Here is a 66,572-nt window from a genome sequence, read left to right on the forward strand (position 1 = left end):
ACATGTTAAAGTAAGGGAGGTGATTGAAATAGTATATGGAGGCAAGCAATAGTTCAAGTTGGTGGATCGCCGACAAGATCGACGAACACGATTCTGTCCGCCGTTTGACTCAAGGCACTGTCAGCTTGGATCCTATAAAACTCAACGGTCTGTAGAAAATTAGTGGCGTATCACTGACCATGTCGGCGATCTCGATGTGGACTGCCGTTGGAATCCTCACATGAGTTGCAGATCCTGTTACATTTGGCAAATAAACTAGACATTTGGCGGTTCGCCGAGTGAATGGGCGAACTTGTCTCACATCGCTGAATGGGCGGAAAATGGATGGTTTTTGCAAGCCACAGGTTTAAAAGTTCTATTTCATTCTCTTTCTCTCACTGCTTCGTCCTATCAAACTCACACCTGCACTCCAGCCTTATATTTCTTGTACTTTTAGAGTATTTTAGTTGTTGAATTGTGCTCGGAGTTGGATTGCATTGTTGACTAGCACTTCATTAGTATCTATTCGGCATCAAAGGTTGGTAACTCGAACCCCGCGTTTAAGATATTAACATTGTACTCATTTGCATAATTCTATTGATATTGATTAAATCGAGTCTCTGGGTTACTAGGATTGCATGTATTGTTGATTATGATTCAGTAGTTGTCACATGATTTGAGGGACTCCCATTCGACTGTGCTTTGAGTTGAATTTTTACGTGGGGAAAATGTGAAACTTCTATGGGTCTTCATTGAAATTGAGTTATTTAAGCCTAAATTGCATTATCTGGGTTGCGGGGTGAAATTTGAGAAGAAATGGGTTGAAAATAGACACGTTTAACTGTTCGGCGAGATGAACAAAACTCGTTGAATTGCTCGGCGGTTCGCCTAATGTCCTCATTTCACCTTTTATTGGATGTTATAAGTATCGATTGATTTATGGCTTTAGGCGGTCAGCCTAAATCACAAGCCGCACTCGGAAACTCACCGAAAGATCCTTTGTTTGCCCTTTATCTGGGCCCTTGTATCATTCGTACATCACTTTCAGCGAATAGTCTAGCTAGATAAGCACTTCGCCAACTAGTTTGGCGAAGCAATTCTGCACTTGGAACCCTCCCTTCTCCTGTTTAAATTACTGTCTAACTTGTATTCGAAGTCTTTGCAGAAATGGCTAGACCAAAATTTGCAGGAAGAAATGAACCACCCCGGAACGTAAGAGCACGTGAGTTTAAAGAAGATGAAAAGAAAGTAGAGCTAGCCAGACAAAGGAAATATACCAAGGAAGATAAAGCCAGAAGGAGGATTCCTATTAATCCCGCCATTCCTCTGTGGAGACGCGAATTCTACACAGCCATAGATTCCTTTTTGGTGGCTCATGATGTGGATAGAATGGGTGAGGCTAACATCGCTGCAGAAGCTAAGGCAAATGAAAACAATGCAAATCAGAATGGAAACACTTCGGAAGCTATTGTTTTCTATCAAGTTTATACATCAAACACCAATGCACAGGCAGATGAAGCGAATGCATAAACAGGACCCCCCCCCCCCCTCTTTACCTTCCGCTCTGAGTTTCTTTATTATGACTGCTGAATATTTTGTTATTTGCATTTGAGGACAAATTGTTTTTATTTATGGTGGGGTGAGGCCCACCTTTCGTGTGCTATTTGATGTTCATATTTTGTGATTATATTTGGGTTGTTCTGCTTTTAAATTGTGTTAATACTGCTTTCTGTGAATGTTTGAGCTTGAGGCTCCGCTTATTTTCAATTGCAAAATGATTTTGACCCTTCCGAAATTTTTTGAAATTTTCGCACATTTCTGCCACCTCTCATGTGTTGAATGTGGCTGTTCTTTTGCAAAAAAATTGAGTCTCAATTTTGATCAATACTGATGACTTAAATAGTACTTACAATCGAACGAACATGAATGTACAGCTACGATGAGGCCAAATGAAGTTGTATAGACAATATGTGAACTTTTTGCATCTTGTTGTGATTAGCCATTTATCAAATTGATTCTCTTGTCATGACCGTTGCACACTAGCGAAATTGTGTGGTCTTGTTTGACTCAAGTGTCGATGCCTTGTGTGATGAGCTTACTTTGAACCTTGCATGAATAAACCTAGAATTTGCCCTGTTGGTCTGATTGATTTAGTAAGGTGTGCTCTTGAAATGATCTTAGGCAACTTTTGAAGAGTGTGAGCCAAATTTGACATATACCTCTTTTGTGGCCTACCCGAGAGTGTGAAACTCAATTGAACACCCTTTGAGTCTTACCTTTCTTTGGAAGAACCTTGATACACCCTAGACCTTACTTGACCCACTACCTATAATCCTCTTGATTTGTGGTTTAGCAAATAGTCAACTTAGGCCAAAAGCCTAAGTTGGGGGTTTAGTGAAAAGGAAAAGGGGAAGTCAAGAAGTGCAAGAAAAGTCCCCCTTAACCCATGATGTTGCAGAACAAGGGAAACCCTTCAAAAAAAAAAGATTTGTGGAATAAAGTACAAAAGAAATCGGGTTTCCAAGCAATCCATGGAAGTGAATAAAAAGATGACTTAGAAGCACTAGAACAAGAATTGATAAAGAAAAAGAAGGGAATGCCTTGAGAACACCACATCTCACGAGGATGTAAAGTCACTGAGCCTAAATGACCATACATTTGCACTCAGCCCCATTACAAGCCTTAGAAAGACCTTTTTGATCTTGAGTGAGCCGAACCGAAGATAAATTAGAAAGTAAGGGCAAGCCTATGGGTGGAAACATGCATTGTGTTCCTCTTTTTTAGTGTAAATGTTGCATCTGATTCCTGATCTTGAATTGATTAACCTCTGTGTGTGAATATGGAATCATTCTTTATGTGAGGGCATTTAGATACTTTTCGTTGAGCTTGAACTTGCACAAGTAGCAAGTATTGCGAGCATGAGAATCTTTGGTATTGGTGTGTCACAATTGAAATCTTTGAGTGCACAATTGATCTTTACATGAGTAATTTGAGTCTTGTTGTGTATGTTCATGATTTAGTCTTGTGTAGCACTATTTGAGACACCTTTTTGAACGGCTGAACTTGAGTTTGCTTGAGTTCAAGCAAAAGTTTAAGTTAGGGTTGTTGATGAGTACACAAATTGGATTCATTTAGGGCTTTATTTTAATAGAAATAGTGTCCTTAAATACTTATTTATTCTACATATCTGATGAAAACACTTAAGTTTCAGGTATTTGAAGTTTTAGTGGAAGCATGGCCAGTTAGGCGCAAAAAGGAACAAAAAGGCTAAAAAAACGAAGAAGCTGAAGCCTGAGCATCGCCAAGCACGCTTGGCGATTCGTCGAAGGGACGCACTCCGCCCTTTGTTCCAGTACGCGAAGCCCTGAAGGAGTATGATGAAAAAGGCGATGAAAGGAGCACTCGACAATTCGCTGAATAGTTCCGCAAAGCAGTACTATGTCGCCCAATGACACAAAGCACGACGATGTTGAAGGCTAGTGCAAGAAGGCGATGAACTATACCAAACGGCGAATCGTCGAGTTAATCAACGATTCCGACTAACCTCGTCGAGCGATCCGCCAACACTCTTTTCTGAAGTCTATAAATACTAAACTCTTTATTAATTTTAGTAGAGTCAAACCATTATTAGAATTTTCACAACAAAATAGTACTTTTTGCTCTAAGCTTGAGAGGGTTTTGGAGACTTGAAGAAAAATAGGGTTTTCATCTTCAAGATTTGGAGTTGGGTCTCTTGGATTCTTCATTCTTGGCATCTAACAAGACTTAAATCTTCATACCTATTTGAATGCAAGCTTATTTAGGTATAAATTTCTATCTCTTGTTCATGTCTAGCTAAAACCCCCATTCTTGGGGGTGTGATTTAGCAAATATGTGTTGATATTATTGTTGGGTCTTGTTTGCTGATAGGTTAGATGTATTTTAATGGTGATTTCACATAGTAGTTTTGGTTTAATTTAATGGGTTTGTAGTTGCAAATACAAAACCACCCATGTGTTTTTGACTTGCTCGAGAGAGAGGTCGCGAAACCAAGACCGCTAGACTGATGGCCTAAGGAGTGGGTCGACATGAGGTTCAGCCCGAGAGGGTGAACCCTAGTCCCATATCCGAACACTTAGCTTGAGAGAGTGAGTGGGGTAAGGCGTAGGCTGGCCTTCATGCAGCAAATGGGTGTCCGAGAGAAACCCATTTGAAACGGGGTTAGTTGCCCGGGAGGGAACTTATTTTCATCTAAAGCTTAGCCTAGTCACTATTTGCTTGCCAATTTCCTATCGAAAGCATGTACTCAACGATTGATATCAATCTATATTGCGGTCACACCTCAAGGACTTCTCCTCATACTTGCTCTCCCCCTAAATTTTGTTGTTTTTATTACACTTGTGACAAACCCCCATTTGATATTTGACACTTTTGTGTCACCCCTTTTAATTTACTATGTTTTTACTCGTTAATGTCTTTAGCTATGACTAATTAGAACTAAATTTTATTTTTCTATTCATTCTCAAAACCACTCCCTTGGGACACGACCCCAACCCTTGGTTGGGTTACTGTATTATCGACGATCGTAAACACTCGGACCATAGGTTAGTGTCGTTGGTCATGATAAGAATCAATGATCTGTGAAGATGTCAACATGAACACCAAACAAATAGTGTCTCTAGATCTTTAACACATACACAACTGCAACCAACTCTAAATCGTGGGTCGGATAGTTCTTCTCATGCTTTCTTAACTTCCTTGAAGCATATGTGATAACCTTACCATATTGCATTAGAACACATCCTAACCCAACACCAGAAGCATCATAATACACTGCATAGCCTTCTGAACCCTCTGGCAATGCAAGAACTGGTGTTGATGTCAACCTGTCCTTCAGCTCCTGGAAACTATGCTCGCAAGCCTCAGTCCACTGGAACTTAGCTGCTTTTTGAGTCATCTTCGTTAATGGGGCTGAAATTGAAGAAAACCCCTCTACGAATCTTCTATAGTACCCAGTTAACCCTAAGAAACTACAAACCTCAGTTGGAGTCATGGGTCTGGGCCATGTCTTTACGGCTTCAATCTTTTGTGTATCAACCGCAATGCATGCATCTGATACAATATGGCCTAAGAAACCTACAGAGTCCAACCAGAATTCGCACTTAGAAAACTTTGCATAAAGTTCTCGGTCTCAAAGAACCTGAAGGACTGCTCGAACATGATTTGCATGCTCAGCTTTTGAACGTGAATACACCAAAATATCATCAATAAATACAATCACAAACAAGTCTAGATACGGCCTGAATATCCTATTCATCATATCCATGAACATTGTTGGGGAATTAGTTAATCCAAAAGACATTACCAAGAACTCAAAGTGTCCATATCTGGTTCTAAAAGTTGTCTTTGGAACGTCTTTCTCCCGAACTCGTATCTGGTGGTACCCTGATCTTAAATCAATCTTTGAGAAACACTTAGCACCTTGTAACTGATCAAACAAGTCATCTATCATCGAAAGGGGATACTTATTCTTTATAGTTGCCTTATTCAGCTGTCGGTAATCGATACGCATTCTTAGTGAGCCATCTTTCTTCCTTATGAACAACACTGGCGCACCCTATGGTGAAGCACTAGGCCTAATAAAGCCTTTATCCAACAAGTCTTTCAGCTGATCCTTCAACTCCTTTAGCTCAGCAGGAGTCATTCTATAAGGAGGGATAGATATGGGTTGTGTACTTGGTAGCATATCGATAGCAAAATCAATTTCCCATTCTGGAGGATTACCAGGGAGCTTGTCTGGAAAGACATCTAGAAACTCATTAACTACCGGAATAGACTGAAGAGTTGGTGGTTCGACATCTATATCATGAACGTGAACAAGATGATAAATACAACCCTTAGTAATCATCCTCCTCACCTTAAGATAGGAAATAAACCTACCTTTCAGTGTCGTTGTATCGCATTTCCATTCCCAAACTACCTCTCCTGAAAAGTGGAATCTAACAATCTTTGTCTGGCACTCAACACTAGCATAACAAGACGCTAACCAGTCCATACCCATAATGACATCGAAATCAACCATCTCTAACTCTACGAGATCTACAGAGGTCTGACGGTCGATAATTTCTACCGTGCAACCTCGATAGACTCTCCTAGCAACAATAGACTCACCAACTGGTGTAGATACAATAAAGGGTCGATCTAATGACTCTACTACTATATATAACTTCCCTACAATAAATGGAGTAACATAAGACATAATAGATCTAGGATCTATCAAAATATAAGCACAATGGGAGCAAACAATCAGTGTACCTGTCACAACATCTAGTGATGACTCTGAGTCCTGTCGGTCGGTTAATGAATATGTACGATTCTGTCCACTACCAGAACTAGATGCTCCCTCTCTGCCTCCGCCTCTACCTCTATGTGTTGAAGTCTGGGTTCCTCGCCCTGTAGATTGTGCTGATGGGGAGGAACCATTGCTGACCTGGTCGCTTGACCTATACCACCTTGACCTATGGTAGGGCAGTTTCTCCACCCATGCCCCTCCTATCCACAATAATAACAACTTGTGGAACCTGTCTGCACCTCCCGAAATGCATCATACAACAAGTAACGCAACACGGTGGGGCTGTCCTAGTCTAGACTGAACCTCTCTACTGCTGCGAGCCTGATGCTCGTGAACCTTCACCTGGGCCTGACTGTTCCTGACGATCAAATTTACTACCCTGAAACTACTGTGGTGGAGGTCTAGGTGGCCTAATAGAATATCGGGGTTTGGGGCCACCTTGAAAATCTTCCTGCGGGCCTAGCCCTCTTCTGTCTCTCTCTCTCGACCCTCTCACTCATATACTGTAGATGTCGGCGATCCTCTATACCTTGTGCAAAGGCCTGAATTCGTGAGATATCCATATTATCATTTAGTGCAGTGGTAGAACAAGCGTCGATATAGTCTGAGTCGAGCCCTCCCACAAATCTACACACCCTATCATGGATCGTATCAACAAATGCTGGTGCATATCTAGCCAATGAATCAAATCTCAGCCCGTACTCTCAGACACTCATGCTGCCTTGTCGGAGGTTCAGAAACTGATCCACCCGGCCATCCCTAATCTCTTGAGGCAAATAGTGATCTATGAAAGCTTCTATAAAGCTATCCCAAGTGGGTAGGGATGCATCTTTTCCCCTATATCTCCCCCAACTCTCGTACCACAATACTGCAATATCGCACAATTGAAATGCTGCTAACTCAACTGACTTAGTCGCTGAGGCATGCCTGACTCTAAAGATCCTATGAATCTGATCAATAAAGAGCTGAGGGTCTTCTCTGCAATCTGTCCCTGTAAACTGTGGAGGATTCAAGGCAAGAAATTCACGAACTCTCGAACTTTCGAACCCTTCAGAAGGTCCGGCAACAACTGGCGCAACTGGTTGGCACTGTGCAGCTACTAACTGTGCTAACATACACACTGCACTTTTGAAATCCTGATCAGATGGAATAGGAGAAACTAAGGTGGTACTGCTGGTGGAGCCGGAAGTCCTGTAGCCCTCGGAGGCTCATAAAGCGGTGGAGAAGCTATAGGGGGCTGAGAAGATGTCTCCCCCGGGCCTCACAATGGGCTACCTCCACCTGTGGTACCTTACCGGTACCCTCGCCTACAGCTGTATCTAGCCCCTGGCTAGTTGTGGTCTATCTAGTGTCAGTCATCTCTATCTGCATACAAGTATCAATTATAAGCCAGAAACCTCAACCCTTAAGACACCGCTCTGTAGCACGGGGTGAGCAAAATAAGGATAGTCATTTTAACATGCCCAGTAGCTTTTTGCTTATCGGATGTGGTGCACAACACATTTATAAACAAGACTCTACTAGACATGGCTTGCAGACTCCTTAGGATACGACGTTGCTCTGATACCATGTTTGTCATGCCCCAAACTCGAGGGGGGCAACTGGCTCCTAATGCCAAAACTTAGGCCCGAGCCGACCCTGCTGAACCATTTGCTACTAGCGCATGGTAGCCACACGCAATCAAAAAACAAATAAGTATATCTCGGCTTAAAACTATGCCCTCGGCCGGCAAGGCCCTTGTCAACTAATCTATAAAAGAAACAACTACTCCCAGGAGATCATATAAATAAATAACCAACTAGGACAGAAGTCCTGATTGGGCCGTCGAGGCCACCATGATATCTATACCAAAACTAAAAGCAGGTATATATCAATACAATACATCAAACAACTCATAAGCTTCAGCAAACCAACAACATAAGCCAGTATGGCCATAACGTAGTTATACACCCCACACACTAGTCTGCAAGCCTATAAGAGTAGTAAAGATTAGTGGGACAGGGCCCCAGCCTACCCATAAAGATATATACAACAAAAGGTAACAAACCTCCCAACTCTGGTAGCTCCGGAGGAAAGGGGTTAGCCAACCGAATAAAAGTCAATCCTGCTGCTGAGGAGGTCTACTCGGTCGTCTGTCAGGACCTACATGCATGAATCCAGTGCCCCCAGGCAATGTGGCGTTAGTACAAAATAATGTATAGAGTATGACAGGCAATAGACTATGAGGAGGTATCCTGATCTACTGGAATAATCTGATAAATAAATCAAGGATAAGATAAGTGTACTGACCTGCTCCTAAATCTAAACTTATCAAAAATAACAAAACAACAAACTAACCAAACCCCCATAAGCTCGGCATGTATAAACAGCACACAAGACCACCTACTCAGACCTATAAGCCCGGACGGTGCCAATTAGCCTATATACCCCTATCGGTAGTCCCCTAGCCCCGCAGGCAGTCACATAGCCCTCTTAGGCATTAATATAGCCCCGTAGGCAGCACATAGTTCTCTTAGGCATCAACATAGCTTATAGACAACTCATAGCCCTTTTAGACATCAACATAGCTTATAGACAACTCATAGCCCTCTTAGGCAACAACATGGCCCTGTAGGAAGCACATAGCCTTCTTAGGCGTCAATATAGCCCTTTAGGCAACTCATAGCCCTTCTAGGCATCAATATAGCCCCGTAGGCAACTCATAGCCCTTCTAGGCATCAATATAGCCTCGTAGGCAACTCATAGCCCTTTTAGGCATCCATATAGCCTTGTAGGCAGAACATAGCCCTTCTAGGCATAGATCACATTCCTACAACTAACCACAATAGCCCCAAGGGCAACAATAACTGAATAAGAATCCCGACAAGGGAGGATTATATCAACTCGAGCAGCCAACAATCAACAATAATGGCTACAAGTGTAACAAGGATAACAACCCAATTACATTGCTCATAAGCTTTAAGGAAACATGTCGTAAGTAGGGAATAGCCTTAACTTACCTTTCCAATGAACGCTCGAAAGACCGTAGTTCCTTCACGAAAGTTGTTCCTTTTGTCCTAAGCTTCACAATCACTATATATACACAGCTGAAATGCACCTATAAACAGTTCATAATTAATCTTAAATCGGCAGATTTGCCATATTGCCCTAACTTGTCGAAACGTCCAAAGAAATTCATAAAAACAACCATAAAAGGGTCCTGAGATGATTACCTTTGTTAACCAAGTTTAAACCTTGAAGAAACACCAATAACTACAAATTTATATCTTCAAAAACTAGCTCCAAACATAGCTAATAGGAGGGGAAAACGATTGCCACGTGTAGAGATTGGATTTCTAGGAACGGGGGCAACCTTTAATGGTAGAAATCGTCAAAAAACAACCTTCATCATGCAATAACTCCATAGGAACCATCTCTTAAACTTTTTTTCTGGTTTGGAAGTGATAAGAAATGTTTTCATGTCTTAAAACGTTGAGTAAGCCGACAAACCACATTTTTTACCCGACCCGGATTCTACCCCGGCAGTCCGTAGTAAAACCCTCATAACTTTTTACTCCGATGTCGGTTGGATACGGGGTTTTATGCATTGCAAACTAGACTCGTAGGTCTTCAATTTAATGGGTGATAGGTTTTCTAAATCTTTATATATTGGGAGAAAACATCCAAGACATTTGACCCAAATTTTAGAGAAATCTTTAAAAAGGAACTTACGATAACTTTCACCAACCTTTATTTTGCCACTTACCTAACTTTAAAACTTAAGATACAACCCTTGAACACTTAAAATATGGCATATTACATCATTCTTAATTTATTACTCACCCTCCTTGTCTTTCCACAAAGATACGAGTTAATTTAGACGTTTTGAAAAGTCGAGGTGTTAAAGGGTGTGCACAAGTCAACACTAAAACTTATATAAAGTTGAACAAGTAGACACACATGTGCTACGAGGCATAATTCACATAGGACGCCACATAGAATGTCGCATAAGACATGAATTATGTCGCCGCATAGGACGTCAAGTAGGACACATGCATGTGTCTACTTGTTCAATTCTATACAAGTTTATGTGTCTATTATGCACATCCAAAATTGGAGGACATTGATGTCAAATGAAAATGACATATTAATGTGTCATGCCTTTTAAGAAATATATATTCAAATTTTAAATATTTTTTGTATAAAATTATTGAACAAACGCGACTTCCCCGATAATTTTTTAATAAAATGAAAAATATTTTTTCATGACCAGACCACACTAAGAAAGGAAATGATTAAAAGGCCTCGAACTTAATTGTTGAGTATGAAAAAAAATCTCATTAAAAGTGAAAACTACATTAGAAAATAAATTTTGCAATCTACGAATTCAAATCAATCAAACTCTAATATGTAGATACAAACCAAACGGGATTTAAAAAAAAATATAGTCTTGAATGTATAGACTTTTGAAGTGAATCAATAAATGGGAAAGGAAATGACTAAAAGGCCTCAAATTTGAATTTCGGGTATAGTGATAAGTACATTCAAAAATAAATTTTGCAATCTACAAATTGAAATCAATCAAACTCTAATACGTATATATACAAACCAAATAGGAAATCAATTTTTTTTAAATACATGGTCTTGAATGTATAGACTTTTTGAAGTGAATCAATAAATGGGATCCATGTTTTAACTTTGCAATGATTTCCTTTACTCCTCCCAATGTGTTGGTACACGTGTAACAATTAGAATCCACAACTATTGACTTAGTGGTGGATACATTGAGAATTACATAAATTTTGGCTAATTTTTTTGGTAAGTTCATACTCTCAATGCACAATTGTACACTTAAACTAAGCTTGGAATTTTATTAAGTTGACAAAATTGTCCTTGGTCGTCCAGGGCTTCACATTTCTATATATGTACTAGATAATGTAAGGCCCGTGATACGGGCCCAATATAATCTCACATATTTTATTGAAAAATTACAAAATTTACAACTGAAGATATCATAATTCCCTCTCGGATACATCCTTATTTCCTATCGGATACATTTATCCCCTCTCGGATACATCCCTCCCATAGACTAATATCATTTGCAATGTATCAGAAAATCAAGAAATGTATTTAAAAGCAATGAAAAATTCGAGATTTTTGTAATTGAGGAAACTTCTGGAATATAATGTAATTAGCCTCCAAATATATGAGATTTCTGTACTTTATACTCTTTTTTTTCTTCAGTAAACAACTTCAATATATAACTTAATAATCTATTTCGAATGTTCAACGACATAAATGTGTTGTTTACAACACAAATTGAGAAAGTTGAATTCTGAAAAATTCTATGCAGCAAGGAAATAGAGAATTGTGTTAGATTATGAGTTAAAACATATCATGTTCGAGGAATATATAAAATGTTGATATTTTTAAAAAAGTTCATCGATCTACATATATTTCGCAAGTGGTATCTATTTTTCACTATGTTATGTGTTATTTTGCAGCCTTTGTATTATTTTTAATTTAGTTGAGTCACACCATGAAGGTTTGAGAGAGGGTTGTGAAGTTGAGATTAAGAAGAATTGTGACTATTTCTGATAATCAGTTCATATTCATGCCAGGACAGTCGATTACAAAGAATATTCATCTCATGACGAGATTGGTGGAGCAGTATAGGGAGAGGAAGAAGGATTTGCACATGGTGTTTATCGATCTAGAAAAGTCTTACGACAAAGTTTCCAGAGAGGTTCGTTGGAGGTAATTAGGGGGTGTACCCGTGGCATACACTAAGTTGATCAAGGACATATACAATGGCACAAAGACTCGAGTGAGGATGGCGGGGGGAGGGGGTTGAGCAATATGCTTCACCCCATGCATATTAATACTCTATTATGCATTATGAATTTTAATTTAAAAAACAGGTACATAAGTGATTATTTTAATTTTCACATAGACATGCATGCATTTTGTATTATTTTTATAGAAAATAAATAGTATTGTTTTTTTTATGGCAATAGTCTGACTAGCCTAGACGCATTGATTAGTCCACCGGATCACCTAGCTTAATATTTTGGCTAACCTTTCAATCGCAAAATCCAAAATTCAACTTTATGAAACTAATAAGATTTAAATTCATGATATGTGTTCATTTATTAATTAATAAGCTACTCAAAATGAAATGATTGGCCAATAGACCACACTATATCCTTATTATTATCCTACTAAAAGTTGGTGCGGAGCTTGAATATGATTTTAGGATTGAAGATCCATACATGGGTATCTCCTCATGGTCTATTTTTAAATTATTTCTTATTATAACTATGATCCAATTTTCATTTAGAACCATATTTCAGTCATTAAGTGTAGAACCGCTTAATAGGTACAATCACAATTAATTATTACTTTGATAAATTATTAAATTCAGTGCATTCTTAATTAATTAATCTTAGGTCTAGATCATTTAGAAATAACACGTATGTATGAGTGTCAATTAATGTTTTCTCCTCGTAACTTTTTTCTTTAATCTAAAAAATATTCCATAATTTTGTCGAGACCATATATTTTTAATGTGTTAGGTCAAGTAGGGCGAGACAATATAATGAATAGTTTTTTATTTTTGAAAAATTGGCTTAAAATAAAAAATTTCATACCAATAGAATTAAATAGAAGTACTATAACCTAAAATAGTAATTGTCGATCTTTGTAAGTGAAATATCAATAATTGAGAGACTATATTGTCACACACCAAATCCGGATGTGATGGCCCATGTCCATTTCCCACCGGACACGTCAGCCTAACCCAACCACAACGATACAGAAGTCGAAATACGAGAATAAAAGATAATAAATAAGCGGAAGACTTTAATTAAGACTCAACACTACCCAGAATTTGGTTGTCACATGTACAAACCTCTAAATACAGAACTCGAATAAAAATATACAAGTCTCAGAGTATAGTTCTCGAATAGAACAAAACTGAAAGTAAAGATAATTCAAGGGCACGTCTAGAATGAACCGCTACCTCTCGAGTATGTCCCGAAGCTCAATCTGCTAAAGAAAATACTAAGTCGAATCTGAGAGAGCTGTCAACCTACACAATTGTGTAGAAGCAAGGGTGAGTACCGAAAACCACAGGTACTCGCAAGTAACTCTAAACTAAGCAAAACTAGTAGCTACAAACAACTCCTTTCAAACCCAACCGAACCACCGAAACTTCAATCTAGCAGCAAACCAACCAACCTATACTAAACAGATCATATTCAACAGCCAGAACCAACAATATATTCTCATCAACCTCAGATCAACAAATAAGAGCAAGTAGATCAAACTCCACATAAGAAGGGTAAACCGATACAATCCACACATCACAGGCAAAGATAAGGCAAATGCAATGCAAAATGCAATAATGATGTCATGTAGTCGTGATGCATGTCTGTCCTACGATACACATCTGTTGACGTAATCAGTCGGCGCTGAATACTCAAATCAGAACCCATGGGGGCCACACATGGACCATGTATCACCGCCGGAACCAGATCCCATCGGCATCCAAATCACTAGCCGAAGCTAGTCCATCTCATATATCTCTAGCCGGAGCTAGTCTCAACTATGTCTCATATCCATCCATCCTCATATCAGTGTCTCAGAACTCATGCAACAGATAGTTCACACATGTGATGAATAATGAAAATGCACATGTCACCAATCACAATCATATCACGACCCACCATAGTATTACACATCATTTGTCTCAATCACAACCATATCACGACCACATCATAGTATTACACATCACCTGTCTCAATCACAACCATATCACGACCACATCATAGTATTACACATCATCTGTCTCAACATCAATGTCTGTATCAATCATAGCCTACTCATGCTCTTCTATCCCCTCAATATCAGTTATCACATGACTTATTCAACAAATTTAAGTCACATATAACACATTTAACTCGTTTTATTCCCCATCTTTCATTTACAACAATTTCAATCAACAAATAAAACCCATCCACAATCCCCATTACTCCCCAACACAATTTGGAAAGTAGTCATGCGTAGTCTAAGAGTTTTACAAAGTTTGGAAGCCACTTGCCTTAAAACGAATTCCAAAAGTTACTTGACTTGAGTCTTTCCTTTTCGAGTATAATCCGGATCACGATAATCTATTTAAACAATTATTCACAATCACAATTCGAGTCCAATGACACCAAAATTAAGAAATTTAGGGAAAAAGGGCAAAACGGTCCAAAAGTCTCATACCGGAAAACGATACCCAAATCTGGAAATTTTTTATGTAAAATGATCCTTAAAGTATTTGGAAGCTAATGGTGAAAACCAATTTGAAAACGGAGTTGAAATCAATTCACAAACTCAATTTGAAGGAAAATTCACGTTCTTGAAGAAGCCTAAAATATTCGAATCCGAAACCCCGACTCGAAAATGAAATATCTCTTGAAAAACATCTTACCCATGCAAAGATAAGTTCAAATATGAAATTTCATAAAAAATGGAGTTAAGATCGACCTTGAAATTCTCAATTTATCAAACTTTAACTTTACCGGGAAAGTCCAAATTGTACGCGGTTAATATGATGAAAATAATCGATGAATCAATAATATTATGTTAAAATCAGTTTACCCATAACATAAGGATCGTAAATATACCTTTTTCATCAAAAAGGGAGTCCAAATCGATAAAACCCCAATTTTTCCCAAGAGATTTACGGATAGGAAAAAAAAAACAGATAAATAAATTATGAGAAAATGTCGAATTGAAGATTGAATACTAACCTTCATATTAATTCAAGAAGAAACCCGTAAGAATCACTCCATTCCGATCTCTAGAACTCCCGATATGCTCAAAATACCAAATGAACACAGTCTGAGATTTTTATAACAGTACATGGCTGTTATGCACCAGAAAAACAGAAGTTAATCTTTCACTAAAAAGGCTGTAATTTCCTCATACGATAGTGAAATGACCTGATTCTTTTTTGTAAAAGTCTTAAATAATGATACGGACCTGCTCGTTCAATTGGAGCTCAATTTCATGCTCGTTGCCCAGTCAAATATCATTTCTACTCGGTAAACAATTATTTCTTATTTTCGATAAAAGTCCAATCTCGGGTTAGCAAAAATGCACCAAAATTTGCAGATAAGTCCTATAATTCATGCTCAAAATTTTAGAACCTTTGGAATAATTTTTCGACCTTTAAAACTAATAATGAACCCTTTAGTTGTCACAAGTTGCTGAAATAGTGTCAAAGCATCCAAGAAGCTTAAAAGCTCACCCAAAACTCATTTGGCACTTCCCGAACACAAACCAAATATGCTACTAGCTTGAAAATGACATTTCGGACTCAATGAAATTGTCGAAATTTGAATTCGAGGTCTCCTTGACCCGATATCCGATAAGGCGTCAAGAAACTAACTTTAGGCTCAAAAACTCGAAACGCACTCAGGGCCTCTAAAAATTCAACCAAGACTCATTCTAGACTTAGAATCACCCCCTGAATCCAACGGTGCCCTCGGAATTCCATTTCGAGCACCGGAACCTCGTTTTTTGACCAAAGTCAACTCTTGATCAAAATTTCACAATTTTTGCAACTTAGGACCTCAAATCTTCGTTTTAACTCCAAATTCAACTCCGTAAATTCTCATATACCCGTTTCGACATTCTAAAACTGCTGGAATTGATGAAAATCCGATTCGAGTCTCGAAACTCCAAATGACTCGAAATAGCACTTTTAACCAAACTTCAACTCTTAAAAACTCAACTTTCCAAAAACTCAACTTTTCATCAATTTTCCTTCAAACCAACTTCGAAAATACAACAATTAGGACTCGGGGCAACTATCGGGAGGGGTAAAACGGTCATTTTATGAAAATTTCCAAAAATGACCTTTAGGGTCATTACATATATAGTTTCTGAATATAGTATGGGTGAACGTTTGATTCTTTGAAATTTAAATTTTTCAATAGTGTGCATCGAATATCAAACCAAGTTACTTCGGTTCGATTTGGTTCAATTCGGTTCTTTGGTATTTATGAAGAGTGTCAGCAATAAGAAACAATAAATAAACTTCGCGAAAAATAAATTAGAAAAAGAATGTCCAACTATGTGTCCCAACGAAAAGACAACTAATGTAGGCTTGTTTGATTTTAAATTAATACAGAAAAATAAAAAATACTGTTATCATTTATATAAGCATATGTTGCTGAAGACATCTTTGACATACTTCTAACATTGAACTTATTACTTATGTGTTTTTTTTTCTCTTTTTAACCAAGAAAACCAATCACTCTGATGTTGGGGGATTTGGTAGTGTTAGGATAAAGACTTAGGTGTTGTATTTCACTTAGATTACTCATGGTACGTAGTTATCATAGATATCCTAAATAGATTCAAATTTTGGTTTTTTGGTTCACTAAAATATCAAGATCTTAAAATCAAGAACTGAATTTAACACCAAAGTGTTTTTTTAAAATAGAACCGAAATCAAACATAAGCTAATATTAAAGTAATTTTGGAGAGAGAAAACTTTTCATATAAACGAATCCTTGTAGTAATTAGGTACGATTTGAAGACAACAATTCATATGGTCCTTTGGGTGTCCTAAGCTCACGATATGAACAAGCAACATCATAGTAGCGTAACACTTCATCATCCGCAAATATATATATACAAAACTTACTATAAGCCTATCCAAACAAACTCTAAGTGTATTTTCTCAAAAGAATTTATCAAAAAAATATTTTTCAAGAAAAACTATTTTCTTCAACTTATGCTACTCTTCCCAAGCACCTATTTTCTCCTAAAAGCATATTCAAAATGTTGTATTACTTCGAGCATAAAATTTCTATAAGACTATAATATAGAAGGGAGGGTTCAATCACTTCTTTCTTAGGAAGTATATAGAAATGGCTCGTGTCGCCTCTCTGAGAATATGAAATAAGGAAAACCAACAACATTGGCAAACCATAATAAACTAATAAAATAAGAGGTTAGTGTAGCATCATGTCAAAAAATAAAAGACTTGATAAAATATAAGCTAATACTAAATAAGTAAATTTGGAGAGATCAAACTTTCCGTATAAACACATCCTTGTAGTAAGGTACGATTTGAAGGCAATGGTTCATATGGTCCTAAAGTTGCGATAAAAACCATCCTCTTGGTAGAGGAGTAGCTCTTCACCATCCGCAAACATATATATTGGTGTGACCAAAAATATATGGGTCCTTCGTATAGTAAATAATTTAGTCCAAGATTCCTTGACACCATAGTCTTTCATTACCCATAACTTAAAAGTGTCCAACCCCGCCTCTGGCCATTACAATAAGCACAAAGCATTCCTTCTAATACAGCACATCTTATATAATTCACATTGGAAATATTGCAAATTTCCTCCGGCACCGATATCTCTCCATACAACTCATTTGATATATATTAAATGAAATCATTATATACTTAGGTAAATTATCCTTACTGAGCCAATGAAATGCACCACGAACAAATGGCAAAGAGCTTTTAGATGGTACAGTATTATTGCGAAAGCCACGAGGATGGTTACCAATTTTTCTCCAAGAACCACTCTTCAGTGCAAGGATTTTGCTTGGTCGTCCGGGACCATTACCCATGTGTTCAACCCTAAGAATCTTATAGTCATCACTAATCGAGTCATATCCCAATCCGTAAGTTCTACCGAATAGGGATGTAATTTCATGATTAGGAAGTTGTACTGATTCATTCGTGGATGGGTTCCACAGTAAATGGTCACCGCGATACCAAAGAAGAGCCAAGCCATCGCAACAACATAATATTATGTAATCGCACGGTTTATGGTTTGAAGGGAAACAAATATTTTGTAATGGTTGAGACGATGATAAAGAAGAACAATAATATGAAATATCAGCCCATGAGATCAATCGGGCAATAAGATTTTTTTATTATTCTTGGCATAATTGTAATGCTTCGCCTTAAAGTATTGATCTGAGATTAATGTTTTCCAAAATTTTGAAGCGCATTTGAATATAAGAAGAGACGGAACAAGTAATTTGATGATGAGGATATCCACAATTATTTCCTCGGGGGAGTGGATTTCCATGGCCTAGATAGGACAAAGCAAGTAGTTCATTATTTATGTTTGTGAATATAGTCATAGACGACCTAAAATAATGAAAGAAAATTAACTTAAAACTCACTGGATCAACATTTATACTTTTTGATGGCTTCACCCCTACTATCTTCTCTTCAATTATATTCTTTGACAGCTTCTCTGCGATTAGAAATTTGAGTTTTAGCCACATACAGTCAACAACGTGTAATCTCACAAGTGTAGGGTGTAATTAGAACAAAAAAAAAACAACCTGGAAACATTTTCTTCTTCTTCTTCTTTTTTGATTCAAAAAAGCAGTCAAAGTTGAGTAGTGATTTGAAAGGTTTTAGCCGTTTTCCCCTTTTCTGAATTATTAGGGTTACATGAAAGGGTTTTATGGAGAGTGTATATATATATATAATACAACTCCGTATAATAGCCTAAAAAATTGCTAAGTGGCGTGAACTATGAACCGACCTTGTTTTTCTTTTTGAGTTTAATTGTTATTTGCTACAATGCTATTATATCCAAGTTTGCTACTTAAATAGATGATAGAATTATTTAATGGAAGGAATTTAATTTTTTATGAAATATTTTAGGTTAAATATGAAAAAGTCAATATTATACCCATATATAATTAATGCAAGAATTAATTATACGTAGAGCTGTCAAAAAGGGCCTGCCCAGCCCCACCGAGCCCAAGCCTCGAGGGCCAAGGAATTTGAAGGGCTAGGGCGGACCTGAAAATGCTCAACCCAATCCAACCCTAGAAGGGCCGAGGGCTGGGGCGGGCTAGCCCTTCTGTTTTTCTTTTTAATTTTTTTTCTTTTCTTTTCAAACTTATAATTCTATAACATCAAAAAATGAGAAGATTTTCAAATCAAATATGACAAACAATGATGTTGTTTCAATAACACTAACAAAAATCTAGTGTAATTAGCATGTATCTCGCATACTGGATATGCGAATGAGATAACAGAGTGACAAGCAAGATAAGAGGGAGGCAAGGGCGGGAGATTTGTATATGTATCCTAGATACATGAAAATCTACTTGGATAGAGTGTATGTAAAACAAATTAACCCAATTTTGAGTCCATATATTACGAGATACTATCTGGGTACGAAGATTTATAATATTACAACATAGCGTGTATTCAAATAATTAGATTATATACTAGTGAGATTATTGTAAATTACTCTTACATAAAAAGTTTTGGCCCATGGGCAGACCCCAGCCCAGCCCCGATCAAGCCTCAAGAGCCAAGGGCTTATATGGGCCGGGCTTATAAGCCCTAGTTTTAAATGGGCTTGAAAAACCCTATCCCAACCCTACCCCCAATAACGGGTAGGGTTGGGCCGGCCCCATGGGCTAAGCCCATTTTGACGGCTCTAATTATACGCCATGAGCTTACTAGCAAAGCCAGAAACTTCGCTAAGGGAGGTCAAAAATTAATATACATATAAAAGTTATTTATAATTTATATACTTCATATAATTTTTATATGTACAATATAAGTTTTCGATCAAAGATGTTCAACTTAAGTTTTCTTAGGGGGAAGTTTTTCCTGTGTTCCAATTCCCACGTTTCTAAGTTATGCTTCTTTGGCAACAAAACGTACCTAACCAATTAATTTTGTAGGGCTTATTTTATAGGGAATTAGTATAATTTTTCTTGTGGGAAAGTCCATCGTTACAATTCTTATATTTTTAAGTCTCGAAAAATGAAACCTGACAAGTAAATTTATGTACCATCAAATCATGTAACGCTTGAAATCAAAACAATTATTAATTCAAAAAATAAGGATTGTCTTCAAAACATTAATATTTTGAGAACAACTGAAACACACCCTATTAAGTTTCAAAATCTCACTAGTACTTATGACCAACTTTTGATTGTGAACTTGAGCATAGTTTACTCGTATTGACTTGGACAATCCTCTTCTCATGACTAGATTTTGGTGTTGAGTTAAGTCTAGATAACATATTTTTACATGCTATTAGAGCCATGTTTATCCCTGTTTGGGCTCTAGGAACAGGGCCTGGACGTGAAATCGGGTGTTAGAGTGGGTTAGAGTCCCACGTTGATTGGGGAATGAATCACCATAAGCTAGCAAGGTGAGATCTAAGTTAGAGACCTAACATTTATCATATAGGATGATTCACACAAAAAGGGAGACTCAGAACATTTTTAATATTTCATATTAGTGAATGAACTCTTATCTTTTAGCTTATGTGCTTTGGTGGTGCTAGACTTGAGTGGTCTCTTAACTTTGCAGATGTGTGAGGAATGGAAACTATGATGAAGGTCTTGATTTAGAAGAATTTGTTTCCAAGCTTTCAGCAATGCACCCCAAGTGAGTCCTGGGTCGTTTCTTTGTTTTTTCTGTAAAAACTGATGTAATTGAATTTGATGAAAACTTAGTAAGGTACTTTTGTTTCTTTTTCATCTCCCCCTGAAGGTTACCGGTCATTCAAGCCCTTGCTGCAGAAGTTCGGCAGACCACCCAATCTCTTCTTTCTCAGCTTCTCCAAAGACTTAGGTCAAACATTCAGGTGATTTCTGGCATAGATTATTTGAATTTGTAACAGTTATGCTGTTGGAGCATGTTGGGTTTAGCAAGGTGTGAATGGAAAATAAGAAGAGAAAATGGAAAGTGGGGGAACCAATTTTGGAGGGAAAATGAAAAGTCATTGCAAAGTGCAAATGAAAAGTCATTTTTACCATATTGGTAGATGAAAGAAAATTGTTGTCATTATATTAGGAAACACTTCATTTAGTTCTTAAAGGGTTAAGAAGAAGGTGCCCCTCGCGCCGTCGTCGCTCGGCTTCAGCTTCGGCTTTCGCTCACTCGGCTTCGGATTTGGTTGATAATAGTTTTTGGACAAAATTTATTTAATCAATCTTGTTAATTCATTTCTTTTCTCTTATAAATTAATTCAGAATGTTAGTTAAATAACTGGATTAATTTCGCAATGAATTATTTGAAATTCGCGCGTAACGGTAAATTCGTTTGAAAGGATTTGTTCCTTCCAAAAAGTCGTTACTTTTCCCAAAAGACACAACGTTCTGGAAAAAATGGGTCTAAACAGATTTGTCTGAACAGACGCATTCCTTGCTGCTAATGGCTATAAATAAGAGGTCGTTTTCGTTTTTCAAACACTGAAAATTTTTCCTCTCTGCATACATTTTCTTACATAAACAAAATTGTCGATCGACTGAGTCTGTGTGCTCTTGTTGTTGTTCTTGCGTTCGTTGAAGTTATTGAAGTTTGAGGTACCGTTACTTCTTTAACAGGTTAATCCATTTTATCTTGGGAGGAATTAATCTGCAACCTCGGGTACAGTGAGGGGATTAAATTTCTTAAGAAAACACAGTGGTTTCTGTGGACTCGAATTAAAAATTATTTTGTCTATTTCATCTTTTTTTGTTTCTGTATTTGTGACTAACCTGAATACAGGAGATAACAGAGCATACTAGAATAGGAAGTTCTCCACAAATTATGAAGCTTAAGACCTATTTGTTTACAGCCAGAATGCCTGCGTATCATTGGATACTTGCGTCGTATAGGGGTGTTCAATGCGCTATACAGGTGAGATTGATATATTTTGACAACAGTTTGCTTTTTGGTCTTCATTTATTTCATTTGATTCTTCTACTTTATTTTTTTAACCCATATTTGACCAATTTTGCCCCTTCAACGTACAGTTTCTAAGGGCATGGCTTTCTGGGATCCTTGATGACTTGGACCAGAGAAATGCTTATGAATACCTCAAAGGATGCATCTCTTTGATGTTGTTAACCAGTATCGTGCGATATTTGCTAAGGATACTTCCGGGAGGGAAGAAAACTATGATGGTGGGCTTCTCTTCAGTTGGGCCATGCATCAAATTTCTTCCCACCTTAGAACTCTAAAAATGATGCTACCCGAAGATCACTGAATTAAGGAGGTTCTTTATGTTCTTCATCTTGTATTCCTAAGATACTTAGAACAAAACTTTGAAGAACTTGGTAAGACACAATAAAGTTTAAGAACATTTTCACAACTAGAAAATTAAAACTAGTAGAGAAACTAGAATCAGAAACAGATTAGAATTTCTTAAAGAAGAATTGTTGTCAATATGTGTTTAAAGAAGCTTATTGATTCCAACAAACTTTGCAGAAACACAAAGTTACCAAAGTTTAATGAACTAGTGAAGAACAGAAGAACATAAATTAATTCACAAATCTAAAATTTGTAACACATACCAGAATCTGGAAAAACAGAAAGAAGATCAAGCCCATTGACTGCACAGTGTCCCCTTAAGGAAATTATTCCCCTCTAGTATCTGAGGTTTGATTTGGAATATGTCCTCCCAGGATAGAATGATCTCAATCACCAATTTATTGATACCCAAAACGCTGGTGTCAGCGAGCCACTCAACGACAGTAAAGTACACTTAGAATACTAGATTTAGTAGTAGTAGAAGAAGTCCAAAAATTGGTTCTTTTAAAATGAGAGGAAATCTCTCAATTTATAGAAAGCAGAGGGTAGTGTGACAAGGTTCTTATTGTGCCTTACCGAAAAGGTCACAAACCTTTGAAAAGTCACAATCTTTCGGAAAGGTCACCACCTTTCATAAAAGTCACAACTTTTCATAAAAGTCGCAACTTTTGATAAAAGTCACAACTCTTCATAATAGTCGCAACTTTTCATCAAAGTCACAACTCTTCATAAAAGTCGCAACTCTTCATTTTCCATTCACACCTTTTAAAACCCAACAATCCCCCGCATGAATGGGGAATGACTCCAAGACAAAGAAACTGACAAGTATGTGTACTTTACAAGCAAAGAATTAATTGCATCTGGATAAGTAGGTTTCACCTTGGACTTTCTGTAGTGAACATATGTCGGATATACTTTCTCAATTGGTAGATGCGATATCTTTGAACTGTCGAGCTTTGGTGTATACCTAGACAACCATATGTCACGCAATTAACCCTTTACCGTTTATGGTTCTTACGATTGTGTTCGGTTCAGCCATGAACACCTCCTGGTTTCATGAGTGTATAGAGAATAGGCTTTCGACAATAGTTCTCTTTGAATCAGCTTACACTTCACACCCATATAGGTGATTTCTAACCGTGTTATCGTGTAGATACACTATTTGGTCAAATCTGTCAAACTTAGCAAATCATTAAAAACATTAAGATTTAGTAACTCATTAACAAGCCTTAATGTTGTATCCTTGTTCCTGAGCATTGTCTTCATCATGAGAATGGATTGAGTTTGTTGACAATGCTGAACCGTCAGTCACAATTTTGTTTTTCTCCTTGAATCTAGCTCTTGAGATCTCCAATCTGCTAAATAGAGTTACCGCCATGATGACTTGTCCTAAGCTATAAACCCATTCCCTTAGATGATCTTTAAACTTTCTCTCTAGTTAGGCCTTTTTGTAAGTGTATCTGGCACATTATCATTTGACTTTACATAGTCAATTATGATAATTCCACTAGAGAGTAGCTTTCTAACGGTATCTTGTCTATGTCCTTTATGACGAGACTTTCTGTTATACATCATTCTCCATGCCCTACCTATTGCATCTTGACTATTAAAGTGTATGCATACTAATGCCAATGGTTTGGGCCAAAAAAGAATATCTATCAAGAAATTCCGGAGTCTTTCAACTTATTCACCGACCTTATCTAGAGTACCTAGCTCAGAGATCATTGTAGAGCTAGCGATACATGTCTTTTGTTTTTGGCATATTTCCAAGAGACTGCTCCTCTACCAAGAGTAAATACATATCCACTCGTGGATTTCACTTCATTTGTCCGGTGATCCAATTTGCATCACTATATCCTTTCAATACTGTTGGATATTGTTATAATGCAAGACATAGTTTTAAGTATTTCTTAAATACTCCAAAACTCTTTTCATTGTCATATAATGAGTTCGATTGGGGTCACTCGTGAACCGACTCAGTTCATTAATAGCAAATGTTATATCTGATCGCGAACACTTCGTGATATACATCATACTTCCCAATACTCTAGCACAATCCAATTGTGAGTCACTTTTGCCTTCACTCTTTTGAAATGCAAAGCTCACATTTATTGGAGACTTGACAATATTGAAATCCAAATATTTGAACTAGTCAAGTACCGTTTCAATGCAATGAGAACGCGAATATGCTAAACATTATGGAGTTCTAAGGATTCTTATACCTAAGATCGCATCAACAACTCCAAGATTTTTCATTCGAAACTTGCTTTCTAGCATACGTTTATGTCATTAGTGTCTCTATTGATGATCAACATATCACCAATTATACAAACAAACAATGACCTAGTGATTTTAATGTAAACACATTTATCACTTCCATCATTTTTAAATCCATTTACCAACATAGTTTGGTCAAATATCTTATGTCATTGTTTGGGCGCTTGTTTTAGTCCATAAAGTGACTTAACAAGTTCGCACACTTTCTTTTCTTTACCAGGAACCACAAAACCCTCGGGTTGTTCCATGTAAATTTCTTCCTCCAATTCTCCATTTAAGAGAGTTGTTTTCACATTCATTTAATGAATTTGGAGGTTATATACCAAAACTAACACAATTAACATCCAAATGAATGTAATTCTAGTTACTGGCGAGTATGTGTCGAAAAGATCAAGACCTTGTTTTTGTCTTGCTTTATATCTGTCAACAATTCCATCAACTTTCATTTTCCTTTTGAGGATTCACTTTGAACACAAAAGTTTATATCCTGGGGGAAGATCAACCAACTTCCAATAGGATTGCTCAAGATTGAACCAATCTCACTATTAACACCATCTGTCCAAAAGGATGAGTCTACAGAAGACACAAGAAATGTTACAAAATCATATTTGAAGAAAGTAGATGTCCTTTGACATTTACTACACCTCAGAATCTCTTTATTAAGTACATTCTCCTTTTGTTCTTTCCAAGGTCGTTTAGACCTTTCACTAGACTACTCAAGTCTAATATTACAGGCCACTGTCTTAGGTCCTATTTTAATCCTTTTAGGAATAGGAACTTGGACTTTGGCTAGACACCCCCACACTTTGAAATATTTCAAGTTAGATTTCCTTCATTTCCATTTCTCATATGGAATAGATTGTGTCCTCGAAAAACAAAAAAAATTATTGCTTTCTTTATGAAAAGGCAAAACTTTTTGTTGTTCCCTTTTGCAGTAAGGATAGTTCCTCCACACAAGTTTTGTGGTAAACCAGAACTTATAAGTAATGCATTGATCATTTCCTTCAAAGTTCAGCTTTTTTTTTTCCATTAGATTGAGGTGAATAGGGCAGCAGTTTGATGGATAATTCCACTTTTCAAACATATTTCTGCAAAATGAGATTTATACTCTCCATCCCTACCACTTCTTATCTTTTTCCCAACTATTTTTCAACTTCAATATTATACTGTCTAGACGTTTCTATTGCTTCATCCTTACCATTCAGCAAATAGACATAGTCGTTTCTAATGCAATTGTCAATGAAAGTTACGAAATACTTTTTTTTCACCACGAGATGGTGTTGACTTCATATCACAAATGTCAGTGTAAATCAATTCTAAGGGATTAGAATTTCTTTCAATAGATTTATAAGGATGCTCAGCATACTTAGATTTCACACAAACTTAACATTTTTTATTTATTGCACTCAAAGTTAGACAAAACTTCTAAGTTGATCAGATTTTCTTACAAGGTTTTGTAATTGACATGTCCTAAGTGTTCATGCCACAAACAGTTTAACTAAAGCAAGTAAGAACAAATAAAAATATTGAGTTTGAAAAGCTCTCCGCTAGGTACCTTTTTCTCACAGATATTTGTTCCTATTTCTTACAATTTTGTATGACACAAACTTGTTTAGAGTCATCACCTTGTCAAATGTCCTTTTCAGCAGGACCTTTTCGTAACTTTCAATTTGATTGTTATAGAACTACCCATGAACAAAGTTTCATCAGGTCCAATAAAGGCAATATAGTCCAAATGTTTCTTTTACAAAACATAACGAATAACTATTCACCAATATTCATGTCTATGCAATGAAAAATCACAACATTTTAAGTGACACTTTTTCATAAAAGAACACAATTATTTTGAACAAGTATATATATAAGTTGGTAGTTTCATACTAGTCACATCATATACTAGTAATAGAGAAACTCAACAACCACAATACCGAATATACTCCAAGAATTTTGTGGGTCTAACATAATACAAAAGTATCATTGAATTTCATATCTTTTGCTCCAAAATTAAATTAGACACCAAGTCTAATTTTATCTTTATCATAAGCAAAGAATCCCCATACTTTAAATGTGATCTCAAAAATATTTTTCAAGTATTTGAAAATAGTTTTTCCACATATTTTCCCAAACTATCAAAATGAGATTGGCAGTATGAAACCTCTTTTGGAAATATTATTCTACAAAAGAATTATATTGCTTCAATTCTCTTTGACAATCTTTACATAGTGTCAAAGTTCATTCCATAGAGGCACAAAATCACAAACTCTAGGTCACTGGTATTTTTCCCTCTATCACAAATAGACATACCACTTCGTATTTAGAATACTAACAATAAAGACAATTTTTTTTGTACAATTTGTTTCTATATAACAGTGAAGTTCATAGAAAGTCAAAAGTACAACATTGACTTATTATGTGAAGTTTTCGTATTTTTCAAACCAATTGCATAGTCTGATTTATCCAGAGTAGAAATTACAAAAGTTTTTTAGTCTACAAAAATCAGACACAATCAAATTTCACATGGAGTACAAAACTACAAAAGTTTTTTCGTCTCCAAGCAAAATTAAACATATTCTTTATCACATAGAAATGTTTTATTTTCAATAGCCTTCCAACTATAACATTTTGACATACTATTTTATCAAATAAAAATATGCATCTCTCATTTTGCAAACTAAAGAATTTTAAAGGCAACACTATTTGCCAAGCAAAATTCATTCCACAATATATGGTTTGCAGATCTTTTTCCAAAGATACAGATGATAAAAAATCAAAGTTGTTAACTTTTAGAATCTATTTTCCTCCTTAGACAAAATAATAAGAAGGTTACTTGGTGTAATCTTTAACCGGAATACCACCACTTTTTCTATACATTCTCACTTCGACCTTGCTAAACAAAGCACCGAAATTTGGAGAAGTAATGCATTAATCTTCTACTTCCATGATCTGTTTCTCTCAATCAGTAGAATACAAGAAATACCAACAGTATAATAATTTCCTTAACATTGTTGTTCATCTTGTATTCCTAAGATATTTAGAACAAAACTTTGAAGAACTTGGTAAGACACAATAAAGTTTAAGAACATTTTCACAACTAGAAAATTAAAACTAGTAGAGAAACTAGAATCAGAAACATATTAGAATTTCTTAAAGAATATTGTTGTCAATCTGTGTTTAAAGAATCTTACTGATTCCAACAAACTTTGCAGAAACACAAAGTTACCAAATTTTAATGAACCAGTGAAGAACAGAAGAACATAAATTACCAGAATCTGGAAAAACAGAAAGAAGATCAAGCCCACTGAATGCACAGTGTCCCCTTAAGGAAATTTTTCCCCTCTAGTATCCGAGGTTTGATTTGGAATATGTCCTCCCAGGATAGAATGATCTCAATCACCAATGTATTGATACCCAAAACGCTGGTGTCAGCGAGCCACTCAACGGCAGTAAAGTACACTTAGAATACTAGATTTAGTAGTAGAAGAAGAAGTCCAGAAATTGGTTCTTTTAAAATGAGAGGAACTTCCTCAATTTATAGAAAGCAGAGGGTAGTGTGACAAGGTTCTTATTGTGCCTTACCGAAAAGGTCACAAACCTTTGAAAAGTCACAATCTTTCGGAAAGGTCACCACCTTTCATAAAAGTCACAATTTTTCATAAAAATCACAACTTTTGATAAAAGTCACAACTCTTCATAATAGTCGCAACTTTTCATCAAAGTCACAACTCTTCATAAAAGTCGCAACTCTTCATTTTCCATTCACACCTTTTAAAACCCAACACTTTATTTATCAAACATTCTTGATCAATGCATGGTGATCATATATATTCCAACACTTTATTTATCAAACATTCTTGATCAATGGATGGTGAGCATATATATTTGTGCTAGGCAGGTCATCAAAATTCATTTTGATAAAGTAAAACTTCTATTTGGCTGTGATCAACCTTGATGTCTTCTGCTTGCAATCACCACGAATACTAAACATGTGAAAGAAAATGTATTGCATTTTGAGTATAGAACAAAGGGAGATGTAAATTTCCAGAAATGGCTGGAGAAAGATAGTTTAAGTTTTGTTCGTATCATTCAAATTATTTGTTGCACTTTAGCCGGCCATCCTGCTAGAAACGTTCCAAGATTTTGATATGATTTATGGAAGGGAAAAGGCAGGAAATTGTTTTCCCTTCTCTCTATGGTGGGCTGGAAAGCGGGTAGTGGAGCACTAAAAGAAAGAAACATATTTACCTTTAGGTACACTTGTCTGGTGAGCTAATCAGAAGAGCCATATAACTCAAAAGCTAGTCTTAAACCTATAAGTGTAGATTCGAAATCCATCCCTTCGTTTCCTTCTAGTCGCTTTGCTTTTCTCAGTCAACTTCAGTTTCCAACCTATCTTCTTTCTCATTTCATGGCCAATTTCAATTTTCAACACATCTTTGTCACAATTGGTGATCTATCTCCACTCTTTGGCCTCTATCTCCGTGAAACAAAAAGGAGATGCCATTAACTTTATTGTCCTTCTTCCATGTTAACAATAGAAAATAATTTGGCTTCAATTCTTTGCAGGCTGAAAAGTTCAATCACTTCACATATTTAAATTCTAAATTGACTTGGCTTTGAAGGCATAAACTAAGGTAGAAATTTCTTTATTGTACTCCCTCTGTCCCTAATTACTTGTCCATTTTTGAATTGACACATCTATTAAGAAAACAATTATTGACATAGTGAGTTAACCATTTTATCCCTATTAATTATGAAGTGGATGGATTAAAAATTTAAGATTTTCAAAAAATTCTACCTTTTTCAAAATAATTAATTGAGGATATAATATGTAAAATTATTTTGTCCTGTCTTGATTTGTCTAGAATGATAACTGTTAGCTAAAAGAGTATGCATGCAGACTTTTTCTTATATCCCTCTGTCTTGTTTGATGTGATTTCATTTGACTGGCGTGCAATTTACGATATAATATGGCCATTATATTATTAGTAATATTCCCTCCGTCCTGATTGATGTGATGTTGTTTGATTTGGCACGGAGTTTAAGAATGAAAAAAGACTTTTGAAACTTATATTATTATTTTTGAACTGACTAAAAAAGAAAGCGAATTATATAAATTGGGACAGAGAGACTAGAAGAAAGTATGAATAGCACCAAATTTAGAAATGAGATTTAAGTTCTTGAAAACTGTGAAACTTCGATAGAATTGTATTATTTTGAGAATTGTGTCAAACAATTTCCGAAGGAAAGATTGTCGTTGAAATTGTGACTAGGGGAGTGTGTCCCCCCCTCTTTTGGAAGATTTTTATATGGGTGGGGGTGGGATTGAAGAGGGATCACTAACCAGCAGTTCTTTGCTGGTTATTACCTACAAGTTTAGGCGGATACAGGTATGATTTGAAGCCATCAGGAATCAGGCTTAGGCAAGTTTTTTTTTTCATCTATAAGGAGTTCATACTTGCTTTGATGCATTGGCGAGAAACATAACTCTAAAGAGATTAACTTATGTGCACTGACTGTGTAAAGTTTTTTTACACCATCAGGTAAATTTAACAGTAATAGTCAGATGACTGTTAGGACTTGGGATTCTTCTATCCGAGCTCCTGTTTCCCCCCAAACTGCTAAGCTCCTCATTTAGGGTTTCATGATATCTTTTATTCATGTGAAAATATCCAGAAACGATAATTACCTTTGATTGATCATTTAAGCAGTAATGGTTCCGTCTTATTATTGAGGAATATACGGAAGAATTGAACGTTTCTTGCAAATATATGAAATCAGGTTCCCAAGATCACAGTAGTTATTGGTGGATGCTTTGGAGCTGGCAATTATGCAATTTGTGGACGTGCATACAGGCCAAATTTCATGTTCTTCCGGCCAAATGCTTGAACATCTGTAATGGGAGGCCCTCAGGTATCTCTTATGTGACACATTGCTTCCAACAAACTCAATATCTATATGCATGATGACATCGTTTTACTTTCACTAGTTTTACTTATTTGAAGCCAAATGATTTTTGCTAGAAGCATTTGATTGTTACGTTCTGTGTGTTGCTCCAATAGTGTGATGAAAAACTATTTGCAGCAGGTATTTATAATTTGAATCTAGTATAGATTCTTATATGATGTTTGAACCTGAAGTCGTTATCTTCTATCTCCGATCTCCAATCTCATTCTCTTAACAACTTCGTGGTATATTCGATTCAAATTTTGTATTTACTCTGTATAATCATATTTCATTGAAGGTACATGTTGTTTTGCAACTTAAAATTATTTTCATTATCGGCTCTGAGGATTACCTCTTTTGCAATTAATTGACGAGGAAGTCTCAGAAAGGATTCTAGAGCAACCTTTATGTTGCTGGACGAGTGTTGTTGCACAGGAAGCTGTTGGTATTGCCTTGGCCAAGCTCTGTATTTACCTTCTCGAAAATGTGATACTACAATGCCTTGGTCTAGCTATGTAGATCTGTTAAATCTCTAAGATCAATTCTTAATACTAAACGGGTCATATGGGACAAGCCTCTGACTGGACATTTCAGAGGCTTCAAATTATGTTCTATGTTTTACCTCAACTTGACAAAACGTGAAACTTCCAGACACCTATTTTTGCACTGCATATGTGATATGGAGTTGCATCTTTTGGATGTGTTGGCGTCATTATGGATTAAAAGATGCCTATAACCTACGTTGCTCGAACTCTTCAAAAATATTGATGCAAAAATACACTATTGTTAGAGTATCGACACACACCCGTATATTTTCTTAAAATGTCTGAACAACCTAGCCTACAATAGATGATATATAGTACTTATATTCAATGTATTTTGAAAGATTCCAATATGATAATGGTAACATTATTATAGTCTTCTCCATTCGTGTACAATGCAACAACAACAATCATGCTGAGATATTAGTTGCTGACTATGGCATTAAATGGTACGTACCATGGTTATAACAACCTGCAAATTGAATTGGACTCTCTTGTTATTGCAAATATGTTGAGCAACAAATCGACCAACAATATGAAGATTAAGCACATTGTGGACAGAATTACCAACCTCTTGACAGGCACAAATCACCATTTTTCTCACTGTTTTAGAGAAGCAGTGGCAGATTTCTTGGCTAAAAATGCCTCTTCAAGTGGAAATAGTACCTTCTATCACTCTTTTCAAGAACTCCCTAGAGAGGCAAAGAGATTGTTTAAACTCGATAAATGACAACTCCCTACGATTAGAAGAAGATTTGAGAAATGTAATTTTTTTGATAGCTAATTAATTGTTGTACTCTCGGAAAGGAACTTGTATAGGCTACTTCCTTTCCTTTAGATTGGTTTGATCAATCTCTTTTGCTCGTTAGAGGCAAGGTCCATGCCCCCCTCTAATATTTTGTAAGTATTTCTACTTATGTTTTACATGGTAGGGGTCTAGCCAAACCCCCCACACTCAGACCCGTAACCCCCCACACTCGTAGGCTCACAACCTATTGGTGATGCCTTTTGTTTAAAAAATTCTTTGTATAAGAAAAATATTATTCAGAATGAAGAAACACTTTTATATTTTGTTGTCATTTACTCTTTTAGCACAATTCATTATTCGTATATTGCTAAAAGTAGTGCATATTTCCTATTGATTAATATAAAGTTAAGTTATAATATTGTGTTTGTTTTAGTCTATTATTATTGTGAGTCTATCATTGAATTTTTCAAAGCATTGTATTTAATTGGATTGTCTAAATATGTTGGCACTTTTTTATTGTTAATTGTTAAAGAAACAGAAATTGTAGTATTATTTTCACCTGACTATGTAGATACTAAATGTTACAATCAATGGCGGCGGAGTCAGAATCTTCAATAAAGGGGTTCAAAATCAGATTTCACTTCAATATTAGAGCTTGAACTATACATCAAATATCAAAGTTACAAAAAATATTAATCAATAATTATTACACTATATAAAGTGATATTACCTCATTCCTCTGCCCTTCGTGTTGCCTTTCGCGTTGGCCTTGCCCTTGCCCTTGCCCTTTGCCTCACCATTCTTTAAACTTTTGATTTTCCCTGTTTGTTTCTTAGACGAGCCTTTTTTGACCTTTAGAGATTTTTCTAGATCACCTCTCATTCTCAATGAATTTGGACGTCCTTTAGTTACCACACATAAAGGGTCAATCAAAATGGTTTTTTGTCTCTCCTCGTTTGTGTTTAGTTCCACATTTGACTCGTTAACTAGATCCTCACATATATCATCATTCTCAATCTCATAAGGGAGTTCATCAAGTTCTTCACATAATTGGAATAATCTTTGATATGCAAATTTATAATGTCTTTCGGACCGTGTAGCTCGTTCAGATAGGCCAAAAGAATGCATCATAATATTATTAAACCATATAGAGGAAGGCTTCAAATTATTCACATGCGATTTGTCATTTGAAATGTCATCAACTTTTTCTTTGGTGGCGTATCTTGTCCACCGATTCAACAGATAACATGTTGGAAGTGAGTAAATTTGTTTCTTTATAAATACAACAAGCACATGCCTACATAAGATTCCCATGAACTCAAACTTACAACAAGAACAAGTATCATCTTTCAGTATAAGATTCAATCTAACAATGTAGGCAGGCAATTGTTTTTGAAACAAATGAACTCTATAGATATGTATTCCATCCTGAACCTCAATCTTTTCTTAAATAAATTTTTGAGACTGAATCAATTCTTCTTGAAATTTTTGAAATATTTTTCTAGTATATACCTTTGTTGCTTCATCCTCCATTGGATGCAATGTCTTCAAGATAGCCTTTGAATATTTTGTCTTATATTCCTTTTCCCTTATTTTATCATACCTAGCATCAATAGCATTATCATATTGTGCTACAAATACACTCATCGGTGTACTAGAATTAAGATAATCCTTGAAAAATCTGTTCATACTCTCACATCTTTGAGTTGTTGACATTTCAGCACAAAAATTCCTTCTCACATATGCTGGAATCCATTTTTCACAAATTGCATATATTCTTTGCAACCAACTATTTTCTTCTAAATTATAGTTTTTCATAATATCAATCCAAGTAGCTTCAAATTCCTCAGGCGTGGTCGTACCATGTAGACACTTACTAAACTTAGTTTTAAAATCATCAAAGTCATGATAGTCATGACTTAAATATTTGGGAATTTTCTTTTCAATGTGCCACATGCAAAAGTTGTGTGCACAATTTGGAAACACATTTGCAACTGCATTTGTTATTGCAGCATCCTGATCCGTGATAATTGTACGAGGCATAACACCAAGCATTGCCTCTAGCCTAGTGCGAAGTAACCATTCAAAAGTTTCTTGAGTTTCATCCCAAAGAAGAGCACAACCAAATAAAATTGATTGATGATGGTTATTAACTCCAATAAACGGGACAAAAAGGCATCTTATATCTATTTGTCAAGTATGTAGGATCAAAAACGACATCATCCCCAAAGTTCTTATAAGCTATCCTAGACCTAGCATCTACCCAAAAGCAATTAGCTAGATGACCTTCTACATCCATTTGTATTGCATAAAAGAAGCCTGGGAATTCAGATTGACGTTTTTGAAAGTACTTCAACATCAATTGGACATCTCCTTTCTCAAGATTCTTTTGCCTTTTAGTACTCAAATAATTTTGAATGTCTCGTCCAGTTAAATTGAGATTCTCTATGCCCACTGCCTGAGTAATTAATACAGATGCAATTTTACTAGGACGAACACCTGAATTATCTAATAGATCAATAAGATTCTTTTGAGCTTCTGACTTTTTCCTTTTCGATCGCAAGAATTTTTGGCTATGTGGAGGAACAAGTTCATGATTATGGTTTGAGACTAGCCTAGCAACAACCCACTTTTCGTCTTCTTTCTTCGACAAATATATCAACACTTTGCACCCTTCTCTAGTTTCATCTCGTTGCATATTTTTCTCAAGACTCTTTTTTGAGCGGAATCCTTCTTTTGAACAAACAAATTCTTGACCTATTATTAATTTATCTTTTCTTGATCTAGTGATTCGATTTTTGCGCACACTAAAATCACTACGATGAGCATAATTAAGATAAAATTTAAATGCAATATCAAGTGACTGAAACTCCATACCGATGTATGGCACTCTCAATTCTTCATCACCAAAATGGGGAATATCCTCTTGTGAAGATCCAATGCTTTCTGCATTTTCCTCAGGTAAGTTAGAGAATCCTTCCTGCAACATGTAGTTAATGGATGTTAAATTAACAAGCTAAATATAACTTAAAAATTCAAACTATCTTAAATTGCTACTACGTAAAACTAGTGAAAGTTAAACGATGTCATCATGCGTATAGATATTAAGTTTGTTGGAAGCTATGTGTCACAGAAGAGATACCTGAGGGCCTCCCATTACAGATACAACACCAAACTGAAACAAGTTTCAGAACGATGAAACAACAAATAACGATGAAATATTTTTGGTAAATCAAAAAATAGAATCCGAAACTAATTTGATAAGATAAATTTTGGGTCCTAGTTGCCTTACACGACTATATTTAATATTTAAATTCTATAAAATAAAAAATAAACAAATTTAAAAACTTAACTTTTGTGCGACTTAAAGTTAAGTGACAGTGTAAAATGAATTCCACTGACAGTGGACACAAGTTAATCTCGAATATAAAACAAAGGATCAACAAGAACATTGTAAGAAGTGTGAGGACAAACATAGTGAAAAGCACCAATCACTACAGGTGACTCATTGCATACATATAATGTTTGCCCCTTGAAGATAGCTACTGTTTGCAGCTTCTAACCACTAACTAAAAAGATCTATCATTATATGCATATTATAAATCTAATAAGGGAACCTAGGCTAACTATTATGTACTCCCTCCATCCATTATTAATTGTCATAATTTCCTTTTTTAGAGTCAAACAATAAGAACTTTGACTAACATTTTATGATGTATTTTTTCATCATATTGATATGCAAAAAATTGCAATTTATAGTACTTTTCGTATAGTTTTTGAATATCTAAATTTTTTGTTTAAAATATCGAATTAATGTAATTTAATTTAACTTAAAAAATTAATCAAATTAACTTTTGAAAAACGTAACATGACAATTAAAAGTGGACGGAGGGAGTACAAGAAACCACAACTTGCATCTCTCATCCAAAGGGAAGGTGGGAATAATCCTAGTGCAAAGTAAAGCCTTAAAGGGAACTACTTATATCTAAAGATACACGGATACACTCATGCTATCACAAGCTTGTACAAGGAAAAAAGTGTGTAATTCCAAGCCCCGGAGCCAAAATTTATGCAATTCCCAATGTATTGGCACTAAGTCAATGGTTGTAGATTCTAATGGCCACAAGTGTACCAATACATTGGAAGGAGTAAAAGAAATCATTGCAAAGTTACATGACCCCATTTATTGATTTACTTCAAAAGCCTATACATTCAGGCTTATATTTTTTTTAAAAAATTCTTTATTATTTTGAAATGTATAATTTTAATGAGATTTTTTCATACCAAAAATTCAAATTTGAGGGCTTTTTATCATTTCCTTTCTTAGTGTGGTTTGGTCATGAAAAAATATTGTTTATTTTATTTAAAAATTTATAGTTGAAGTCGTGTTTAGTTAAATTTTATGCAAAAAATATTTAAAATTTAAATATATTTTTTTTAAAGGCATAATACATAAATATGTCATTTAATTTGGTTTCATCTAATATCTATGTCCTTCATTTTTATATGTCCATAAGTAGACACATAAACTTGTATAGAATTGAACAAGTTGACACTTGTGTCCTACTTGACGTCCTACGTGACAATATAATTCACGTCCTATGCGACATTTTATCTGGCGACAGTTTATGTGGCTCTTACGTGTGTTATTCCCCGTAGGACGCGTGTGTCTACTTCTTCAACTTTATAAAATTTTAAGTGTTTACTTGTGCACACCCTAAGTTGAATGTCATAGATGTCAGACGAAATCAAGTTAAAAGATATATATATATATATGTTTTTCTAAATATGATTTATATTCCTCAGTTTCTAAAAGTTACTTAACTAATTTACCTGAGACATACAACCAAATTGCACTAAAAAAAGTAATATATCAAAATAGATAGTTGTATAATGTCATAGATTAGATCTCATATAAGAACTACCACATACTATTTTAAAAAATCACTTTATTTAAATTTTTGAAGTTGAACTTGTGTTAAGCTATTGATTTTGCAAATAATATTTGATAATTTGAATGTGTTTTTTTTAATAAATAAATAAAACTAATATGAAATATAATTCAAATGGGGTCATTTTTATAAGAATAAATAATTTGTGATATTATTTTAAAAAGGATAATATAGTTAGGGGTCGTTTGGTTATTAGTTAGAGTTATGCAGATTTTAGTTATGCATGGTTTAGTTATGCAGGATTAAGTTATGTGAGTATTATAAGGTATGTTGGTATTAGTAATGCAAATATTAGTTATGTAGGTATTATTTAGTTATGTAGATATTACAATACATAAATTATTAATTATTGAATATATTATATTTACAAATAAGTAAGCAAGCAAATAGTATAATTTCCCAAATAAAATAAAGAAATAAATCTTCTCTATACTTAAGTGGGAATTCTGTTTTTTTTTTCTTTCTCTATTTTTTTAAATGTTTAAAGATTATAAAAATAAAATACCATAAATATATTTCAAGTAAAGTATATTATAAAATCCTATTTTATATAATGTAAATTTCTATCAAAATGCTGCATGTATTGTTGTACATTTTTAGTATACCAAATATATGAGTTATATATAAATTCATATTCCAAATAAAAAAAACAATACATAATAATTAAATATGTGAAATATATTTAGAAATATATGGTGATAATATATGATTAGCATATGCGTTGTCAAAATTATACATTCCAAATTCATAATATTAATAAAAAAATTATATTTTGATTTCAAATGAAAACAAATAAAAAACTGTTCGTATACAAGAAAAATAAGAATCCAAAATAGTTAGGAAAATAGAATAGTTATGTAAAGTTTTTTTTCTAGAGTTTTCAATAAAAAAGGAAATAGGGATAAATGTGTAATTTTTTAAATACATGTATAACTAATACCCTCATAACTTATTCCACATTTTATCATGCATAACTTATACATAGATTTCCTCATAAGTTATGTAAGATTACAAAAAATGTAACCATACACCATATAGAATTAATCACGAATAACTTTTATACAATATTTAGAAACATATCAACGAAACATGGTAAGTCATGTTGACTTTTCTAACTAATACATAACTTCTACCAAACATAGTAAAACAAATACAACTTTTTATATATGAGAAAAAAATGCATTTTATACGGTAACCAAACGGCCCCTTAAAGTATTAACAAGGTTTTGAATGTTTTTCAAATTTCAAATACAATTTTAAGTTATATTTGTAATTTTCATAATCATATGTTGATTTTCAAATAAAGTGAAATAAGAAAATTATCTATTTCTTTGTGTTAATTTATTTTTCATATCTATTAAAAATAATATTTATCATCTTAAAAATAAGATATAATTTTATTTTATTTTTCATGTTTATACTACTCTAAATGTGAAAAAGAATATCATCAAATTAAGTGTTTAATTCGAATGTATTTGTTTGACATTATGTTAAAATAATCATTGGTGCATATGATATTGTATTGTTAATTAAGACAATTTAAATAAGTTATAAGTTATGATTTGATAAAAAAAATATGTTTACATACATATATATATATATATATATATATATATATATATATATATATATGTGTGTGTGTGTATGTATGTATGTATGTATTATTATTATTATTATATATATGTAATATTATTATTATTATTATTATTATTATTATTATTATAAAGTGTGATTTAAATTATCATTTACTATCGTTTTTATTAGAAAATATTAATGATAATTTTTCTTTTCAAAAAACTAATTAAATACCTCTAATATATTTAAGATTGTAATATTGACGGGCCCTTTCATATCTAGTATATATACTAGATATTCAAAGGCCCGTTTACGGGCCCAATAATATAATATTAAATTATAGTATAATTTATAAAAATTCCTTACATTTGGGGTTAATTACATTTTATTTCAAAAGTTTCTCCAATTACGAAAATCTCTGAGTTTTATTGGTCTTGGATACATTTCTTGGTTGTCCGATATATTGCAAATGATCCATTATTTAATGCGAGGGATGTATCCGAGAGAGGAAATGGATGGATGCAAGGGGGATAGAAATATATCCAAGAGGATAGAGATGTATTTGAGAGGGAATAGAGAAGCATCCAAGAGGAGATAGGGATCATTCCAAGAGGAGATTTTAAAAAAATTTAAGTGTTAAGAAATTTTAGAAATTATCTTAAGTTGTGTATTTATGTAATTTAATTATATTATATATGTTTATTTAAAAAAAAATGTTAATCATGAATATTTTAAAAACACGATATAGAATGAATTGCACTTTATAATAATTTCTTTTTTCTATTTGAACTAAATTAATTAAAACTTATAAGTTTTTAAGTTTCCATAACTAAAATTTGAAAATATCTCTCATACTCATTTTAATATTATGTATAATACATACATTGAATCAAATAACTAATAACATTGGTATTTTTTCATAATGTATTTCAAAACTCTTTGTATTATCAAGCTTTTATTATATAGAAGAGTTATTTATATTATCAAACTTTTGTTTGTATAAGAGTGACGAAGTAGGACGGTCCTTTATCACCTTTTTGATAAAAATCAAAGGGACCATTTTATTTTTTCTGACTTACTTTTTTCGACTCAATTAATGTGGAACAATTTTCTTTTTATACGTTGCAAATAGAATGCCACATTTTCATAATAGAACACAATTTAACTTTAAAATATCTCTTTTATTATTAATAAAATTATTTATAGTCATACAAATGGTCAAGGAATATTTTGACTACAATTTTTTCAAAAATTATTTCTTTCATAAACTTTGTGTCAAGTCAAATGGTGTCATATAAAATTGAAATGGAGGAAATACAAAAGATGAGTAGAAAGAAGACTATGCTTTACTTCATATCTTATATAGTACAAAATCGAGAAATATCCCAAAATAGTCCCTTATTTTTGGGTTAGGACTCAAAATCCTTCTTGAGTTTTCATATGGAGCGGTAATAGTACCTCATATTTGCAATATTACTGCACTTTTGATCCTCCCCCAATTTTTTTGTCTATTTTTCAACATTGATTTTATCAATAATTTACGTATGAAATGTTCAATCGTCATTTTATATATTTAGTAGAATAATAGCTTTTGTGAGAGAAGGTAAGAAGTGGAACACCTTGTTTTGTTTAGTAGAAAATGTATTGCAGCTAAAATCAACAGGTTCATCACATAATTTTCACGTGGAATAGTACAAACTTTTCTTTTTTTGCAACGGCATTTGTTACGGTGTTATTAGTTTAGCTACAACAATATTTCTACTTAATAGAACAAGGTGCTCTTCTTCTCCTCTTCTCTCGCATGGAAATATTTTTTTAAAAAAATATATAAAAAAACGATTGTGGACAAATTCAATATTAAAAAATAGGTAAAACTCTTGGAGAAACCAAAAATGCACTAATATTATAAACACGAGGAACTATTACTGCTTCATATGAAAAAGAAAGGATGACATTGAGTCTTAACCCCAAAATAAGGGACTATTTTGGGCTTTTTCTTAGACAAAATAAATAAAACATTTAGCAACAAAGAAAATTTCAAAGGAATTTTCATCCATGTTGAAACAATGTATGAAGAGAATAGAAAAGCATTACAAAATTTACGTGATAGCAATTATAGTAGCTTAGTAAAGTTGTTTATAACACAATTTAATTAAATAACAGCAACTGATGATAAAATAATAAACATTTGAATCTTATTTTACATAAATTCTACATATTTTAATTTTTTTCAGTTATTGTAATATGTAATTTATTTTATTATGAAAATTTACAAATTTGATGTTTTATGAAAAATTGGTATGAATATTTTTATATGACCTTATAGTAAGAAGTTCTTTACTTTATAATATAGAGGAATATTACTAAAAATAAGTTATGACGTCAATTAACCATATACATTATAATATCTTAATATAAAAATGTGATTGAAAATGTGGGTCCATATTAAATGTCACATCATGAGGATACACATGGCTTTTAGAAAAAGATATTTGGTTATATTGTCATTATAAATCTATTACCACTTTTTTGATGCCATAACATAGAAACAAACATTCTAGAATTATTATGAAATGACAAATTTGCCCTTGGTCGTCCTCTACTTGGCTCTTCTATATATATATATACTAGATAATTTAAGGCCCGTAATACGGGCCCAATATAATTTCACATATTTTATTGGAAAGTTAAAAACTTTACAACTTAAGATATCATAATCCCCTCTCGGATACATTTATCCCCTCTCGGATACATCCCTCTCATAGAGTAATATATCATTTGCAATGTATCGGAAAATCAAGGAATGTATTCGAAAATAATGAAAAATTTGAGATTTTTGTAATTGAGAAAACTTTCAGAATAGGATGTAATTAGCTTCCAAAGATATGAGATTTTTGTACTTTGTACTATTTTTTTTCTTCACTAAGCAACTTCAATATATCACTTAATAATCTATTTCAAATGTTCATACGACATAAATGCGTCGTTTACAACCCAAATTGAGAAAGTTGAATTCTGAAAAAATCTATGCAGCAAGGAAATTGAGAATTGTGTTAGATTATGAGTTAAAACATATCGTGTTCGAGGAATATATAAAATGTTGATGTCTTTGAAAAAGTTCATCGATCTACATATATTTCACAAGTGGTATCTATTTTTCACTATGTTATTATTTTATTTTTTTGTAATATTTGCACCATAAGCTTTACATCTAATAAAATACTAATCATTGATCAACCAATTCGTAAAGATCGATTCAAAGTCTTTCAAATCTCTATTGGTTCAACTTTAGTACACTGTGTTTGTAGTTTGCTTTGTTGATGAATTTTGTGATACATTTTATTATTGTCTTCGATAAATAGAAATACTTCAATTTATTTTGATTTTAATATTGAAAGTACTAATCAAAATTGATTTCTAACTCCACAACAATAAAAACAAGCAGGAAAGCAACTTTATTTCTATATACTATAACAATTATCGTAATGTTATATTCTAAATATTGAAATTATTTATTAAAAAATTATTTCTAACTCCACACCAATAAAAACAATTATGAAAGCATTTTTTTCTATATGCAATAACGATTATCATAATGTTATATTCTAGCTTACATTAATAAATTTTTTTGATACTACACTCTTAATATCATGCCGTAAAAGAAAACTTTAAATCTTACCCCCACAAAATAACCAATATACTTGTTTTTCTTTTTCAGGTTTTTTCCCCTAATTTATTTATTTATTTAGTTTTTTTGTTCCTCTATATTTCTCAACAAAGTCCTTTTCTATTGACTTTGTATTTTGTCGTTCTTCTTATTTTTTAACTACTCATTTTTCTTTAGTTTGTATTTTAATATTCCTTAGAATTTGAATGTTAAACTTTCTCCTTGTCAAATTTTCTCTGTTAAATAGTTTATTATATTAAGAAAATATCCTTTATAGAAATGAAAAAAATATATTTTTTAATCTTTCGATGAATACATTATCAAATCATTAATTTCTTGATAGTCAAACATTGTTCATTCTTTTAGTCACAAAATTTGATATTTTCTTCAAATTAATTAAAAAATATTGCTACGTCATTTTAAAGACTATTTCAATGATCAAGATACGAATTTAGTGGTCATATTATGTAACATAATATTAAAAATATGTTTACACAATATCCTTTAAAGTATTTTTAGGAACAAAATATTAACTATTCAAACACATTTTATTTTAAATTAGTTCAAAATTTTCTTTCTAAAATATGTCAAAATAAGCTTAGCATTTATTATTGTTTGTAAGAAGTTAACTAATAGAAATTCTTCATTTTAGCAAAATTACAAAAATATCTTTATGGGCCCATAACAAAAGTAAAGACATACAATATATGAATTCTTCTAGATTTTCATTTTGATCACTAATTACACAATTATTATTTTATCCTTAAGTGATGTTAAAATTATTAAAATGTCATTGATCGTCCTTCTCATGGCTCTTCTATATAATAGAAATGTTAATTGTCATAATGAAACAACATGAAAATTATAAGATATAATTTACTTATAGTTGAAAATTACTTATGAAAAAATGGAGTACAAACTATACATTTAAATAAGTTATGTCATAGACATATTAGTGTAAAGAAATTTCACTCTATAAATTTATTTACTTATTATAATATGTAATTTATTTTATTATGAAAATTTAAAAATTTGATGTTTTATGAAAAATTGGTATGAATATTTTTATGTAACCTCATAGTGTGAAGTTCTTTATTTTATGATATAGAAGAATATTACTTAAAATAAATTATAATATCTTAATATAAAAATGTGATTGAAAATATGGGTCCATATTATGTCATATCATTAGGATACACATGGCATTTAGAAAAATATATTTGGTTGTACTATCATTATAAATCTATTACCATTTTTTTGATGCCATAGCATAGAAACAAACATTGTAGAATTTTTATGACATGACAAATTTGCCCTTGGTCGTGCTCAACTTGGCTCTTCTATATATAATAGAAACTAGATGAGTGTCGCCCGTGCTAAGCACGGGCCCAACATTTTTAGCCAAGTAATATTAATATTTTGCACCAGCAATGGTACTGTCATTCTTTCCTCAAATGGTCAGGACTTGACTTTTAGTTCCTTGTATGTTTGCTATAATAGATGTCTAAAATTACACATAAAAATCATATAAAAGCACATGCATTCTTTTTAAGATAAGGCAACAATCTTCAAAATTACACGTGCCTAACTCTTCTCATAAAATTCATTGCAACCATAGCTTCATAGGTAAGAACCAGTAGCCCCATCACTACCATTTGTATACATCTAAGTGAAAATTAACTTTGAAATTCACCAACAAAAAGGAGCACAAACAATGTGTTTTGTCTACATTTTGCTCCTAGAAAAATGAATAGATTTATCACTTGTGTCTATCATTCATCATTCAAACCTGAAACAAAAAAAGCCTATTAGCCTGAATAAATTCATCAGTAGTACTTCAAAAGTGTTGTTCCACCCGTATTAGTTTGTATACACTCAAATGGCATCTTGTCCAATGCATCTTGTATGCACTCAAATGGCCCGACAGTTGCCTTGGACTCCTGCATCTCTGAAACTAGATTGGAGCAAGCTACCAAGCTTCTCTTCTTTCATATTCAGTTCTAAGCTAAAATTCCTTCTTTTTGTGAGTTTGGATAAGTTAATTGAGTTAATAAAGTAGTCTTTGATCAAGATGAGTACAAATATAGAAGGTAAAGGTACAACCTTTAACCAAACAACAATTGTAACATAACTTGCTTCTTCTATTTATTTGTTTATTTGCCGTAAATTCAACATCAACTTGAGCTTGAGATTTCTAGGTTCGATTCATCAATCAATGTTGGTATTTCAGACACAAATTAATGGTGTCCTCAAAATACCTCATAGTTTTTACTCAACTATATACATAGTATCAAGATTTTGGTTATTTTTATGGATCTCAATATGTTTGGCTAACTATGATGGAATAGAGTCATTTTAAGTAGAATTCTTTCTTACGATATGTCAAATAGAACGGGTCATGTAATAGCACATATGAAAATTTCACCATGAAAAAGTCCAAGAAGATGAAATGAACTTACTTGGCAAAAGAGCATCTGAACTCCCCCTTCAAGAAACAAGAGTCTCATTCCCAATTTATCAACATAGTAAATAGAAACCACAGCGGCAATGACATTGACTCCACCAGTGGTCTGTGGTCACAGCAGACATGAGTGAACTATCAACAACAAAACCAATAGTCTTAAGCAACACTGGTGTATAGAACATAATCACATTGATTCCACTAAGTTGCTGGAAAAATGGAATCATGATTGTCATTGTGAGATGTGGCGTATATTTCTTTTGCAACAAATTCCTCCAAGGGTGTTCACTTTTCCTAGAAGTCCCAGCTGCCACAACTAAATCATTGAGCTCTTTATCTACATCTTTAAATTCCCTTGATTTTATTCAGCTAAGCTTTGGCTTCATTGTGGTTACCATGTTCGATCATGGAATTGTTGGAAAACTATATGCACAACGGAAGCATACCAAAATCATACAACTTACATGAATAATAGACAACACATTGTTTATACTAGAACAAGTACAATCATGTTACGACATATAAACTTTCTGAATTTAATTTCAGAATTACTTCTTGAAGCGTGAGCCGATACCTTCAAGTGAATCCACAAGCTAGTCGACAAGCTAGAAACTTCAAGCAAATTCATAAGCTAGTCCACAAACTAGACCATAGTTCTACAGTCTTCTACAGTGATCCCAAGTTCACTTCTGAACCCTCTCAATACTTGGGTGGACAAGTATTTTTTGGAAAAAATTATCTTTCAAGGGTTAGAAGAATCCCTATTTATAGAGATTTCTTCTTAGTCCTAGTAAAAGGAATACCATGTCTTTCCTTAGAATAGAAAGACATGTACATCTCCCTTTCCTTAGAAAAGAAAAAGTCGTCCTTCTTCCTTTCCTTAGAATAGAAAAAGTGATATACTTCTCCCTTGCCTTAGAACATAGAAAGATACATACTTCTCCCTTTCTTTAGAATAAAGAAAGACACATACTTCTCCTTTTTCCCTTTACAATAAATTCTGAGTTTTAGATAAATATGGGCACGGTAGGGACCACAGAATTAATTACCGAGGCTTCCTATTATGAAAATAATTCCAAATAATTAATTTGAATTATTCTTACCATAATAAATTACAAATCATTCCACTAGAAATTCGTAATTGCACTCTTCTATTTATTTTTTGAAATTCCCCATGTTAAGATTACAGATACTAATCAATAAATTAAATTACTGACGAACTTAATTCAATGATCAATTTCCTTTAGAGCATTGCTTAACTTATTTCATGTGTCGGATTCTTAAATCCACTTGCAAGGTTTGACACGATGAAAACTTTTAAGCTTCTCAAAAAGGCATATCATCAATCTCTATACCGAGACATGGATTCCATCAACTAACTTATTATTTCACCAATATATATTATCATCATCCAATCTACCAGGAATATTGATCCATATTAGAATCTCACCGTTTAATAAATCAAAACGATGATTAACATATACAGATCATAATAGTTATATCAGGATTAACAACATAAGTACATTTAATAGTTTAGAGAATATGCTTTTGTTAGTCAGTCTAAAACAACTATCTCTACTCGGTCCCGTTCAATACATACAAAATGCATTATCACAAGAAGTTGGAACTATACCATTCCCATAATCAAGATAAACTACATATAATCTTGTGCTACAATCATCCCGATGGCATGTCCAATTTCCATCTTAGATTGTGAACAAAAAAACTTTATACTTATAAGAACCGATGATTTAATCCTCTGTGTATAAGCTAAAACTCTATACACTAAATCCTCTACTATATAAGTAAACAAGCACCATAAACGAATATATGATCTATTAAAATAAATAAATAATTATTCTATAATAAATACTATATCTAAACACATGGTTAATAGTATATATCCCAACAGGAATTGGGGTCTCAGAGAGAAACAATGAGCCTATTGTGATGATTAATACAGGTACCATGGCACCTCGTAAGCTCAACCTCCATCCCCAATGAATCTTGGCAAATAAATAGTTCAACACATGGGCTACAAGTATACCAATTGTGACGGACAGTTGAAATCAACGTTGAGTGCTCCTCTGTATTTGTATGGAGCCATTTCAGATAGGTATAGTTGCACACATTGCAATTCAATGAAATAAAAACAATGTTAACCATCCTGCAACAAAAATATCAAGCTAAATGAAATTAAAAGAAGAAAACAACAAATAGTTAGTCCTTTACTGTGATTAATAGACAATGACTCTTTCTACATAGGATAACTCTCTAAATTCAACATTCTACCTAACATGTTTAATACCTCAAGATTCAGATAGTATTTTAATACATTATACACATCTTTAATTTAACATCACAGTTCAACTCCAACAGTTTGTTGGACTTGCAGTATGCATATCACAAATTTGTTGCTATAAAATCAGTAGATCTCAAACTTGGCCAAATGAAACAATTGTGGCAGTTAAACAATATGAGGTTTTAGTTTTGCGATTATAATACACAATACTTTATCAATTTTAAGAAAACATCACAGAAAAGGAGGTGTCAATATACACTTTCTGTGTACTTGAAAAGATAAAAAAATTTCAAATTACAATAAAAAGGTACTCCAAACTCAACACTATAATCCTACTTCAAGTAAGGTACTCTGAACTTGATACTACAAATTGTAAATAATAAAAGCTATCCAACATCAATAGTAAATGTAATTGGCCGAAACAATGAAAAAGAAAGTTTTTTTATTGTACTTCTCTTGAGAACTTTCAGTTGTAGTTTATTAAATTTCATCACGAAGATTAACATTCCTACTACAACAATTGAAATGACCTCCTATGTTTCATCAATGATCTATTAAAGTTCAATGATATTTAATGAAACCACTGAACTTTATAGTACAACTCTTTCTTCTACTCAAGGCAGGTTAAGCATGTATATTACGCTAAAGAAAAGCCACAATGAGAAATTGAAAAGAACTAATGAAGAACATTATACCAAAAAAATTGAAAGTGATATCCATCTAAAATAACACATGTTATGAAAAGTAGGGGACACTCTATGAATTTTTCTTTTTATAAATATAATTGTTGTAGACTAGAAGAGCCCTTTTATATTGTTCTAAGAAGTTTTTCTTCTCCGTCTTCAAATTTCCACAACCACGCTTCTACTTGTTGACAACTATCTTGTCTTTGGTTAGATACACTTATTATAAGAAGAGTATTAGTTTCTAAAATTCATTTAGTAAAATTTGTCAAATGCTTAACTCAAATAGAAAAGTCTTCACTTTAACCATGAAAGTGGAGACTTATTTATGGCAGCAAGCTTTCACTATTACGATATGTTCAAGCAACAACAAAACAAATATAATTGAGGCATGCAAATAGTAAAAATAGTGTCAATACTTATTGGGAAACTAATTTGTGTAAGATGATTTTCTGCGTGTTCTTTCCCTCACATATAAGGATATTCTGCAGATCATCGAAGAACTGATTGGGCATAAAGTATCATTATCTCCGAGATCATTGTAATGAGCAGACATACAACTTTTCCATTTTTCTTGTGCTACGTAGTTTCATTTCTTCTCAAATTAAACTACTTTTTTTCTTTAAACCAGTGAGTTTAAAGAATGGTAGCTCTAGTATCTATCCTATAATGAAAGAGCAAAAAGGATTAGGGAACTATGGAGGGGTAAAACAAAGAAGATATAAAGCCTGTTTGGATTGACTTTGGCTTAATTTTGTTATTTTGACTTAGAAATAAGTGCTTATAAGCATTTTGCTTTAAAACACCTAAAACAAGTCAATCTAAATGGGCACTTAATCAAGTATGAGTTAACTTATAGATAAAGGAGTAAAAGAGAATTTTAATGGGCACTTAATCAAGTATGAGTTACCTTATGGAAAAAGGAGTAAAAGAGAATTTTACAATTGTCCTCAACAACAACTATATGATGATTAAGTTTGAATATGGTTATTCCAGGATGAGGGCAATTTGTAGTTAATTTCACTGCAGGCTTTTGTTAAAAATAAGGGTTATTGAAAGGATGTGTTTAATTGAAAGGCATGTGCTCCTTAGTGTGTGAGATTTGAGAAAAAATTGTGTCCAAATAGTACTTACCAATAATCATGACAACTAATATGTCCTTGTAGTAGAGCGGTAGAATTCGTAACTTTATTTAGGCCAAGCGTTGCCTAATCTTTCCAATAACTTTTATGGCTTTATCTGAGAACTAAAAGATATAGTTTCCGCAACAATTTTCTAAATAGCAAACACTGAGAAAATCAGAAAATTATTGTTATTGATATAAGAAGGAGAAATCCAGAAAATAAAGGTGAAATGGAGAGTTTATACATACAGGGAGGGAAAGATTCATTATTTCTAACTACTAAATTTGATCTTTACTTTTCGCACAACTGCAACAATACTCATTGAAATAGAGAGTGTGTATGGAGAACTAAAAGAGGGAAAGAGATGAGAGAGCTGATAATTCTAGAAATAGGTTTAATGTGTTAGAAATAGCATGTAACATACCATAAGTCCATAACTAATGGATTAGATTACTTACCTTGAATCGTCCTTATGAGTCCAAATGGCGGAGTTGGAGTCATGGCAGCCTTGCATAACCACGTATCAATTAATCTCACAGTTGTGTTGCTGGCGATATGGCACTGAAAGAGGACGGTTTTCTCGAACGCTGAAGGAGAATTGAAGGGTTCTTCTGTTTTGGGTTTGGAGTATAGCGATGTTTCTAGTTCTGTTTTGGAGAAGAAAGGAGGTTTCTAGACAATTTTGACTTGACTTGAAAAGACACTTCTGCCCTTGGTCGTCCTAGTCATCTTCACTCTTCTATATAATAGAAAATATACTAGAAAAAATGGCCAGTGTTGCAATATTATTAAAACCAAACTTATTAATATATTTCTGTCAAAATAACAAATATTAGGATAAAGTTATATATAGCATAAACTCATATGGAAAAATATTTTTAGTTAAACTGCACTATATATATTTAAATAAAAGAAATATAGTTTTATTTTTTTCGTGGCCTTGCTCTTTCTTTTCGTAATGTCTACTTAATTACTTCCTCTATTTCATATTAACTGAGTTTTCTGGATCTTTTTCATTGTTCAAAATAATCGAATTGTCCCAAGTTGAAGATAGATGCTTGAATTTTTTTTCATATTTGGTCTTTTCTTTAATGGAGTTTGATATTTTTTAAGACATAAATTGCACTACTTACAAAGTAATGTTTATGATTTACAAAAGATAATATTGGAAATTATGGTTTAAATTATGTCCTTGAATTTATTTTTTTAATAAGTATGTGTTGTCTCACAAATTCAGTTAATACGAAATAAAGAGACTGTAAAAAAACAATTGAACTATTCTTCAATAAGTGTTGGATCCTTACTGTTATTAAGACTCTACTATTTCATTCATTCATTTTCGGTGCAAAGCCCTCCAGCTAGGGAACTCTTCATTGTAGAGAATTCTTCTTTCGATAATTTCATTTACATCTTAAAAAAAATGTGATCGTGACTCATAAAATTTTCGCTAATCGTCTTATGACTATAAATATTTTGATGATGTGGAAGACAGACAAACACATTGAATTTTTAACTCATGAATTATAGTAATAAGCCATGAGAAACTTAATTCGAATTTTTTTTTATTAAGTACTACAAATAAAATCTCGGCATTAGTTAAAAATATTTAGGATCAGTTTAGTCCAACAGAAATGAGAATGGACATTGCTACTTGATCTTTGGTATACTTTAGAGATTCACGTGTAACGTACATTTGTAAAAAAATAAAAATATCCTTGATTTTCTCAAATATAATAAACATTGAGCAAAATAATACAATATATGACAGTTTAATATTAATTTTATTAACACTAAACAATACTAATTACCGCAAAATGTTCAAGTTCCACACATTTGTTAATAATTTTCTCCACTTGAATATTTTTATATACAAAAACTGACCAATGGGAGCCACATCTACGATATAGTGTAGGCATTATACAATGGGTACCACTATATTCACTGTCACTTTAGTGTAGGGCATTTTCCGTAATTTTATAGAAAATAAGGTACTTTTTTGAAGTCATTAATATTGTGCAAATATCAAAGCACAAAAGACAGCCTTTTCAGACAAACTTTATCTTATAAAATGCTTTATAGACAATTATACCCTCACACTTTTCACTTAATGTCAAAAAACTGACATGAAACTGCCTCAAGGTCTCTCTTCTAATTTCTACTATATAGAAACATGAAGAGCCAGGACGACCATAGAATAATATTATTGTACATTGTGCAATCAAAGTTGGACAAATGTCTATTCTTGTTATTTAGAACAAAAACAAGGATATTTTTATCTTTTCATATATTCGTTCTTCATTTTCTAGGATGTTTCTCGATGATTCTTCACTTTTCTTTCTCTCTCCCTTTCAGTCTCTCCAATTTTTCCAAAGCAAATTAGTTCGATTAGGTTTCAAAATTCAGGAGAAAATTTTCAAATAACTCATCAACTATACTTTGAACACCCACTTGACATTGCAGCTGCAAGTTTTAACCACAATTTGATATTTTTCTCCCCTGGATATCTCTGTACTTGTAGAATCCATTCCTCTCCCATATCTCTCTTTTCTTACTATCTGAAGAATGGTAAAAAGTTAATTTTATGCTAAAAGAGATAAAGACAGATAATTCTGGAAGCATGCTCTTCCATCTTCTTCCTAGGCGGGTATCACCATTTAGGTATTCTTTTCTTTTATTTGTAGCGCAAATTTTCTTTCAGCTCTTTACACTCTCTCTTCAATCTTTTTCAGATTGAGTATCTCAAGCTGAATGAGATATGCTTCTGTTAATTTTTGCAGAGAAATTGGTACTACCAGGGGAGAAAAAGATGTTGAGGGAGACAAAAATTTTGGCCTTTGTTGCAACATTAATTTCATTTTGTTACCCTTTCATCGAATTGGGTCATGTAATTGGTAAAGCCTCGACTGTTCTCTTTCTCATTTTGTTTCTTGGTTTTCATCTTAAGTTCCAAAAATATATCGAAGAATCTCGTGTATTTTGATCTTAGTTCCAATCATGGAGAAAACATTTACAGGTATTATGTAATGATATTTTGCAACTCTGAAAGTCTTAACTTATGACATTTCTTAATATATCATAGTGAGATAGACGTCTAACATCACACTGAAACAACATAGAAGCATAAGCATTCTTTTTAAAATATGGCAACAATCTTCAAAATATGTTACAGGTGCCCAACTCATTCCATAAAATTCATTGCAACCATAGCTACATGAGCATACTTCATAGGTAAGAACCAGTAGCTCCATCACCACCATTTGTATACATCTAATTGAAAATTAACTTTGAAATTCACAACAAAAGGAGCACAAATAATGTGTTTGTCTACATTTTCCCCAAGAAAAATGAATCCACCCTTCACAATAGATTTATCACTTGTGTTTATCATCCATCATTCAAACCTGAAACAAAAAAACCTATTAGCCTAAATAACTTCAACAGTAGTACTTCAAAAGTGTTGTTGCACCTATCAGATCCAACAAAAATACACTACTTTTGAAGGATCCAACACAAACCCGACGACATTTTAAGAGAGTTTGAGCACCATAGTCTCTCAGTCAAAACTTCCAAATTAATCACATGATCAGGTGGTTGTAAGTTACAACTGCATTGCAACAAAATATAGTTTGTTCTATCATGGGCAAATAGTACACGTCCTTAGAAAGTATGTATATTTAATTATACATTGTACTCCTACATAAACAATGATTTTTGGACAGCTTAGGATTGGAAGACACCAGATATGAAATATGCATATCTGCAATTTAAGAAGCATTTCAGTAATATATCTAATATCAAGCGCCATGTAAATAAAAAAACGTGAATGCTATAGGAGAATTGATAAAGAATACTAATGTATATACACAAAAAGAGCAGTTGTCAATGGTTTTCACTTCATCATGGATGAAGCCACCCAACTTCATAGTTTCTTTAATTTGTTTTGGTGTAGCGGTTGAAAATGAAGAAGAAGATACTCTGACCTGCAAAACTGATGAATAGACATGATTGAATAAGGAAAATGTGAAGAACATGATTTGTTTGTCAATGTCAAGGATAACGGAAAGAATTCCGACATATAATTCTAAACGAGATCTTCTACATAGATAGTACTTTAATGATCTTTTCTTTGTCTGTTCATTCACATGGAAATTTGTCAATATTTTCACATCACTGCTTACAGTAAACTTCTATATCAAGATAGAGAAAGTCATATCTTCTATTATCCAACATTAAGCAAGCTTTACAGATTCCTAATCAACATTTTAGAGGAAATGTCATAATCTAAAAATATCTCTGCAACTTTGAGAAGTTAGTGGATGAACGTGGTGGATCAATAGAAGTAATGCATGTACTTGGAATGACTTTTGTAAAATAAGCAGGAATTTGTTCGCTTTAATAAAAGTAGGGGAATGCAGCACAAACATCAAGTTGATGATTTCCAACAATTTAGAACATGTAAAGGAAAGTTATAAGTAGAACCTAGGAAAAGACAACATTTGAATCTCTATTTAAACTAAACCTGGTGGTTAGATAGCCTTTCCTGCGCAGCTAAATGTTTGAGAATACCTAGTAGGCAAAAATCGACTTCAAGTTCAAATTCTAAATTAACTGAGTCCACTTTACCAATTACCAGCAGGACATGGATGGATACATGGAGTAACAGAGAAATCCTAAAGAAAACAATGTAGTAAGCAAACGATGGAAAGAAATAACTGGAGAGAACATCTGATCAAAGCAAAACGTGAAAAGAAATCACCATGTACCTTATGACTCTTTTCGGAATAACTATTACTCCCTCCGTTTCATAAAGAATGACCTGGTTTGACTTGGCACGGAGTTTAAGTAAATAAAGAAGACTTTTGAATCTTGTGGTCCTAAATTAAAGTTATGTCAAATGTACAAAATTGCCCTTAATCTTGTGGTCTTAAACATGCCACGTGGAAAGCAAAAAGTAAAATGTTACCAAAAAAGGAAAGAGGTCATTCTTTTTGAAACTGACTAAAAAGGAAAGGAGGTCATTCTTTGTGAAACGGAGGGAGTAATATTTTCAGAAATGCTCAATCAAGCAGACTGGAACCTTCAAGATGTATTCATTTTTTTGTCCAAGCTCCAATTTTTCCTTGCACTATGTACATTTCCACTGGAAAATATATGGTCATAGACCAAAAGTTCAATCCTCTCAAGATTTCAAATACCTGATTGAAATAAGGGAATGTCAATGCTATTGATGTTGTAGATATAACATATAGAGTCCGAAAACATAACCAAAAGAGGTTCAACTGAAGAGCTGGGAATGCTGGAAGTTTGATGGCATAGAACTTTTAAGAATCTATTTTCAGGTACTTCTGAATTGCCCATTTTTTCAACAAATGGGAATACTGGCTGGCTATATACCTAAGGAAACAAGCATTTGTCATGTTAAAGTTAAAATTTTCATTAACTAAGTAAAGGGCGGAAGGAAAACACTCGAATTTTAGTTCTACCTAATACCCTCCAAACAGATGAAGGACTATGCAGGCATTGGCAAAATCAACAAGCCAAAACGGCTTGTAGAAACCTGTCAAGAGGTTCCCTACAGGTATGTCGTTCCCAAAGGCTGCATATCCGAAGAAACTACAACATAGATAAAATAAAGTGGTAATAACTATAGCGCTTATTGACGCCTTCTTCACGGTCTGATTTTCTGGTGGAGGCGATTTTAGTGTATCCTTCACTCCATAAAAAAGAACAGCTTTAAAATTAAGAGAAACATCAGCAGTCTTTATGATACTTTTTGTGACCTTATTCCAACTAAGTGTATGTCTTGTTTGGTTTCAGAAATATTAGCGAAGTTGATATTTACGCTCCAATATTAATCTTGAGCAAGTTTTGGAAAAATTATACGATGACAAATATGCCTCAGTCCCAAACAAGTTGAGGTCTGCTATATAAATCAATATTCAATGATCTAGTATCAAGACAAATTCTAAGAGCTGGATCAATTTATATCTCACTATGATATATTAAGAAATGTCATAAGTTAATACTTTCAGAGTTGCAAAATATCATTACATAATACCTGTAAATGCTTTCTCCATGATTGGAACTAAGATCAAAATACACAAGATTCTTCGATATATTTTTGGAACTTAAGATGAAAAACAAGAAACAAAATAAGAAAGAGAACAGTCGAGGCTTTACCAATCACATGACCCAATTTGATGAAAGGGTAACAAAATGAAATTAATGTTGCGACAAAGGCCAAAAATTTTGTCTCCCTCAACATCTTTTTCTCCCCTGGTAGTACCAATTTCTCTGCAAAAATTAACAGAAGCATATCTCATTCAGCTTGAGATGCTCAATCTGAAAAAGATTGAAGAGAGAGTGTAAAGAGCTGAAAGAAGATTTGCGCTACAAATAAAAGAAAAGAATACCTAAATGGCGATACCCGTCTGGGAAGAAGATGGAAGAGCATGCTTCCAGAATTATTTGTCTTTTTCTCTTTTAGCATAAAATTAACTTTTTACCATTCCTCAGATAGTAAGAAAAGAGAGATACGGGAGAGGAATGGATTCTACAAGTACAGAGATATCCCGGGGAGAAAAATATCGAATTGTGGTTAAAACTTGCAACTGCAATGTCAAGTGGGTGTTCAAAGTATAGTTGATGAGCTATTTGAAGAATTTCTCCTGAATTTTGAAACCTAATCAAACTAATTTGGTTTGGAAAAATGGGAGAGACTGAAAGAGAGAGAGAGAAAAGTAAAGAAGCATCCTAGAGAATGAAGAACGAATATATGCAAAGACAAAAATATCCTTGTTTTTGTTCTAAATAACAAGAATAGACATCTGTCCAACTTTGATTGCACAGTGTACAATAAAATTATTCTATGGTCGTCCTGGCTCTTCATGTTTATATATATACTAGATAAGGGTGCCCGTGCAAGGCACGGGCAATATTAATTAGCCCTACGTGGCCATTTTTGATTGGTTTGGTAGTATTTGAGAGCAAAAAAAAAGTGCTAAAAGAAAGAAATATTAATTAGCCCTACGTGACCATTTTTGATTGGTTGGTAGCATTTTAGAGCAAAAAAAAATTGCTAAAAGAAAGAAATATTAATTAGCCCTACGTGGCCATTTTTGATAGGTTTGGTAGTATTGGTAGGAGCTCTTTTAAGGAAGGAAATGACGGGAATACCCTTGGTAGTCCAAGGGAACCACAACTTATATAGTATGAGATGAAAAAAGTGCTAAAAGAAAGAAACATTAATTAGCCCTACGTTGCCATTTTTGATTGGTTTGGTAGCATTTGAGAGCAAAAAAAATGCTAAAAGAAAGAAATATTAATTAGCCCTACGTGGCCATTTTTGATAGGTTTGGTAGTATTGGTAGGAGCTCTTTTAAGGAAGGAAATGACGGGAATACCCTTGGTAGTCCAAGGAACCACCACTTATGATGATGATGATATGATGAAAATAATATAAAATAATATAAAGAAATATTAAATAGCCCTACGTGGCCATTTTTGATAGGTTTGGTAGTATTGGTAGGAGCTCTTTTAAGGAAGGAAATGATGGGAATACCCTTGGTAGTCCAAGGGAACCACCACTTATATAGTATGAATGATGATTATTATATATGATGATGAAGAAAGAAATATTAATTAGCCCTACGTGGCCATTTTTGATAGGTTTGGTAGTATTGGTAGGAGCTCTTTTAAGGAAGGAAATGACGGGAATACCCTTGGTAGTCCAAGGGAACCACCACTTATATAGTATGATGAATATATATATATATATATATATATATATATATAGTATGAAGTATGATGATGATATATAGTAAGTTGGTAGTCCAAGGGAACCACCACTTATATAGTATGATAGGAGCTCTTTTAAGGAAGGAAATGACGGGAATACCCTTGGTAGTCCAAGGGAACCACCACTTATATAGTATGATGAATATATATATATATATAGTATGAAGTATGATGATGATATATAGTAAGTTGGTAGTCCAAGGGAACCACGACTTATATAGTATGATAGGAGCTCTTTTAAGGAAGGAAATGACGGGAATACCCTTGGTAGTCCAAGGGAACCACCACTTATATAGTATGATGAAATATATATATAGTATGAAGTATGATGATGATATATAGTAAGTTGGTAGTCCAAGGGAATCACCACTTATATAGTATGAAGTATGATGATGATGAAGTATGAAGATGATATATAGTAAGTAAAAAATAATAATAAAATAGATAGAAGTAGAATAGAAAATAGAATATAATAGAAAGAAATAGAAAATATTATATAAAAGAAAGAAATATTAATAGAAAGAAATAGAAAGTATGATATAAAAGAAAGAAATATTAATAGAAAGAAATAGAAAGTAGAAATAGAAAGTATGATATAAAAGAAAGAAATATTAATTAGCCCCACGTGACAATTTTTGATTGGTTTGGTAGTAGTTGAGGAACCACCACTTCTATAGTATGATATATATATATATATATGAATAGGATTTTTCTAAGAAAAAAAATGTGAACAAAATTCACTCCTCCAACATTAATCCACAAAAATCATGGTTTTTTTCTCTCCTTTCTTTCCTATCAAAATGATCTGTATATATTTGATTATATAGATGATTATGGTCTTTTATTATGACTTTAATTCAATGTTAACTTTTCATATTCTTTATATTTATGTTAACTCTTCACATTCTTTATATTTTAATAGTAATGATTGACAGTTTTAATAAATGAATGTAATCTTTCATTATGTTTTTAATGAAAAACTAACTTTTCAAATTCTTCAGGCATTTTACTATTTCATTTTTAAAAAGGAGTAGATTTCTAGCATCCCATAATATTTAATATATAATAACTAATAATATATGATTTTTTAAAAAAGTGATTATATAGATGATTATGGTATTTTATTATGGCTTTAATTCAATGTTAACTCTTCACATTCTTTATATTTATGTTAACTCTTCACATTCTTTATATTTTAATAGTAATGATTGATAGTTTTAATAGATGAATGCAATTTTTCATTATGTTTTTAATGAAAAACTATCTTTTCAAATTCTTCAGGCATTTTACTATTTCATTAAAAAAAAAAAAAGTAAATTTCTAGCATCCCATAATATTTAATATATAATAACCAATAATATATGATTTTTTAAAATTTTTTTTAGTATAGGGATAAAATGGTATTTCAACTTTAAACTTTGTAGCTTCCCACTTTTAATAATACTAGTTTTTCGATACGTGTGTTGCACGTAATTCCCAATTCAGAAAATATATGTATAGTAAATAGTATTGCTTATTTAACTGAAGATTTGAATAAAAGTTATGCACAAAATAATATTGCAGATTTTTTTGTGAATGTTCAATGTGGATTGTCATAAATATCTCTTATTCACGCGAATCTATGAAGATGGTCAATGAAAATTTTTATTAGTTAAATGCAATAATGCATATATTTATTTCAATTTGATGAGTTTCAATCATTTAATTAGTCGTATCTCAGTAATATTACCATATAGACGATATTTGTTGTGTATTTTTTTTTATCATCTAACCAAATGTGCTTTGCACGTGTATTCCACGTTAAACTGTTTAGATGTCATATGAACATGTGAAGAGAACAATTGCATTTTATTTTTTAGAACTAATCTTTGTATACTAATTTTTATTTTGTAAGTGATAACATAATAGATGACGTTCTTGTTGTTGACTCTCATATTTTACTTCTCGATTGATTGTATACATAAATCAAAGATAGTTATTTGACTGTCCATAGTTAACTGTGAATTTTTTTTTTTGCAATAAAGATTTAAAAATTTAAATAAATAATGTATACAAGCTAAATCTTTCACAAATTAAAACAAACAATGAATACATAGATACCAAAGTTTTCTCCATGATTTAATGAAATTTGAGCGGTGTTAACATCAGTAGAAGACTTTCGAGAATCCATAGAGAGAATTTATTTTCGTTGTTGTGCAACTAAAGATATTTGTTGAGAGAGGAAGAAAGTTTTGTGAATTGTAAAAAGGAAAAACTACAAAAGTATACTATTTAAGACTTCTATTAACAAAATATCAATATACTTATATTTAATTACAAACTAAGTTTTCAAATTACATACATAACAAATAATTGAATTTTTATTTTTTTTACCGGAATTCTCTCTCTGACTTTTAGTAGTTCGTGCCATATTATGTGGAGTGTAATTAGGTATTTAGTTTTATCATATATTCTCTCTCATTAAACACACCCACATACACACGTTTATTTATTTTTTTTATTTTCTTTTTTATGTTTTGTAGTCATTTATTGGGAGTCCTTTTATATAAAGATTTGTGGTACCAATAAAATTGTTACAGTACTATAATTGAGTTATAGTTCCAAGAAATATTACAAATCCCTTTTCACACTATTCATTATTTTTTTATTTTCCTTTTTACGTTTTGTAGTCATATTTTGTTCATATTGATTTATTCCTTTTATTTAAAGATTTTTATGGTACCAATAAAATTGGTATAGTTATTGATAACTGAGTTATTTCCTAGAAATATTAAGAATCCTTTTTTCAACGGTATATTGAGCTAACCCTTCAATTTTAATCATTCATATGATCTCTTAAACCTTACATCTTCTTCACTTAATCGTTTTTCATTCGAATTAACCAGAGGCCTCACCATATATTTGTGCCTTTTTTTACCATATATAAACCAATTTTTTACATGAACAGAATATGGTAATTATGGTAACAGTCCAAACCAAAATATTAACCTTTTATAGTTTTTTACAATATACCGTTATAGGTTGGTATATGTCACGACCCGATTTATCAAGTCATGATGGCACCTACTATAACCCACCAGCAGGTAAGCCAACCCGTAACCCGGAACAACAAGTAATGGGTCTGAGGGTAGAAATTAAACAAGAGTAGGCAAATAACAATATAAACAGGCGGAAGCAAACCAAAAACATATATACAAATAAAGATCCCTCCCAGAACCTGGAAGTCACTAGTACAGAGCTACTACAAAATGAGTACAAGTCCTAAAACCGGACAACAGAGACTGGACTGTCTCGAAAGAAAAAAGACAAGTCTATATATACAGATGGAGACTGAAATAGTACAAAACGCCGTGTGCTCACCCCCGTCTCCGGATAAGTCTACTCCAAGCTCGATCAATGCTGGCTACTAGTGCTCGGACCTGCATCACGAAATAGATGCAGAGCGTAGCATGAGTACCAAAACAACAGGTACCCAGTAGGCATCATCGGCCGACTGAGCAAGATAAGCAAAAGTAAACTGAAATGCAAATAAAGGGTCACATCAAGTGCAAAGAGTAGTAAATGGGGGTATGTACACGAGCGTACAGGCAACAAAGACAAGCAATCTAACTAACTCCGCCGGGCTCCCATAAACCCGACGGGTACGCTCGTGCACAATAAAAGAAACCACCTGCACGGACCCCCATAAGCCCGGCAGATGCACTGGCAGTTGAAGTAAAATAATGGGCTAGAAGGTCTATCACAATATTACCAATTTCCGAACTTTTAACCGAACCATTCCCAATTATATTCCAAGATCTCATTACGTCCCGGACTTTAATCGGAATCTCTCCAACCTCCAAAACCTCAACCTACAGATGACAGTAATCAAGACTAAACTGAAGCTTTAGTGAGGAATTGGGAATACACCACGTGCAAGCTGGACCACGGACTCGAACCGGGTACTATAGCTAATGAGTCAACCTATATGGGCTAGACCACGGACTCGAACCGGGTGCTGTAGCCAAAGGTCGGGCACGGGTGGGCTGGACCACGGACTCTAACCGGGTACTGTAGCCAAAACCAGATCACAGGTAAGCTGGACCACGGACTCTAACCGGGTACTGTAGCCAAAACCAGATCACAGGTAAGCTGGACCACGGACTCTAACCGGGTACTGTAGCTAAGCCTGGACATAAGTAAGCTGGACCACGGACTCTAACCGGGTACTGTAGCAATAGAAAAGCAGGGCATTATGGATACAAGGTCATAATGAGTTACCGATTTTCAGACTCAAGTCTGCTATATCAGTCTACAAGGAGCTGACCGTCCGAAACGACGTCGGAAAAAGTTCTACTGTCCAACGACATCCGAAATTGCAAGTCTATGGCAACACTAGTCTAAGCCTAGACTAAGGCCAAACATACTTCAATTAATATTATCATATACACCACAAGATATGGATATTCAATAATATCAAGAGACATGCTATCATAATCCAACACTTTCCCGAAATAAGGTCTAAGGCAGGAATTATAGAAATTTAGCATGCTCGACACCCGAACCCCTCCATACTCAAGCAAATCAATAAACAATTGCCTAAACATGCTCAATCTCACGAGAGAAAACCATAGCCTACCTGAAAGCCGATCACGCGTGCTCCAACTCACGGTACTGGATCTTTTCCTCTCCGAACGGTCTCCAAATGCTTCCCCACTAACAAAAGGTTAATCACCTCGTCATTACGAATATATTGACACTAAAATTATATTTTTCGGAGACGGACCCAAAATCGGGGATTGTGGGGCCCACAATTAGAATCTCGAAATTGAATCCGTGGAAACGTCCCAAATACCTTACTAAACTAATACCCCAAAATTTTAGCACAAACAGATGCTAAAACACCGCAAATCAGCCACAACAATTAAAATGACAGCCCCTTGATCACCAATTTCCTGGAAAAAGAGACCCTTTCAACCCAAACAGATTATACCACGACGATCCTTGCAAAAAACTCTTCAAGTTAGCCTCAAGAATGACTCAAAACGGACTTAAGATGATCAAGATCTCACATTTCAAAATTCAACAACAATTCAATCCGGAAATCACCCTAGCAGTGGCTAAAAATTGATTTCTTACCTCAAACGAAGCCTCCCCTCGCGTTTCTGAGATCATCGCTAGATTCCCCACGAAATTCTCTTGAAGTTTGCCTTTTGAATCACTTAATTTGGACTCAAAATGAAGGAGAAATCTTCAAGTTGAAGTTGAGGGAAAAAAAATGGACGAATTTCGTCCTAAATTCTGGAAATTTCCAGATTTCCACTCCCGCTGCCACGTCACTGCCGCGTCAAAATTCTACAACCCTTCAAACTTAAGTTTCGATGTTTCGGACTCGTTCGGAGTCGGAAAAATACAAACCTTATATGGAATCTGATTGGAAATGATATTTCGGACTCAACGGTGAAGGCGGAATTTCCATTTGGAGCTCGCTTCGATGAAAAGTGGGTCCCACACCCAGTATCATTTTGAACCAAATTCCACAATTGCCATCTAAAGCCTCGGGAAGTGAACAAAGGGTCGTTCTAGACCAAAATCGATCTTCCGAAGCTAACCTAGCTGTCAGAATTTTTATCTGAGCACGTCTTCCAAAAAGGTTGACCAAAGTCAACTTTTCAAGTTATAAAAATCTCCAAAACAGGGAAACGGGCCTAAAACCCAAACGAACGACCAGGCGACCGAACAGTCAGTGCCAGCAAGTCATAAATGACTTGGGGTCGCTACAGGAATGCTCTATACGAGGGAAAGAATTCTTTAATTTAAAAATGACCTGGAGGGTCATTACAATATCCACTACTAAAAGAACTTTCGTCCGCGAAAGTAAGAGTCAAGAAGTACCTGAATGCTCAAATAAGCCGGGGAACTGTGCCCGCATCTCATGCTCGATCTCCCAGGTAGCCTCCTCAACTGGACGATGTCTCCAACGGACCTTAACAACAGGAATGCTCTCGAGCGCAATCTCCTCACATCTCTGGCTAGAATGGCAACTGGCTCCTCTACAAATGTCAAACGATCATCCAACTCGACTGCATCATACTGGAGCACATGGACTCATCAGGAACATACCGCCGCAACATCGAGACATGAAAACCGGGTGGATGGCTGAAAATGCTGGAGGTAGGGCCAACTCATAAGCAACCTCCCAACTGTCCGGAGTATCTCAAATGGCCCAATGTACCTGGGGCTAAGCTTGCCCCGCCTCCCAAACCTCATCACGCCCTTCATGGGCGACACACGGAGGAATACCCGATCACCAACAGAGAATCTCAAAGGCCGGCGCCTCCGATCCGCATAACTCTGGTGCCTACTCTGAGCCGTCCTGAGCCTATCCTGAATCACCCTCACCTGATCCAGGGCCTCCTGAAGCAAATCTGTACCACGCGGCCTAGGCTCTGTAGACTCAAACCAACCAACTGGAGAGCGACAACGCCTACCATATAATGCCTCGAATGGGGCCATCTGAATACTAGAGTGGTAGCTGTTGTTATACGCAAACTCTGCCAAAGGCAAGAACTGGTCCCACTGACCTCCAAAATCCATAACACAAGCCCGCAACATGTCCTCAAGAACCTGAATCGTGCGCTCCGACTGACCATCAGTCTGCGGGTGGAAAGCTGTGCTAAGGTCAACACGGGTACCCAACTCATCCTGGAAGGTCCTCCAGAAGCTAGATGTGAACTGTGGGCCCCGATCTGAGATGATGGAAACAGGCACACCATGAAGACGAACCACCTCTCGAATGTAGATACGGGCTAACCTCTCAGCACTGTAGGAAGTATGGACAGGAATGAAGTGTGCTGACTTAGTCAACCGATCCACGATGACCCAAATGCTGTCAACACCTCTAGAAGTCCGAGGTAACCCACAACGAAGTCCATAGTGATACGCTCCCACTTCCACTCCGGAATGGGTAATCTCTGGAACTCGCCACCAGGCCTCAAATGCTCGGCCTTTACCTGCTGGCAGCACAAGCAACGGGAAACAAAGTCAGCAATATCTCTCCTCATGCCACTCCACCAGTAATGTGCCTCAGATCACGATACATCTTCGCTGTGCCCGGATGGATAGAGTATCTAGACTCATGGCCCTCAGAAAGTATCAACTGTATCAAATCCCCAACTCTCGGAACACAGATGCGGCCGGCGAATCTCAACACTCCATCAGGATCTAAGGTAGCCTGACCACCATCACCCGCTAACACTCGATCTCTAAGGGCCACCAAGGCCTCATCCTCAAACTGACAACCACGGATCCTGTCAAGCAAGGAAGACTGAACTCCCATATGGGCCAAGACACGTCTAGAATCTGAGATATCCAACCGAATCATGCTATTGGCTAAGAACTGAATGTCATAGCCAAGGGTCGCTCCTCAACAGATAAGAAGGATAGACTACCCATACTCACTGCCTTTCGGCTCAAGGCGTCCGCTACCACATTTGCCTTGCCCGGATGATAGAGAATAGATAGGTCATAGTCCTTCAGGAGCTCAATCCAACGACGCTGCCTCGAATTAAGGTCCCTCTGGCTCATGATGTACTGAAGACTCCTGTGATCGGTATAGATCTCACATCGAACTCCATACAAGTAGTGCCTCCAAATCTTAAGTGCGAAAACTACCGCCGCCAACTCTAAGTCATGGGTGGGGTAGTTGCGCTCATGAATCTTAAGCTGCCTCGACGCATAAGCAATAACCCGGCCCTGCTGCATCAATACACAACCCAAACCAACGCCGGATGCGTCAAATATACCGTGAAGCCCTCGCCCTCAACTGGAAGAGTCAATATAGGAGCGGTGGTCAATAACTCCTTGAGCCTCAAAAAGCTCGCCTCACACTCCTCTGACCAAACAAAGGGAACATCCTGGCGAGTCAACCGAGTCAAAGGCGCTGCTATAGTAGAAAATCCCTCAACAAAAGCCTATAGTAGCCTGCCAATCCGACGAAGCTACGAATCTCAGTCACAGAGGTGGGCCTGTGCCAATCACGAATAGCCTCAATCTTCGCCGGATCAACCCTAATACCCTCCTTGGACACCACGTGCCCCAAGAAGGCTACAGACTCAAGCCAAAACTCGCACTTTGAGAACTTGGCATAAAGCCGCTGATCTCTCAAAGTCTGGAGCACTATCCTCAAATGTTGCTCATGCTCACTCCGGCTCCGCGAGTATACCAGTATGTCATCAATGAAGACAATGACAAATAAATCAAGGTATGGCCTGAACACACGTGTCATCAAGTCCATGAAGGCGGCAGGGGCATTAGTCAACCCAAACGACATCACCAAGAACTCATAATGGCCATAACGAGTCCTAAATGCGGTCTTAGGGACGTCCGCTGCCCTAATCCTCAACTGGTGGTAGCCGGATCTTAAATCAATCTTAGAAAATACCACGGCACCCTGAAGCTGATCAAACAAATCATCAATACGAGGCATGGGGTAACGGTTCTCACCGTCACCTTGTTCAGCTGCCTGTAGTCAATACACAATCGCATAGTACCGTCCTTCTTCTTCACGAAGAGGACTGGGGCACCCCAAGGCGATACACTAGGCCGAATGAATCCCTTACCCAAGAGATCCTGAAGCTGAACACTGAGCTCCGTGAGCTCTGCAGGAGCCATCCGATATGGCGGAATACAAATAGGCCGAGTACCTGGCTCAAGCTCAATCGGAAAATCAACATCACGCTCTGGGGGTAGGCCAGGTAGATCAGCAGGAAACACATCTATGAAGTCACGAACAACAGGAACTGACTCAACCGGAGAAACCTCCCTACTCACATCACGTACATAGGCCAAATATGATAAGCATCCGCTAGCCACTAGCCTCCTAGCACGAATAAAAGAGATAACCCCAACTGGTGTGCTACCACGAGATCCCTGCCACACCACCGAAAGAATACCGGGAATGGCTAAGGTAACGGTCTTAGAAAAGCAATCTAAAACAGCGCGATAAGGGGATAACCAATCCATGCCCAGAATCACATCAAAATCAACCATGTCAAGCAATATAAGGTCAGCCCGGGTGTCACGCCCCTGGATAGTAACTAAGCAAGATCGAAATACCTGATCCACTACTAAAGACTCACCCACGGGGGTCGACACACGTAACGGCGCTACCAGAGGCTCAGACATCAAACTCAATCGAGAGGCATAGTAAACAGAAACATACGAAAAAGTAGAGCCTGAATCAAATAAAGCCAAGGCGGGCTGCTGGCATAATAACACTGTACCTGTGATCACATCGTCCGAGGTCTCAGCATCTGCTCTAGCTGGAGCTGCATAAAAGTGGGCCTGGACTCCCCTACCCTGTGCATCGGCTCTGCCCCCTAATCTGCCTCCTCGGGGACCACCCCGTATACCCTGGTGACCACCCCTACGGTCCTGTCCCTGGCCTCTGCCTCTAGATGGAGGTGCTGGCGTATGACTAACTGCCTGTGGAGCGGGTAAGGCTAACCTGCGATGGGGACACTCGCGGGCCCAATGATCTAACTCCCCACACTCATAACACCCCTGGGACTGTCGACTGAGAGCTGGAGGTCGGCTACCCCGGCCAGAAAAACCTATCTGTGAACTATTTCGGCCCCGACTAGGACCGGCACTAAAACCAATATGGCGTGCTGATCACCCTCCGATGCCTGGAGAGAAGCCTGGAAGGGGCTACTAGACTGACCCGACTGAAACCTCTGCTGAGATCTATCATAAGACTCTCGGGGTTGAAACGACGCCTATCATGGCTATCCTCTGTCTAGCTCTCTTGCCGCTGCCCCCTTGGGCCTCGCGACGGAGCTGCTCGATAGTGCGGGCATGGTCCACTACATCCAGAAATGAGCGGCCCGCTGAGACTAAAGACTGAGTCTCAATCCGCAACTGTAGTCTCAAACCCCGAACAAAACAACGAACCCTCTCCTCCTCAGTAGGTAATATCATGGCGGCATGCCTGGAGAGCTCGTGGAATCGGGCCTCATACTCTGATACTGTCATGGAGCCCTGCTCTAACCGAGCAAACTGATCTCTGAGCTGATCTCTGATGCTCCTGGGAATAAATCGGGCCAAGAAGGCCTCTGAAAACTCAGTCCCATGTGACCGGTGGAG

General features: G+C 34.8%; 2 pseudogenes; both read right to left on the bottom strand.

Annotated features, from left to right (window-relative positions):
- Positions 1 to 32,612: 32,612 nt before the first annotated feature.
- On the bottom strand, positions 32,613 to 35,043 carry LOC125827738 (protein FAR1-RELATED SEQUENCE 5-like; annotated as a pseudogene).
- A 9,433-nt stretch (positions 35,044 to 44,476) lies between these two features.
- Positions 44,477 to 46,657, bottom strand: LOC125827749 (sugar carrier protein C-like; annotated as a pseudogene).
- Positions 46,658 to 66,572: the final 19,915 nt, after the last annotated feature.

Source organism: Solanum verrucosum, unplaced genomic scaffold, assembly GCF_900185275.1.
Source record: "Solanum verrucosum unplaced genomic scaffold, falcon-dt-bn FXZP01000294.1, whole genome shotgun sequence".
NCBI lineage: Eukaryota > Viridiplantae > Streptophyta > Magnoliopsida > Solanales > Solanaceae > Solanum > Solanum verrucosum.